At 35.6% G+C, this 72,089-nt stretch overlaps 2 protein-coding genes and 1 long non-coding RNA gene across 5 annotated transcripts; 1 reads left to right on the forward strand and 2 right to left on the reverse strand.

Moving 5' to 3' along the window:
- Positions 1 to 11,824: 11,824 nt before the first annotated feature.
- Positions 11,825 to 12,886, reverse strand: LOC150032585 (uncharacterized). The gene has a single exon (XM_090306494.1). It carries the CDS (start codon positions 12,624 to 12,626, stop codon positions 12,111 to 12,113), a length of 516 nt encoding a protein of 171 aa, XP_090162620.1. The 5' UTR covers positions 12,627 to 12,886; the 3' UTR covers positions 11,825 to 12,110.
- Positions 12,887 to 17,729: 4,843 nt separating this feature from the next.
- Positions 17,730 to 24,434, forward strand: LOC120091107 (uncharacterized). 3 transcript variants are annotated; one of them, XR_016524197.1, is made up of 4 exons: positions 17,730 to 17,744; positions 17,824 to 17,890; positions 17,987 to 24,018; positions 24,113 to 24,434. It is a non-coding gene; the product is annotated as an uncharacterized LOC120091107 (long non-coding RNA). The 3 variants fall into 3 exon arrangements; XR_016524196.1 differs by lacking the exon at positions 17,730 to 17,744 and having other exon boundaries at positions 17,760 to 17,890; XR_005485659.2 differs by lacking the exons at positions 17,730 to 17,744; positions 17,824 to 17,890 and having other exon boundaries at positions 17,897 to 24,018.
- Positions 24,435 to 26,387: 1,953 nt separating this feature from the next.
- Positions 26,388 to 38,307, reverse strand: LOC120091363 (L-arabinokinase-like). The gene is made up of 27 exons (XM_039049361.2): positions 37,894 to 38,307; positions 37,435 to 37,542; positions 37,146 to 37,214; positions 36,858 to 36,941; positions 36,555 to 36,631; positions 36,324 to 36,390; positions 35,683 to 35,740; positions 35,490 to 35,557; positions 35,356 to 35,418; positions 35,006 to 35,059; positions 34,804 to 34,906; positions 34,607 to 34,716; positions 34,399 to 34,518; positions 34,181 to 34,237; positions 33,864 to 34,036; positions 33,597 to 33,762; positions 33,412 to 33,495; positions 32,698 to 32,823; positions 32,396 to 32,608; positions 32,084 to 32,171; positions 31,958 to 32,001; positions 31,772 to 31,867; positions 31,234 to 31,310; positions 27,511 to 27,877; positions 27,354 to 27,425; positions 27,054 to 27,257; positions 26,388 to 26,739 (listed from the first exon to the last, which is right to left on the reverse strand). The coding sequence occupies exons 1-27, from the start codon at positions 37,999 to 38,001 to the stop codon at positions 26,608 to 26,610; spliced, it is 2,988 nt and encodes a 995-aa protein (XP_038905289.1). The 5' UTR covers positions 38,002 to 38,307; the 3' UTR covers positions 26,388 to 26,607.
- Positions 38,308 to 72,089: the final 33,782 nt, after the last annotated feature.

Consider the following 72,089-nt stretch of genomic DNA (forward strand, 5'->3'; position numbering starts at 1 on the left):
CTCTAATGAGCAATTAGTCATAGTTCAACTATAACTAAACCCCTCTTGGCCATGGAGAGGGTGTGGCGCCACATTGTTCAAGACCCGAAATCAACCCTTAAGGGAGTATTTTATCTACTAATCCTAACAATAGAGAATGAGTGAATTTCTTCTTGTGTAACTGTGTTCCCAGCTCCCCAATCAGACAAATCCCTAAAATGGTAGGCATATTTAGTCGATAAAATTGGCCACTATCACCCATGCAGATCAAAGAACTGTCTTCATAGACAAGAGTTTATAATTCAATCAAGATTAAGGTCAAGTCACCTGTGGTCATCCTAGTGAAATGTAAGTCTCTTCTAGCAACGGTGTTATGAAGTGAGACTATTCATTTCGTGGTCTAGTCTTATACAAACTCTTTATATAGGATACCCATGCTCATATGTCTTCACATGAATGATCAGAATTAGGTCATTTTTGTAGCACTTTACAACAATTGTAACAACTACAAAGCGGGTTGTATTCGTAGTGTCACCAGGATAAGGTACCTGGTCTTATCCATCAACTATAGACTGTTTAAGTTATTACTTATACATGATCCACCTGTATATCTCAACATACATGTTTAAGTTAGATCTTTACCTTGGATCTTAGTTTATTGATTTTGGGTTAATGCAACTAAATGTCAAATAAAATACAATTTATTTTATTAGATAAATAATATGTTTGTACAAATACAAACAAACTATAAGACCACGAAATTTAGGGCATCAACCCCAATAATTTTTTTATATTTGAAAATATTTTCAACAGTTTTATCATTTTAAATAATTATCCTGGAAAAAACATATATATACTCCAAATATCAGTAATAAAACAAGAAAGGTAGGAAATACCAATCAATTGTTAAAACCATTTTGTTCATGTCTTCTTCTCCCTATGGTTGCCAATTGTTTTTGCTTCCTCTTCAATTAAGGGTTCCTTTTGTTAGTAAAGAGTAAATGTTGTTTACTTGAGGATTTTTATTGAAGGTAGTGGAGACTATTTGGAAAAATTAGATTATTTCAGTCAGAGAATTGAACCTCCGACTTCAAGATTGATAATATAAACACTATGTTAGTTGAATTATTTGGTTGAATGTCATATTTTTCTTTTTGAACATGGGTTACAAATAAATCATATTTATTATTTTCTAGAAATAAATGAAGGGAACTCATTCAGATTCCTCAAATACATCTCTATTTAATTTTTTGTAAATTTATTTTTATTGTCTTATAAAAGAAAAAGACTTAAGAGTAAATGAAGCCCGAATTTTGTCTGAATTCTTTGGGCTTGTTGGTTATTATTTGTAATAAATAATAGCTTTGGACTATTATTAGAATATGGGCCTTAATTATAGGCTATTTGGGTAAAAAGGGTTCAAAGAAGTAAGCATGGCCATTAGTATTAGCCCAATCATCTAAGTTAGAGCCTACAAGGGAAAAAAAGCCCAAGAATCAAGGGCTTAGAGAACTATTATGTAAAGCTACAATTTTTTGTATAAATTTGACCACAATGGATAAGGTCACACAAAATTTCCCCTTCTTCGGCTACTATACGTGCACTACTTTTTGTCCAAATCATTTAATTTTGATTCTAATTGCAATGAATAGTACTTTTAGAGTTAATAATTAGGTATATAGCAATAATTTTAAAAAATTATAAATGTAACAAATTTTATATGACATATATATCAGTAATAGAGTCTATCGTTGATAGAGTCCAATTAGCAATAGAGTTTATCACTGATAGACTCATAGAATCTATCTTTGATAGACTTTGAGAGTTGAATTTAAATGTTGTTGTATCTACGAATTATTTTATATTGTGTTAAATCTACTCATATACTTTAGACCTGCTTTCTTTTGACAGAGGAAATGATAGTTATGAAAAGACGGCTCAGTTGCAGTGTAAAATCCTCATTTTCCAAAACAATATAACATCAAACACACATTATATCATACCCTACGCAATTGAAAAGGATTGCACATTGACCAATTAAAATTTGACATATTTTTACCTTTTACTTAGAGATGTAAAATGATGTCATCCCATAAGCACCCATTTTCCAATAAAATAACGTTGCTTCTTCGTGGTAATTAGGACATTATTTATGCATTTAGAGGAAATTTCTACAAATTATCATTCTAAGAATTAAGATAAAAATAATATCGTTCTACGAGGTTTCTTGAGAAATTTGATCTGTGAAATTTGAATTTTGTATTTATATTAATTTCAATATTGTACAATCTCTAATATTTGATCCTTTGATTCTTTCTCCCGAAAAATAAACTTTAATCCTTAAGTTTGATAATCTTCATGGATGATCGGTATTCGGGTTAGAAATTTACGTCGTTAATAAACCCCAGATCTGATCAAAAGAATACTTATGAATCACTAAACTACTACTTATACTACTAAGTAGCACAAGTGACAAGCACGGGGTCGAACCACAGAGAGACCAAGAATTAAATCTCTTTTAAGCTAAATTTGACTGTAGAAATCAATAAAAGTGGGATTTTGGGATTTTGGTTTATTTGATAGAGTGGAAAAACATGCGAGAAATTAAATTGTAAGAGATAAATGTAAACAAGGATTGGTTTATCTAGTTCTCAGAACAAGATAGACATTCATTGTAATTTCGATCATCATTTTCTGCCAATTAATTATGCAATCGAATAATGCATGCACAACTACTCGCTTGATTCGATCTAACTAACCTCTACAATGGCAGATAACTAGAAAAAATCTAGTCAAGAAAGTGTCTTAATTATTAATTAATGTCGGAAAGGGCATACTCTAACTAATCCAAATACTTCTAAGTTTTATTGGGTTCGATAGCGATTATATAAAACTAAAAACGCATGTATTACGATTTAGGATTCAATTGTATCGATTAATCATCAGGAAAGCCAAATTCAATTAACCAATTTTATCTTTGAACCTCATGCATCCTAGGAATAGTCATCAAATGCACAATCAACTAATGCTACTTGTTTACCTAGACATTTGGGTAAGAACGTGACGTAACTAAAAATCGATTAGTCATGCACGATTATGCGTGAAAAGTAAACCTCACAATCATGCATATAGAAATTAAAGAGGATTCAAAGAACATATAAATTTAGAATGCAAACACCAACTAAATCATAAAACTCAAGAAATTACAAAGTATCCTTAATTTAAGAACTAAATAGAAATTATTTCAAGAATTCAATGGCAAATCAAAGAGGCAATTTAATTTAAGCTTACAATCTAAAATAAAATCAATAAAACCTACCTAATGATACTGAAAAAGATAAGGAGGAAGAAGAAAACCAAACCTCTCCTTGATCTCCATAAAATCCTACACTATTTGACCTAAAAACGAAGAGAGGTATATATAGAAAAAAGTCAGAGGGTTGCAATGCTAGGGACAACATTGCAACGCTATTATGCAACTGGCTCTCGAGCATTGGGCGAGGAAGCGATGTTGGCCTGACGCTGGGTTGCGCAAGAGGCATGCGTGCAAACGCTAGGAATTCTGCCAAAACTTGTAACATTGCAATATTGCTCTGTATCCACAGCTACTACCTTTCAACATTGGGCTAGCGTTGAGCTAAAGGATGATGAGTGTTGTGACGCTCATGTCAGGGGCAGTTTGATCATTTTTACTCCTTTGAAGCTTGGATACTCAAATTACCTCCCAATTGTTTCAAATTAATGTTTGGCTCCAAATGCTCAATTCTACCTCTTGACAGCTCGATACCTACAAAATAGTATAATTAACATTAAAAATCTACTGACGAGCTTGAGTTGAGCTAGGAATTATAGTTCTTTTTTAGAGCTATCAAACACCCTTAACTTAATTCTTGCTCGTCCCGTGCAACGCAGAAACACACATTCAAACAAAAGTTTATCAAAAAAACATCATGCTTTCTTTAAAATTACATTTAGTTATTACTCTAGTCTCAACAGTAAAAAAAAGGATGAAATTTACAATCAACAATGAAATTCGATTACGATCAATCAATGAAGTGCATTTTTAAGAATGATTCTAAATCTATTCATGCATGAGTGAGCCGTTGCTATTTAAGCTTGCACGACTTGGAAAGGTTTAATAAGGTCTTCAATCTGTTTTCCCATATTCTGGCTCAGTTATTGACCAAAAACATACCAAACTTGCAAACAAAAGGCAACACTAAGACAAGGGTGCCTAAACTCACGCAAACAAATTTTAAAAGGTATTTCTTTTACCTAGAGGGCTAGCTTTCACACTCAACCTTCGGGAACTTAATCACTATTTTCGTGCGGGCCCTAACTAGATATGATGGAGGTAACTCTTTTCACCTCTATTCATGCACATACACACTATATTTTTTTACAGGCAAGTCGTCGATTACCTTTTTTTTTATGTTTTTTTTATTTTAATTTCCCAAGCAACTAATTTTCTTTTTTATACTTTTTTTATTTACACACTAGGCCCTTTTTTATCCACTTTATCTAGTTTTACTCTAAAATAAATAAGGTTACTCCTAAGTCAAAGGTGGACTTTTCTAGGTGACAACGGAAATATAAACCTGATAATACAATTCTAAGCATGCAAGACTTTAATTTTGCAAGAACAGTGACTTAAAAATGCATGAGAGACAAGATTTTTTTTTTTTTTGAAACTGGGCTTAAAATTCATGATTATGCTCTCATAATATTCTTTCATGCAAATTCTATCACAACAAGAGTGCGCCATAAACTACTCATCATAACAAACTAAGCAATAGAGCAAACAAACATTCAAGCCAACAATATTGTCCGAGTACAACGCTCAAGAACTCCAGATCAGATCAACATTAAACTACCCAATGGGTGCCCCACCCCCAATTTAAAATGGCACATTGTCCCCAATGTATCCCTAAATAAAGCTCTATGAATAAAAAGTATAAGGGAACATAAAACCTCCCCTAATAACATTATCGGCACGGGGTGATAGTTGGGTTACCGATCTCTTCAATTTGGTTTTCTTTCTTTTTAGTCTTTGGAGAGACCTACAAAAAAAGAAAAACAAAGAAAAAACAATAAAAAAAAAAAAAAAAAAGAAAGAAAGAAAACTATACACAAAAAACAGTTAGTTTAAATTCTACTTCTAGAAAGTAATTAAAATTTGTCACCTGGTTGCCTCCAAGAAGTACACATTTTTAACGTCGATTGCTTGATGTGACCTGTCCCCTATAAAGGCACAAAGAAATTCTCGTATTTCTCTGGTCTCTTCTTAGATGAGTCGATATAGCCTAGTAAGGCAATAAGGGTTTCCATCTTTTGAAAAGAATCAGACAGGTCGAATTTGTGATTTTTTAGATTTATAAAGAAAAGAAAAATAAAATAAAAGACTCAGGTACTAACTCAATTGACTCTGACTCGCAAGGTAAAGATGAGAGAAATTAAAAAATATTTGGGATGCCAGAGGGAAGAACAAGTCGAGGCTTGAAAGCCTCTAACTCTTTTACCTGAGACTCCGTGAAATAAGGCACGGGCTCATACTTAACCTCATTTAATTGTTCTAGACATGACATAAGATAGACATCATCATCACTATCGAAAGGGTAAAATTCCTCCACGAACTCAGCTCAGTGCTATGAACGATGGGAAGCTCTGAACGGTTCTATAGAGTAAGCATGGAATTTGTAACTGAAAAACAAGACCAACCTCACAAGTTTGGGGGCTTGAGTCTCCAGGTAAGACTCAATAGAATCCTGCACATACTGATAAAAACTATCAATAAGTTCACGCATTATAAAATCCAAAGTCTTACCTTGATTGGTGCTATGAGGAACCAGCTGCTCAACTTGACAATTGATGATCAGAAGATGGTTACATCCAAGACACTTCAAGTCTCCCAACTAATTCAGTAATCTGAGCAACGAGGTCACTTAGATTTTAAAATTCATTTCTAGATTCAGATCCAAAATGGAAGCTATCCTACTAGAAACTCAAGGATTTTTTATGACTAAAGGAGGATTCATGCACAATCTCACAAGATTTATTAGAAAGCTCCTTAATCAATTCTTCTAAAGAAATACCTGAATTGGAGGAAGAGGCGTGCATCGATAACAGAGTTTGGCTAGGCATCTCCCAAGGGGGATAATAATCGCGCTCAGGACCACGCAAAATCTATAATTGCCTAATAGTCAAATCTTGAACAATCGAGGTCTGTTGTGAAACTTGATTTCTAAGCTCATTAAATTCCCTTAACTCTTGTTCTCTTCGCGGAGCCACTTGCCTTGCACGAAGTGCAAACTAAATGTTTAAATCATCTGCCACGAGAAAACAAGTAAAACAAGAAAAGAAAAATACTTTTAGGATTTTTAAAATTTACAAGTCAAATTTAGCTAAAAGAGATTAATAAGGCTTGCCTCCTTGGTAATGGTGACATTTTTATTTTGCCAAAAATTTACGTCGTTAATAAACTCCAGACTCGATCAAAAGTATACTTATAAATCACCGAACTATTACTTATACTACTAGGTAGCACAAGTGGCAAGCATAGGATAGAACCATTGAGAGACCAAGAATTAAATCCTTCTTAAGCTAAGTTTGACTGTGGAAAGTAGTAAAAAATAGGGTTTTGGTTTGTTTGATAGAATGGAAAAACATGCGAGAAATTAAATTGCAAGGGATAAATGTAAACAGGGATTGATTTATCTAGTTCTCATATCAAGATAGACATTCAATGTAATTTCTATTATCGTTTTCTGTCAATTAATTATGCAATCAAATTATGCATGCACAACTACTCGCTTGATTCGATCTAACTAGCCTCTACAGTGGCAGATAACTAGCAAGAATCTAGCCAAGAAAGCATCCTAATTATTAATTAATGTGGGAAAGGTCATACCCTAACTAATCTACATGCTTCTAAATTCTATTGGGTTCGATAGTGGCCATATAAAACTAAAAACACATATATTATGATTTAGGATTCAATTTTGTCAATTAATCATCAGGAAAACCATATTAAATTAACCAATTTTATCTTTGAACCTAACAATTCATGCATCCTAGGAATAGTCATCAAATGCACAATTAACTAATGCTACTTGATTGATTTTAGCTAGACATTCGGGTAAGAACATGACGTAACTAAAAATCGATTAGCCATGCACGATTATGCGTGAAAAGTCAACCTTACAATCATTCGTATAGAAATTAAAGAGGATTCAAAGAACACATAAATTCATAATGCAAACACCAATTAAATTAGGAAACTCAAGAAATTACAAAGAATCCTTAATCCAAGAACTAGATGGAAATTATCTCAAGAATTCATAGACAAATCAAAGAGGCAATTCAATCCAAGCCTACAACCAAAAATAAAATCAATAAAACCTACCTAATAATGCTATAAAGGTAGGAAGGAAGAAGAAAACCAGGTCTCTCCTCGACCTCTATAAAATCCAACACTACTTGACCTAAAAAAGAAGAGAGGTATATATAGAAAACAGTCGGAGCATTGCAACGTTAGCGACAGCGTTGCAACGCTATTATGCAGCTAGCCCTCGAGCGTTGGGCGAGGGATGCAACACTGGCCTGACGCTGGATTGCACAAGAGGCACACACGTGGACACTGGAAATTCCATCAAAACTCATAGCATTGCAGTGCTAGGGACGACGTTGCAACGCTGCTGTGTATCCACAACTACTACCTTTCAATGTTGGGCTAGCATTAGGCTAAAGGATGATGAGCATTGCGACGCTCATGTTAGAGGCAATTTGATCATTTTTACTCTTTTGAAGTCTGGATGCTCAAATTACCTCCAAATTGTTTCAAATTAACCTCGTTTGGCTCCAAACGCTCGGTTATACCTCTTGGTTTCTTAATACCTACAAAATAAGAAAATTAACATTAAAAATCTACTAACGAGCTTGAGTTAAGCTAGGAATTATAGCTCTTTTGAGAGTTATCAATCGGCCTTTAGGTTTGATGATCTTCTTAGATGATTGGCTATTTGGATTTGTTGATCTTCTTGGAGGATCGCCCTTTTGGACTTGATGATCTTTTTGAAGGATCGATCTTTGGACTAGTTAATAGACTTGAATTCACCTTTGGCTTGTTGATCAGCTTGGATCAGCTTCTAGCTTGTTGAATCTGCTTGGTTCGACATTTAGCTTGTTGATCGACTGGGATTGACTTTTGGCTTATTGATCTACTTGGATCGGCCTCTAGATTTTTGATCTACTTGGATAAGCCTCTGGCTTATTGATCTACTCAAATCAGCCTCTAGCTTGTTGATCTACTTAGATTGACCTCTTGCTTTTTAATTAGTTGGGATCAACTTTGGCCCATTGATCTACTTGGATTTGGCTTATTGATCTACTTAGATCAGACTCTGGATCGTTGATCTGCTTTGGATCGACTGCTAGATTTTTGATCTACTTGGATCGTCTCTAGCTTGTTGATGGGATGGGATCGGCCTCTGGATTGTTGATGCTTGGATTGGCCTCTAGATTGTTGATCTACTTGGATCGGCCTTTAGCTTGTTGATCTGCTTGGGTTGGCCTCTGGCTAGTTGATCGGATGGGATCAGCCTATAGCTTATTGATATGCTTGGATCGACTTTTGGCTTGTTGTTCGATTTGGATCGGTCTCTAGCTTGTTGTTCAACCTCTGGCTTGGTGAACTGCTTGGATTGACCTCTAGCTTATTGATCGGATGGGATTGGACTCTAGCTTGTCGATCTGTTTGGATTGGTCTCTGGTTTGTTGATCGGATGGGATCAACCTCTCTCTTGTTGATCTATTCAGATCGATGATAACTTGTAGAAATAAAAGTTATTTAGATTGCCTTATCTAGATATTGCGGCCAAAAGAGAATAAATATGCGTCAATTGTATGAAACTTAGCTTCGAAATACAATAATTATGAATTATCGCAATTACACCCACTAACATCTTTAAGATGGAAGGAAATGAGAATTTTACTCTGTTTTGCAGGAAACCGAGTCACCGTTTGCGTTCAAGGCTGAAGAAAAATTGATCAACGCATCTCTATCACATTGCGCCCACAATCAACAATGAAGAAACGATTAACGCAATGACGGGGCAATTCGATAGTCGATCCAGAGCTGACTTTCAACCGCATGCGGTAATAAAAATAAACACCACATGCAAACAGTTGATCGAAAGATGCAGCTGAGCAACGCAAAAGTGGAGGATGGAGACACGTGTACAACTAATGGTTGTGCAGAATTGACGGTCTGATTGCATAATATAAGGAATAATATCCCTCCATCTTCAAAATTTCCATAACAACAAGTGGGGACCACAAGGCCGGAGTCAAAGATCCTCATCTATAAATACCCCATAGATTTTAGAAAAAAACTTATGCTACTAGATACGGGGCTAATTGCTGCTAAAGTGTTGAGAGAAAAGGCTGAGCTGGGTGCTTAACTGAAGAAATCCGAGAAAAAGACGAGACAAGGCCGAGAGGTGAGTCTCAGTTCTATTATGTTGAATACCCGCCGAGAAGCTCTGTGCTGAGAACCCTACTACCGATTGAGCAAGCCTGAGAGGGAAGCTCATCCATCCATCTGATCCATCCAATCCGGCAAGCAGATCTCCACTCAAATCGGTGCCAAGATGTTGGCGCTTATTTGTATCTGTTCTATCTCTTTTCATCATTGTATTTCAATTTTTTTTATCTCTTCATTCACACACACCATGTATCAAACACTTAATAGATATATTAAATGTTTCGATTGCTTTCAAATTCCATTTTCTGTCTACTTCCGTTCCTCCATGAATCACTTTCTCCATGATGTCTTCTTAATCCCCTGGTATTTAATATGAATTAAACGAGTACTTAACTTGTGTTAAATAGATAACTGCGTTTAGCTAAAGCATGCTAGACGGCATCTTCACCTGTGAGAGAAGAAGTGAAGATGCCATTCTGATCTATCGAGAGAAGGTTAGAAGAATGCATTAATTAAAGCGAGTAGTACTTCCAAATATGGAAGCAACCTTGCGTTCATTACATTCGTTTCTGATTCACCACAGACATGTGGGAGCGCGGCCGATCACTGAAAGGTGTACGCCAAGAGAAAAGTGGAATCGTACTTATAACTTCAACACAATTAAGAAACTTGCGCTATTTATATTAGTTATCTTTCTCTTTCTGTTTGTACATAAGACTTGCTGCCGCATTCCATGTTCTTTGCATAACCTTCACAGCCAGCCTGGACCCCAGCATCTTGTATCATGAAGCTTGTATCTTGTATCATCTAGCTTAGGTTTACTGTACTTATTTTATTATCGCATTTTACTGCTTTCCTTTACTTTACCGCAATTTTATATACTTGTACAAAGCACTCTTTAAAGATTGAAAAACCTGGTCGCATATACCACGAACATACCACAATAACCTCAAACAGTCCCTGTGTTCGACCTCGGATCACACCGAGAAACTTGCGGTGGAATTACACTTGGCTCCAACGTAAGGAAACTTATGACAACGCAAGGCATACTATAAGAATATTCATAATTAACGCATATCTAGAAGTAGTATCACATAGTTGTCCACATGCTTAAAGATATAAATTTTAAGTTACAATCGACCTGTAGCTTGTTGATCTTTTAATTCTCTATGTTTGAATGCGTATGCTTGATTTGAGGAAGCAGAGCGTGTTGATGTCCTCGAAGTTGAAGTATTGGAAGAATGTTTGTATCTTTAGGACTTGAGCTTCAAGGAGTATCTTCAGGAGTTAGGGGGTCTTCAAATTATTGGAAAACTTCGCTCTAAGCTCTCTAGAGTGTAAAATTTTTTACCTTGAGAATTTCTCTATTTATAGAGTTCTCTTGTGGGCTTTGGGAGTTGGGTTTTGTTGATCCATGGACATGGCTCTTAGGCCCAACTAATTAGATTTGGGCCAAATTGAGCCTACTTTTGAACTCAATTGGATTTTACCCCAAATATTATATCAAATTATTTTATTTAGTTCAATGGTAACAATGAAAACATATGGAATCATTGGATTTTACCAATTTATGTCTTCAATTTCAAGTTGGGACACATGTTAACATTTAATTAGTCTCAAATTTAATCATTTGTAATTTTGCCATTAATTTGGAAAATGAAGTAGCAAATTATGATTTATCCAAAATTTCTCATTCAACAAAGGTTATAATGCATTTTTATAAAAAGGAAAAACAAAATAAAAATCTCAAAGCATGGACAAATGAATTTCAGAAAGAAAAAAAAAACATATACTAGTGAAGAGTAAAAAATACACTATATATGTTTGATTTCTATACAATTTGAATCTCCAAATTTTCAAATATCCTATATAAGATTAAAAAAATTATTTTTCATAGATATTTGTTTAATCAATTGTCTACTAAAATAAAAAAAAGTTGAAATGAAATTTAAACTTAGAGAACGTCTAGATATGAAAGACTATAATTATAAGTTTCCTATTGTAGAATCTTTTTCTTTTCTCTTTACCCTTATTGACTTCAACCTCATTTTAAACAAGAACTTTCCATTATTCAAATGTGTCCTATAGATCTGAAAAAATTATATAATAAAATGGCCTCCACCATATGGTTTAACTTTCACAATGTCGCTCATCTTTTAGAAAACTCGTATGTCGACGTTCCAACTCTAATTAAATAATTTATCTTGAATTTAACCACTAGAAAACTCTTACATATTTCTATGCATATATAGAGATTAATTTCATTATATAACTTAACTGATTAAGTCATTGTAGATCAATATGTTCGAGATTTGAGTGTTCATTCTCATTCTGTTGTAAGAGAAAGAAAAAAAGAGAAGAAAAGAATGAAAATCTATGTTTATTGATGATCTGATGTACATAATGATATCCAACTACAATAACTGTCTGTCCCACACATAAAAATAATGAATCACCAAAGGAAAACAATAATCAAAACTCCAAACACAACACCATACACAAATATTGGGAAGAAGTTATAATAATCAAAGAGAAAACAACGCTACATAATAAATAAAAATATCAAATTTTCATATCAATAAATTGAAAACACAACACCAAAATGGAGATCTCACCCCCCACCCTGCGTGTCGTTTCAACACCATCCTCTCTAAGCAAATACCATTGCCAACAAAGCTCCGGCCACCGCGCTGCCCGCCATCATTCCCCGGCTAATGCTGCCTGCGCCATTCCCTTCCGGTGGGGGTGGCGGCGGACTGGGTCCAGGGCTGCCTGTCGGGACATTTCCTTCCGGTGGTGGCGATGGTGGCGATGAAGTCGGAGATGAAGTTGGACCCTCCTTTGGTGGCGGGGTTGGGGACGAGTTGGGTGATGTTGGTGCCGGAGATGTAGGAGGTGAAGCTGGTGGCTGGCTCGGAGGCGATGAGGGTGGGGTCGAAGCCGGTGGCGGGGTGGCAGGTGGTGGGGTAGCTGGAGGAGGTGTGGCAGGTGGTGGGGTAGCTGGAGGGGGGGTGGCAGGTGGTGGGGAGGCGGCCGGGGGAGGCGTAGACGGGGGAGGGACGGCGGGGGTGGTGGGCGGCTGAGCCGGAGCACCACCGGGAGCCTGAGCCATACAAGAAGTGGCAAATAAGGCTAAAACCATAACAAATTGGAAACCCATTTTCATTATTCTCTCTATCAAACAAAAGATAGAGAGATATGTGGAAAGAGAGAAAATAAAAGGGGTTGTAAAGGGAGAAATTTAGAGAAAGTGTTTGTGGGAAGTTGAAATGAAAAGCAATAGCAAAGATATATATATATATATAATGTATAATAAAAAAGAAAGAGAGTAAAGAATAAGATGAAAGAAAAAGAAAAGAGATCAGTGGTGAAGTTGGAGGCTTGAAAGACAGCCTTGCCTTGTCTTTCCTCAATAATGCTTCAGATTCCCTAAATTCCTTTTTTAATCATATTGTTCTTATAAATCATAATTACACTCACAATTTGCACATTAAAAAAGAAACTTTCCATCAAATTATTTACTCCTTTTTAAAATCATTTACTACTTTTTAATCATAAAAAGGTCCCAAAGTTCTGTAGTTTTATATTGCACTTCTTCAGGAATCCCATGTGGGGAAGGTCTCAAAGTCATATAACGGATACTTTAAGGGTATTATGGTAATTTCATATATAGCTAAAAGCTCGATATTGGTGACATGGTAGATCTGTCAAGTTAGGGTTATGAATTTGTTTCTCTTTCAAAGGAAAACATTTCTATACCATATTCTACCTTCATTTATTAGTTGCCATGGTAAGCCTTTTCAAAAGATAGAAAAAGAAAATGTAATTTCATGTAAAATATCGTTTTTAGTTATTGTATTTTAAGGCCACGTTTACCCCAAGTGAAAACATGATAAGTCAGAGCTCCAATTTGATTACATTTGGTGTTGTTTGCTTGTGTACCGCATTCATCTACTAACACATGAGGCCCACTTCTAAATCTGTAAACAAAAAATGCAATCTGATTGATGAGCGGAGTATACTCAATCTAATTGTATTTGAAAATTACCTCATATCGTTACCGTTATTGTTACTGTTTCAAAAGAAAAATTATAAATTGTAACACTTTTACTATTACCATTATGGTTTGATCCTCAGAGGTAAAGGTAAAGGTAATGGTAACAGTAAATGTGAAAAAAGTTTATAATTGTAGATAAACATGATAAAAAATAATCTAGTTATGTTTGCGATTGTGATCCATTACGATTACACCAATTTTCATTAAGGATTGGTAAACATGGCATAAATTTCATTTGATTTTAGTCATATATTTTTAATTATCTAGTTTAGTGTATATACTTTCAACTGATCTTAAAGTATAGTCATTTAAAGTTAATTTTTATCAAAATTGGTTAAAATAATAATAACAGTGAAGAAAAGCCACTATTCACAATTTATAAAGGAAACACCAATAGAAACTTTTTTTTTTAAAAAAAAAAAATCAACAACAAATGACAAATCTTATTAAATCGAAAAAAATACATAGACTAAAATTGATGATCTGAAAGTATATAAAACAAAATGAAACGAAACCAAAGTAATATTAGGACAAAATGGTATTTGAACCTATAATTTCCACAAGATGGTATATAACAACACACATTTTTTTGTTTTGAAATTCACATTCGGAACATCGATTAGAAGTTCTATCCTCTTAATTTCGGCACTATACCTAAAAATATTATAATAATATTTTTTGATACCTAATAATGGATAGTAATTTTACAGAAATAGCCTTAAGGTGGACACGTGGTAGACGATTATAGGGTAAGGGCAAGCCAAGTGGAATATGTTGGGCTAATTAAAAAAAAAATTAGAAGATTTAATAATAATTATATAAGGATGGTGTTGGGGTTCACAGTCTGTCCCCTCCCCTCATGTTTTGTTGACAAATCCTCAACAACTCTTTGGCTTGATTAGTGATTTGACGGAAATACCCTCAGTTTTCCACATTGGATTCATATCCAGCCAATTACAGCTACTAAATCCAGGGTGGATCACCAAACGATAATATTTTTCAAATATAATAACGTGGACACGTGGCGAACACCTATTTATTTCTTCTACCCATGTTCATTGGGGCCCACTTCTCGCATGTTCTCCTTCTCTCTACACCCCAATTCCAATTCTCTTTTCTTCTTTTTCCACAAAGTTTGTGTGTAATTTCAAACCTATGAAAAAGTCCACTTAAATCTATTTTGACCCTATTTACCAAATCGTAATGAAAATTGGTATAATCGAAATGAGATTTCATTCATTGATGAACCGTAATAGACCTGAATTGTCAAACAATAGGATTGTTTTTTTTTTAATCGAATTTAACTAGAATTATGAATATGTCACATTTTACTGTTACCGTTATTTTCAAAATTATTGTTTGACTCTAACGTTAACAATAACAGTGATGGTAACAACAATAGTAATAGTAAAAGTAACAATAATTGTTAAAAATTCATAATTTTCATACAGCTACAGTAACAGTATTTATAATAGTAATGATAATGTCAACAATAAAAATAGTGGATCCCATGTAATTTTCAACCACAATCGGATTGAACACCTTTTATTCCTCAATTAGATTACACGGTTAGATTACAAATTTCAAGATAGACCTCACATCTCATTACGATTGTGAAAAGTAAATAAACAACAATAAAAGTAATCAACTCGAACCCACTTTTTACATTGCCATTGATGGATTCTTTTTCAATTGGTGTAAATGTGGCCTTAGTGTAATGGCTGAGTAGAGAAGTGTATATCAATGAATCAAGGCCAGATCTAATTAGAGACTTTCAGAGGATATAATATCATTAAGAAAAACATAAATGAAAAGGTAATTACTACTTTTAGGTAAAGTATATATCAATAAGGTATAACTTTCTTTTTGATAGCTTAAGAGTTTCAAAGTTATTCGAGCATCCTTGAAAATTTTTTTATAAGAAGCAAGTGAGTGAACACAAAACATAAATGTTGATTTGAATCTTAGGCATGTGCAATACTTAGTCTCTACTATTATCCTTCCATTTATGTACTCTAGAAACATATGTTCATGTTATGTTTTGTTTATGAAAATTATTATTATTATGTATTTAATTTTGATGAAACTAACTTTAAATGATAAATTTAATGATTTGTTGGAAATATGAAATTAAATTTAGTCATTTGAGACTGCCAAAACTAAAATAGAATGAAATACATAAAATACATCGATCAAAATGATATTCAACGCACTATAGTAGATTTTTTTCACTTTCGATTTCAAATAAACTTAGCATGAATCAATAAGCTAATAAGCTATAAATTGAAGGTAGATCAGAGAGTTGGAATTTTAAAGGGTATATTATGAACCTATTGAACTCATGCCATGTGACAAAGAGTTTATGTATGAATGGAAGATTTTATTGTTCAAAATATAATGTATTTGATCATCTTTCAAATTATTTTGACAAACATATAAGACACTAGCTAAGCCTTTTAATTGTCCAACCAAGTAGGGTCTACTTAACTTGTCAATCCAACTATGTCTTGTACTGTCACTCAAACAACGCTTTTATGATATTTCTCTCAACAAGAAAACAACTCTACAAGGTTTCCTCAAAATTCCATGTTAGGTAAAGACAGTTGGATGAGAAGTGTAACAATTCACAATTTCTTCCACCAACATTGATCCAAATTTACTTGCAATTGAAAAGCATATTTATGGGTTTATTTGGAACATTTCTACCCGAAGAATATTGTTGGAAAAAACCTCTCACTACCATATGATAAGATTAAGTATAAATTAATCGAGAAATTAAAAGAAAAACAATAAAAATAGGAAACACAACCATTTACGGAAAACTCTAAAATTGGAAAAAAAACTGCATGACCCACCATATTGAAATTTACTGTGTGAAAATTGTTACAATTACACATAATTTTCTCCCCGTTCCCAATTACAAGCACTCGCTCAAAACTTTTGTTCCACTCACACCATTTTTTCCATTCTATCAATAAAAGAATACAAAAGGGAATTTAATTAGAGTTAGCATGCTTAAGCTTAAAGTATTTCTATCTGAGACGATATGGAACCAAATGTATAGACTTTCTCTGTTGTATTTGGAGCTCATCATTTCCTTTAACCTTTTGATATGGGACAACCACTTTTCTAATATTTTGTCAAAACCTAACAAAATCTACTTAGCAAGATATTTGAAGAATTCAAAATTCCTGCTACATTCATTGCCTTCACGAACAATCATAATTCTCAACTCAAAGAACTATAACCTTCTCCCCACCATAAAAGTAGACCAGTTTGAATGCCACCTTCTTAGTTTTTTTTTTTTTTTTTTTTTCTTTTTCTTCACATGCATGTCAATATACTTTACTGAAATTTATGATGCAACTTCCACCCACTTAGCTCATCCGAAACTTCTTCAGCCATTGACATAACTTCCACCATACACCTTGCATAACTGCTAAACCCAATGGCTGTGTAGAAACTCTTTGAACTGCTAACAACAATCCTCTATAATGGAAAAAGTGAACACATTACGAGGATGAATCTTGAGTTTCTTCACAAGAATAAACTGTCATCTTCCGAGATAATGAAGATGAATTAGCATCTGACCCAGAACCATTTAACAAGCATGCTCCCGTTAGGACGATCCTTTTTCATGTATCCAATCTGTCACCATTTTTAATAGTCTATCATCTACTTCTTAGAATCTCCATTGGAACCACATCAAACTTGATCTCTTTTTTGATGTGGTAGGTCAGACAATGTTTCAACAACAAAACATACTAAGTAATTCAAGAAACTACGAAATTAAAACTCTAATACTATTTGTTGAGAAAAAAATCTCATTATTACTACAGAAATAAGAAAAAAAAATGGAGAATTAAAAGAAAAATAATAAAATTAAGAAACACAAGAATTTATGTGAAAACACCAATAATAAAAAAAAAAAACTACGACCCACTAGGGAAAACCCACTATGAAAAAACTATTACATTAACACATAATTCTCTCTCCAATCATAATTACAAGAAACACTCTAAAAGCTCTTCTATCACTCACACCATTTTCTCCTACTTTGAACAAGTGATTACAAAAGGGAATTTAACTAGAGTTAGTACACCTAACTTAAAGTGTTTTAATTCAAAACCAAAGGCATATGCTCATTTTTCTAGTGATCAAAACCCATCACTTCACATTTCTGATGTGAACAACCATTCTTCCAATATTTTTGCTAAAACCTAATAGGTAGGGATTATTTTATTTATTTATTTATTTTTTTAACAATGCACTGAGCCCAAGCTAAAAGAAAGACCCAAAACTGAAGGTCTATGATGGAACAAATGGCTAAAGAAATGGCCACGTTGCTGATGATCCTTCCACACATGTCGAAGGTCTAAACTAATCACAATTATTCATCGTTCGCAGACCTCATTTCAACAACAAAAAGGAAAAAAGGAACTCACTCGAGTTTTCTCTTTGTTTTGCAGCCGTGAAAGAAAAGAAGAGATGAACAGATGAAATGGTTGATAAGAAGAAGATTTGCAAATGTAAGCCGAGCATGCATAGATGGAAAAAAGAAGAGGAACACAAGAGATTTTACGTGGTTCAGCAACGAGGCCTACATCCACGAGAGGAGCTTTATTTTAAGATTCTTGGAGGATTTTCAAGGGCTTATAGAAACAGATAAGAACATTCTACCTTAGATCCCCTTTATCTACGATTTTACAAGTTTAATTATGGGTGTATTTGTAAGATAAATGCTTGATTTCACTAAAGTAATTTCTGCTTTACAATTCTCCACCTTGAAATAAACATTTAGTTGATTAATATTTAGCTCCTCTTCATTGATCACTCTTCAACTATCCTTTTTCAAGTAGCTCAAATCCGATGATGTCGAGGCATTTCTAGAGTTTGAGCTAAGTGATTGCTTTCGTCAGCATGTCTGAGGCATTATTTGATGTATGGACTTTAAGAACTTCGATTTTCCCTTCTTCTATCTGTTCTCTGATGAAGTGGTACTTCATAACTATATGTTTAGTGTGATTATGATACTGAGGATGTTAGATAGATGTATAGTACACTGATTATCCCAATAAATTTTTACTTTTATCTGAGTAATTTTGAAGTCTTGAAATAAACCTCTTAGCCATAGGCCTTCTTTTACAGCCTCAGATAGAACAATAAACTCTACTTCAGTGGTAGAAAGAGTTACAATTAATTGCAAGGAAGCTTTCCAACTAAGTACACAACTTTCAAAAAGAAAAATATATCCTGACAGTGACCTTCTTTTATAGAGATCTCTTGCATAATCTGAGTCAGCAAAGCCAAATAGTTCAAGTTCTGAATCATTGCTCTCTTGATATAAGAATCTAGCTTCTTTAATACCCTTTAGGTATCTCAAAATCCATTTTGTGGTCTCTCAATGTCTCTTGCCATGGTTGGCCATGTACCTACTGACCAAACCAGTTGCATAAGCTATGTCTGGTCTGGTAGATATCATTAAATACATGAGACTTCCCACTGCTTGGGAGTAAGGCACTGTCAACATTAATTTTTTATGCTTAATCTTTGTATCTTTTGGTGAACTTTGTGCTGATAATTTGAAATGTTATGCAACGGGTGTAGAAACTGACTTTTCTTCTTTCATATGGAACTTTTGAATTAATTTCTCACAGTACTTAGCTAAACTGATGTGTAATTTGCGTTATGTTCTATTTTTTTCGATATCAATGCCAAGTATCCTTTTTGCACTGCCCATATCTTTCATTTCACACTCCGATTTTAGGAGGTATTAATTTGTTTCAACTTCTCCTTAGAACTACTTGATAGTAGCATATCATCCACATATAGAAGTCAATAGACTGGATTAGCCAGCATTGATGTAAACACCGCTATCATAGGGGCTTTTTAAAAAACCACTATTCTGCATAAACTCATCAAACCTTCTATTCCAGCACCCAGGTGATTGTTTTAGTCCATAAATAGACTTTCTAAGTAGGTAGTAGTATTCTTCTTTCTCCTTGATTTGATAACCTTTAGGTTGACTCATATATATGGTTTCTTCTAAGTAGCCATGAAGGAATGCTGTTTTGACATCAAGCTGGTCTAGTTATAGGTTTTGTTGTGCTACTATGGATAGAAACAATTTGATAGAGGTTTGTTTCACAATTAGTGAGAATGTCTCATTGTAGTCTAATCCCCATCTCTGATTGCATCCCTTAGCAACCAGCCTACTTTGAATCTAGGTTCTTAAACCTTAGAAATGTCTTCCTTGAACTTGTACACCCATTTAGATGCAATAGGTTTACACCCTTTAGGAAGAGGAACTAAGTACCAAGTCTCATTCTTCATTAGGGACTCAATTTCATCATTCATAGCTTCTATCTATCTCTTTGCATTAGCACAACTCACTGCTTCTTCAAATGTGGATGATTCTAAGTCACTCATTTCTTCTTATGCAATCAATGCTAGGTTTACATAATCAGCTTCATACCTTGTAGGTGTATTGTAATTCTCCTTTGCCTATCTCTAGCTAAGGAGTAGTTTCTTAAGTTTGTACCCTCTTGCTCAACTTCAGTGGCTGCCTCTTCTTCTTCTTCTTCTTTTTCATGTTGAGGCATCATATCACTAGTATCTTTAGGATTTAAACTTGAGGAAGCTGATGTAGGCAAGAGAGAGTGCTCCACCTTAATTTTATCAGTCAACTCTTGAGGTGTTTATTCAGGGGTATTTATTTTCTGCATAAAAATTTCAGTTTCCCTGAAAATAACATCTCTGTTGGTCACACACTTTCTTTCAATAGGATGTCAAAGTCCGAAACCTTTTACTCCTTTAGTGAACCCCACAAACATGCATTTGAAGGTCTTTTGCACTAATATAGGCAAGTGTTTTGTGCCAAAGGTCTCCATCAGTAGGCTTTTTAAGAGTTACAACTAAAGCTAATTGCCTCTTTTGAACTCCTTGGACCACATACAAACCATTTATCTGAACTTCCCAGTAGCCTCGTTTCCTTCTGTATTCACAGCCTATTGAGTCAAGCATGCCTAATGAAATCAAATTCCTCTTTAATTTGGGTATATGCCTAACATTTCTGAGTAGCTTCACTGACCCATCTTCTAGTTTTAGGAGAATTTAGCCAATGCCAACCATAGAACAGAATGATTGTTACCCAAGTAGACTTCCTCTATCCATGTCCTTGTAGGTATTGAACCAGACCTTGTTGGGTGTTATATGAAAAGAACACCCTAAGTCAAGAATCCAATCAATGCTCTTTGCTGGATTTTCAAATTCTGCCCTTTAATTAGAGATGGCTAAGGCATTTGAGTAGAAGAATGAATCTTCCCCTACTGAGGCTTCTCCTAACTATGTTGATTGAACCTTTTGATTTTGATTTTTGTTCTTCTGCTCATTGTTTCACTTCAAAGTTCTGCAGTCCTTGATTAGATGTTCAATCTTCTTGCAATATTTGCATCTAATTTTAGACTTCTCCTTGTTTTCATCTGTGGAAACTTGTTTTCCCTTCACTTTGTTGTGATATTTGTTCTTGCTTTTCAAAAATAATCCCTCGGCACTAGGTTTTTCCTCCTTGTTAGACATCATCTTCATTTCTTTGATTTTAAGTGCTAAAATGATGCTATTTGTGGTGACTAAATCTCTACCATACTTTGAGGTTGCCTTCACATCTTTATATGTCTCAGGAAGTGAATTAAGTAGCATAAAGGCTCTATTATCTGCCTCAATAGTGTCATCTTGAATTTTAATGTAATGACCTGACCTTTCGAGTACTTTGAACTAAATACACATTTAAAATCTAGATATTTTTTACCATAAAAATTCAAAACAATAAGGATAGTTTTTCCAAAATAAACTAGAAAAAAATAAATAATAAATAAACAAAACTTTTATTCGGATCCCCTAAAAATAATATTCATATTCAAAACATTAAAATTTACTATCTCACATTAAATTCTAGTTTCAAAATATTTAAATGACAAAAACGTAGACTGAGCGAAAGCAATTTCTCTTGTCCCCATATGACTCTGCCACGGGTCCCGTCTATCACTCGTCAACCTGCTCCTATCATTCCCCGAAAAACATAAAGGAAGGAAGGATGAGTATAACAATACTCGATAAGTGACCTGCTACTGGACCCTCTAGGTTACATGTTAACTAGTTTATCTAGGCATCGATGTACACTCATCATATCAGTTGTGGTGATCCCGAATGGTCACATATCAGTTATAAACATGATCCTAAAGGAGCACGGATCATTCAATAGTGTGTAACCCGAAGGCCCACCAATCAATCATAGACATGAACCCGAAAGGACAGTGTGTAACCCAAAGGTCCACAAATCAGTCATAGACATGAACCCGAAGGAACATGAATCAGTCATAGTGTGTAACCCGAAGGTCCACAAATCAATCATAGACATGAACATGAATGAACATGAATCAGTCATAGTGTGTAACCTGTAGGTCCACAAATCAGTCATAGACATGAACCCGAAAGAACTGACATGAATCAGTCATAATGTGCATATATATAGTCATATATATACACCTGCCCAAATAAGAAAAACTAATAGGAACTCTATAACTTAGCATGCATCAATTTTCATACAACTCTGTGTTATATATTACAGTCGTTTAACTTAGGGCTAAATTTTCATATATATCCTCAATAATGGTAAAATCATCATAGACAAAACAGCCTAATCCAGCCAGTCAATGTCATTAAGTCATTTAGTTGAATCAGTCATAAATTATTAGTCCCAATAGTCTAGAATAATCAGTCAAATCTGTCTTAACAGTCTCAAGAAACAGTCCATATAATCTTAAGTAATTAGTCCATGTATTCTTAAGTAAACAGTCCAAGTAATCTTAAATAAGCAATCCAAGTAATAGGGAGGACTGGTTCGAAGGCAAATCAATAGAAAGTCACTTACCTCATATTGAAATTCCAAAATTAATCCAAGAAATCAATCTCCAACTAAAACTTGAATTAACGTTCCAAACACTTTGTTTGCTCCAAATTTATTTCAAACTTCACTCAAAGATTCAAATCTACGCATAAATCATAATTTAGGATTTCAAATCCAATTCCCAACATTTATAACTAATCCAAAAAGTTCCACGTCTTAATATTCACCAAATAAAAATCCAACGAGCGGCGATGACCGACGGACGCACAATGGTGAATGGCTAAAAAAATATGAAAGTAACAGCGATTTTTCTCTCTAATTGACCTTTCTTTAGAATGTAGTGGATGATTGTATTTATAGAGGAAAAATAATCCTAATCCTATATTATTTGGGATTCCATAACTTGAGATAGATTAGATTTCGTTTTTAAATGAGACATTTTCTCTAATTAATAAATCCATATTTTAATTAATTAGAAAATTCATAATCTAATTAATTTGGGAACCCAGATTCTAATTAAATTAGAAATTTCACAATTTAACTAAATTGAAAATTCCATAATGCAATTAATTTAAATTAAATCCAAAATAATCCAAAAATTCCAATTCTCTTATCAAATCTTTTCCAAACTTTTTTTTTTAATTTTCAAATTTTTATCCAAAATAATCGAAAAATTTCAAATCTCTTCTCAAATTAATCTTAAACCAATTAACTTTCCTAATTAACTTAATTTTGGCTCCAAACAGAAATTAAAGGGAATATACAATCCAATAGTTGATACATCCTTCCAAATATTTAATGAATTTAAAACACACTTTTCTCCAAGTAAATTAATTCAATTTTTCCTTGAATTGAATTAAAATTCTAATTCTTTACAAATATCTTTTAAATTAATTATCTTGTCTCCCAAATTAAACTCTTAGTCCCAATTTATCAAAATAACGTCCAAATATTTCAAGATAATTTAATGAAAATTACTTGAAAAATTTGGGATGTTACATTTAAATTCTGCTGTAATCTTCTTAAACTCATCAAGGTTATCGGTCAAAGTCTTGGATGAATTCATCTTGAATGTAAAGAATCTCTCCCTCAACAACAATTTATTAGGGAGATCTTTAACTTTATCCACATCTTAAGAGCAATCACTTGTCAAAGTACACTCTCTGAGAGATTCAAAACAAGTGTTCTATGTGCGATCAACTCCATATTTTTTATGTCATCTTCTATCACAATAGTAGGAATTTTAAAGAGATCGGTCTTATGAGCTTTCTGTTGCCCCAATACAACTCTAATCTTGGCCTTCCAAAGGTTGAAATCTCTATTTCCATCAATTTTTTCTATGTCATACCTTGCAATTGCCATTTCTTGTCTTCTTTCTTGCTTCAAAAAACTCAAAGATTATCTTTCTTTAAAGTTTTTGAAAACATTTCTTTGTTCTTGCATGTATGATACCACTTTCTGGGATTTTTTTTTAAATTTTTTTTTCACAATCTACCGAGGCCCAAGCTGAAAGAAAGACTCAAAACTGGTGGTCTGTGATGGAACAAATGGCTGGAGAAATGGTCACGTTGCTGATGATCCTTCCACACGTTGAAGGTTTCTAATCATAATTATTCATCGTTTGCAGACCTTATTTCAACAACAAAAAGGAGAAAAGGAACTCACTCGAGTTTTCTCTCTATTTTTGCAGTCGTGAAAGAAAAGAAGAGAAGAATCAGATGAAACGGTCAAGAAGAAGAAGATGATTTGCAGATGTAAACAAAGCATGCAAAGATGGAAAAAAGAAGAGGAACACGAGATTTTACGTGGTTCAACAACGAGACCTACATTCACGAGAGGAGCTTTATTTTCAGATTCTTGAAGGATTTTCAAAAGCTTAACGAAATAGATAAGAACATTCTACCTTGGTTTCTGACTTAGTTCCCCTTTATATAGAGTTTTACAAGTTTAGTTTTGGGTGTATTTGTAAGATAAATGTTTGATTTCATTAAAGTAATTTCTGCTTTACAGTAGGCCTTTTGTTTTTCCATCACCCCCTCGATTTTATTATTGAAATCGCTAGCTTTGACAAGTACTAGACTTGACATCAATTATTTATTTATTTATTGCAAGACATTCTACATTTGACAATCTTTCTTGACATTTTGTATATGGTAAATAAGTTTTATAAATAAAGAAGAAAAGAAAAACATGTTTTTATTTTTTTTAAAAATACCATTTTGGTTTTTAAGTTTTTAGTCTAGTTTTCATTTGCTGCCTAAGTTTCAAAATATTACATTTTATTCCTAAAATTTTGAGGTTAATTTCTATTTAGTTTGTTAATTTAAAATGTTTTCCCTTGAATTTTGAGCTTAGTTTTTTCTTTTCTCTATTTAGTCTATAGTTTTCATTTGGTCCTCAAGCATTTGAACACTTTAGTCTTTGATGTTAAACTTTCGGTTAATTAATTTAAAACAATTATAAAGTAAACTTTTAAAATTAATTTTAATAATTAATTTAAAACAATTATAAAGTAAACTTTTAAAATTAATTTTAATAATGATGGGATGGGTGAAAACTATTTGATTTCGTTTTTTTTTTAATTCTTTTAAATTAAATTATAAACATTAATACTAAGGATGAAATGTGAAACTTAGGAACTAAATGTAAACAAAACTCAAAACTCAAGAGTAAAAAAATAATCCTTTGAAACCAAGGGTCTAAATGAAAATTCAAACAATACTTAGGGTTAAAAATATAACATTTTGAAACTTAAGAATTAAACTGAAACTAACCAAAAACTAAGAGACCAATATTTTTCTCATAAGTTAAATTACAAATTTGCCTTTATGGTATGGAACAAATTGGAGTTTAGTTCTCAAAGTTTGATAAATCTTATAAATAATAGTCCTTATGATTTGATAAAATCATTAAAATTACAAATTTGCCTTTATGGTATGGAACAAATTGGAGTTTAGTTCTCAAAGTTTGATAAATCTTATAAATAGTCCTTATGATTTTAATCATCAGAAAAATCCTTATCATAAGGACAACTTAAGATAGTTTTAACAAACAATAGGTTGGTTTCAAATATAGAAAAATAAATTAAAATATTTACAAAATATAGTAAAATTTTCAACAAAAAAAAATTGTAATTTGATATTTTTTTTAAAAAAAGATATTTTTCCTTCTCTCGGCATACCTTTTACTCTCCAACTGTTATCTAAAATTTTCTGGCCCTTTGTATATAATTTTTTTTACGAGCAATTCTCAGTTTCATTATATCATACATTTAACCTAACTTATATTTTTCACTCTAAGAATTTTCTTTTGTTAACTTTCTTTTTTTTTTCTTTACTCCATCTCACTTATTTTGCACAAATATCTCTCCTATTGAAAAAATTAAGAGACCTCCACTCATCATAAAATACATAAATTACTACTTTCATTGTTAATTTTCTTTTGATGAAATTTGTTTATAAGAATTCACATGAAAGGAATGGAGACTTTTTTAATACAACAATTGAGAAAGTAAGCTTATTTGACACAATAAGCTTACCTTACCATTCTACTTAATTTATTTATGTATATAACTTTTTCCTCTTTAGCTAAATTTACACTCTTAACAATCCTCTAATTTCTTTTGTTCTCTACAAATCTCAATCGTTTCTATTTTCATATAACATCTTCTCTTTCTAAAATTTCTCCAACTTTTCAACTGTGTATCAACATACACAGTTTAACTAACGTAAAGTATATACTATCGACTAAGTGGTTAGAGGTTCAAACTCTCCACCTATATATCGTTAGAACTAAAAAAACAATAATAATAACCTTTCATTCTCTTTTGGACCCATCTTAATCTCTCTACCATGTCTCAGTTCAACAGATTTTTGTTTCCATTTTGTAAGAAAACGAATAAAGGATGCAAAAAGGAAATTAATTGAGAGAGCCAATTAATGTATCATAAAAACATAACAAAGGAGTTCATGGAAACCTTAAAGAGACATTATTAATTATTCCGCAGATAAATAGCGATGAAGGCAAGTTAGTCAATATCGCAAGGTGGATAAGACATCTCTACCTTGATCCTCATATTTGTGACGCAGTATAGTTTATTAACAAAAACAAAAAATGTATATCCTAAGAGGCTTTGTACATCTAATAATTGTACCCGATGTTGGGGTTCGCAAGTGCATGATCTTCCTATTGCCCTTTAGATTTGAGGGACAATAAGCGTCTGCGAATTTTGAGGTATCCAAATCTACCAGCACCAGGGGAAGAACCATCAAAAACATATGGCAAGAACCCTGTTGCTCCTTTGTATCTTTGCTGAATCTGGATCATTGAAACTTCAATAATTATATAATCATATCTATTTCAATATACACATTAATTGAGATTAGTATTGTTGGTAAATGGGGAAGAGAGGGTGGATTTAGTCCTTCAAATAGATGCCAACCAAAGGTTGGGCTTCTTATTCCCCAAAATGTGAGTTTGGAAACTCATTTTCAAGTATGCATTTTGCAAATAAAACAAACCACCTATTCCAAATCAATATTATTAACCATTAACTTAAGGTTAGTTAAAATCAAAGTGTAGTAATTTTAAAGAGAAAGAGGGATGTGAAAGAAAAGGAAGAAATTAGAGACCTCAATGATTTGGTGGCTGCTGCCTAAGGAGTTTCGACCCATAACACAGACGGTTCCACCGGAGCCCCCACCCGTAATCTTTGCTCCATACAAAGTTCCGTCTTCGGATTTGGATAACTTGGAGTGCTGCATATCTTGAACCAACTGAACTAGCCTGTCCGTCCCATCCGACCCCAGTCCACATGCACTGTAACTATAATGGCACTGCGCTCCACATGGAACAAATAATTCACCATTTTTATTATTATTATCTAAATAACAAAACGAAGTGCAAACGAAACAAAACCAAATGGTACCTACCTGATACAACAATTCTCCAAGAGATGTCAGTTGGTCGTCCGAAGTTGCAGAAGTGAGCAGCGCTTTGAAGGCCTTTAAACCCAAATGTTCAACAACCAATCAATCAAACTAAATATATGTATAGCCTTGCAAATGTAAAGCCAATGCAAATGCAAACCTTCACACGGAAGTTCTCATAGATAGGATGACGAGCAGGGGCCCTGACTCCATAGACCCTCTTTGGATCGATCACCGTTACGGCATCGTTGTGATCTGAATATTTCTCCATAAAAGCCTCCCCTTTTATTGTCTCCGGCAGCTGCTTGGCGTACATGGCTTCGTAGCGGTGAGGTGGGAGATTGCATAGATAATCTAAGGAGGATTCGGATTCCAGTAACTCAATGCCATCGTCTTCCAAGTCGTCGTGGCTTATGCCATTGGCCAGTGATGAGGAGTTTGATAACAACTCTGATGCTCTTGACTTTATCATTCTCCGCCCCATGAATGCCCCAATTCTAACTGAGCCATAGTCTGCTCCACCAACGCTGCATCACCAACAATGGAGATTACTTACTGTTTGATGAGGTTTTCTGTATTTTGAAAATACAACTCTCTTTTTCTTCTTTTTTTGTTTTCTCTTTTTTTAATTTGGTTTTGTTATTACCATTTTCAATTTATGAAATATCGGGGGAGGGGATTAAGAGAACTATGAGTTCAAGAGAAAAGTAAGGTAGAGAAAGGAGAAAACAGAAGACAATTTTTAAATAGAGATTTGGGGGAGGTAGAGAATAGTTGGGGGAAAAAATGTTATATTACAACCTCATTCTCGGACTATCAAGTTTGTAACAACCAGAATATGGGGCCAGAAATCGAAGAGGATGAGGTATTGATAGAAAATTGGAGATCTCAATTAGGGTTCCTGATCTTTCAAACTTGTGTTCCATAAGTTCCTTGATTTAAAAAGTGTCGAATAAGTCTTTTAACTTTCAACTTTGTATCTAATAAATCTTTGATTGGATAAACATTTTTTAAATTTAACAAAATTATTAGAATTAAATTTGAAAATAAACACATTTTTTTTTTTTTATGTCTAATAGATTCGTCGTCAATTATAAAAAAATGTTGAATATATCAAATATCTATTAGATACATAATTGAAAATTTAGGAATCTATTTGACATTTTTAAAGGCAAAGATTGATTAGACATTTCTAAAATTTAGAGATCTAAAAATTGAAAGTTTAGGATATGTTAGAAACTTTGTAAAGTTTAAAAACCTATTTAATTGTTCTAGCATTGAACATTTAACCAAAGTCAAATTGTTTGAAATACATTTATTGTTTCTCTCTCATACATCCACTTATGTAGTACATCTACCCGCCGCACGATGGTGGCGTCCTCCAATATTTTCTTATTAGGATAATAGAAAGGTTATAGAGATGTTTTAGAGAACAAAAAAAAAATATATATTCAAACAGGTTGGAGAGAGATATATGCAACAGAGGTAGAGATAAAATTTAGAAAGACAAAGCTTAGAGGGGGAAAGAAAGGTCATGGAGAAAAAAAAAATAAGGAGAACGACTTTGATGTGAAAAAGTTGGTAAGAAAGAGAGGTTAAAAAGTTGGAAAGATGTGTAATAGAGAAAGAAAACTCGTAGAAAAAAAGTTGATAAAGAGGAAGATATGGAAGAGACTAAGAGAGGTCCAGCAAAACTTTAGAAAGAAATCAAATATAGAGGGAAAAAGTTAGAGAGAAAAGATGAGAGAGACAGATTTAAAGAAATAAAGGTAAGTTGGAAAAGGCCAAAGAGGAATGCTAGAGAGTGTAACAACCCAAATTTTGTGTAATTTTTAATTTAATTATCTTAAATGATTTGAGAATTATTTTGAATTTTTTTAGGTTAAATTGAATTATTGTAAAAAGATAATTTAATTTTTTTTTTTGGGGAAGGGATTTTGAAATTTAAGTTTTAAATTAAGGAGAATTTGGGATTGACTTCAATTTTAATTTAATTTGGAAAATTGAGAGATTTAGATTTTTCGAAAAGATAATTCATTTAAATAAATTATATTAGAATAATTGATTTAAAGTAATTTTCCCATAAGGAATTGGGAATTTAGAATTGGATGAGGTTAGGAAAGGAGTTTCTATATATATATATATAGAAGTTTGAGCTAAAAGTTAAAAAAGATAAGGAAAAAGAAAAGGAAATTTCTTTTTTTCTTCACGCGTGCGTCAAGTTAAGTCCCCGTTAAAAAGAGAAGAAAAAAAAATTGGATGAGGAAAATATATATATATATATATATATGTGTGTGTGTGTGTGTATATGTATATTTATATATATGTGTGTGTATTGGAACAGAGTTTCGGATGTTAGAAGGACCGGATTGCCAAATTTTGGCGGGTCTTGGTTCTTATCCTTCAAAGATTTTAATCAATCAAATGGATAGTTGGCCTAATTATTGATTGAATCTTGATTGTGGAGGATTAATTTGAGATTTCAAGGAGATTTAGAGTCGTCGTTCAACAATATCAAAACGGTTTTGACCCATTTGATTGGGCCATTTGTTTGGGAGATTGGAAACGATTTTGGAAGCAAGCTATACTTTGGTTTTAATTTGAGTTTCAATTATCGATTGTTGCTTGGAGAGTAATATTTGGACTTACAATTTGAGATAAGTAAGGAACCACCTTCGTGCCTAGCGATAAAATTAAGGATAATTTTGTTGATTCTGAGACTTAAATAAGCATGAAATATGTTTGAAACATGTTATATGTATGAGCATGATCTAGGATTTTATGAGATATATTAAAAGGACGATTGAGTACGGGCCTAAATTCTACGATAAGTGATAATACTACTAGAACGTCTTAGCGCTAGGCAAAAATAAGATATATGTTGATGAGCATAACTTCATGTGACTTATTATGTGAGTATAAATGTATACCATGCAAATTATTATGTGATCTAGTATATGAAAGTGATGTACTAAGGATGATTTATGAACACTACATTAAACATGTATGTTGAGACAACATGACATCGATTACGAGATTTTATGAGACTCATGAATATGTGAATGTTATATAGTATGAATTTAGATGTGATCTCTTTTCCTTTCCACACCCTTTGATTGCATAAAAGTGGTACATGTCCAAGGGCGCTAGTGCATGAAAAAGATGTACTAGGGTTAGTATGTATGAAAGTGATACATACCTAGAGGGGACTGGGGTGTACGAAAGAGGTGTACGCTCGGTGGGCTATGTGTGTACGAAAGAGGTGTATACATAACCATGTGTACGAAAGGGGTGCACATCCCTACATTCGTAGAGAAGACCTGGGGTGTATGAAAGTGATGCATTCCCAGAGGGTTCAAATAAGAGAAATCTTCAAGTCCCACTAGTATAGTGTTTCATTTCATGTTGTATTTATTGGACATAAATGTTTAGCCTGACCCCAATAGTGGGTTTACTTACTGAGTATTTTATATTCTATCTTTTCTCATGTTTCTTTTTCAGAAAAAGGTATAGTGAAATCTGTGATCGAGCTACTGGAACCAGTCCCCTATGCTTCCGCTCATGTTTTCAAGATTTTATGTATTAAAAGTTAAAGTCTTGATGTTTCAACATTTTGTTTTGGTATTTGTGCTTTTAAACCTTTTTATGAGAATTTTCTAGTTTTGTTTTATGATATTAAAGGATTTAATTTAAAGATAATTATTTTATAATATTTATTTAGTTTTGCTAAATCATCAATTCGAATTGTATGCTGATGAAAAGATGGAAAAGATAAAACTTTGAAAGACATAAACCTATTTATAGAACTTTTTAAAAGGAGAAAAAGCAAAATGGTAGGCAAAAAAAGGGAAAACAAAAATCGATAACAAGAAGAAAAAATTACCTGTGTCGAATTCCTGAATCAATTCCCCAAAATCGAATGTGACCAGGTATATCAACTAGCCCAATCACCTCTGCCGGCTGCAAAACAAAACATTATCAAATTCCAATGCACATCATTACTCTGTAAAACTATTGATAGTTGGTGAGAGTTATTGACTTGTATTAGTGAAGAACTGTTTAAAAAGGCTTTCCGTGTGTATGTACACTCATGTACGATAAAGAGGGGGTTGTTAATGATGAAATATATGAAAAAGGGCCTTCAGGACTCGAGGTTATCCCCACACCTCTTTCCTCCTTCACAGGAGCAAAACCTATCTGTTCAAGAAGACTCTTTTTTATGATAAGGGGTTCGTCCTCAAAAAGGGGGTCATTGTGACCTGACCTGCCCCAAGAGTAGTGCACTTGGCATAAAAAAGATCCCAAATTGAATAAGAAAAGTTGATCATTCGCGAGGTATCTTTTTTCTTTTGAAGAACATGATGCTTCTTCTGGTTTAGCTTTAATTGGCAGCGATTGGATTGGATATCATTATATCATACCTGGCACACCATTGCTAGCAATTTATCAGCTTCCCCACACGCCGATGTCATCTGGTCCATCACTCCACACGGTGCTCCGACTATGTGATTCTCCACCTAATTAGTTAGCATATTAATTATGAAGATAATAAAGAGTCATAAATAGCCAATATAGTTGAATATCACCACCTCAGTTAAAGTTCATACCTTTTGACAAAGCAGCGCCAGATCTCTTGGACTGATACTTAATCCTGTAATATTTTTCCATTTCAATTTATTTTGTTCATTTTCAAATGATTATTCCATAAAAAGGAATAGTTTTAGAAATATTACCATGAGCAGCAGCTATGGCAGACATTGAAGCTACCTCCACCGAGGCTGATGACGATACACCCTTCCCTTCTGGGACTGTGGAAGAAACCTGTCCCACGTTAAATAGCATCAATGACTAAGGACAATCGGAATTCCATCCTGAATGGTGGAGGAATCTCCAAAGTTGAAAGAAGATTTATCTAAAACCATTATTATTGAGCAAAATAAAGAGGCTATTTACATAAGAAACTACCATATTATTATTCCACATTTTATATTTTCTCTTAGAAAATACTTTATGTGAAAAGTTTAAACACGGTATGTTTTGCATACCAACAAGCTGATGCTATCTTCAAAACGAACACCCAACTCCTTCATTAAAACCAATATGGTGCCTGCAATGTATGCTGCCCACTTCTGCGCAGGATCTTGAGCAAAATATTTCCTTGCCTTCTCATACGACATAGGCCTCTCCCCATCCATGAAGTCTGACAAGTCCATGTCGAACGTCGGGGCACGGTTACTCAACTCCGACCCATACGACACCTAATCAAGTAGAAAATAATGATTGGTGAGAAAAAGAAAGAAAGATTTAATGCTAATACAAGTCCATGGAAATTACGGTTGCAGCTTACAATTTGAAGAACAGGTTTGGATCCTTCTCCTTTGGCATTCTGGCGAGCCTGAGCATGTTTCCAGAGGCGGTGTTTAGTAGGATGGTTTCTTTGCACAGCTACATGGCATGCTTCTCTTATAGGCATCTACAACAGTAGATGGCGGAAAGAACATTTTAGAATCATGGAGATTGAAATTCACAACATGAATTTCACATGTTCTGGTGGAAGAAAAAGATTTTTAAATGCTTATAATTTTCCATTTTAATTAGATTTTAGTTTCCAAGAATTAGTCAAAATAAAAGACATTATAATAATGTAAAATAATTTATTAAATTAGAAAACAGGAATACTTGAGCATCTTAAGCTGCACCTATTTTTTTGGGGCCCACTCCAACCATACAACAGAAAAAACTAGAGGATATTTATATAAGGAATAAATAAGAGTTTATTATGTGACAAACTGTAGTTGTACAGCTGGGTGAACTGCAAAGATGGATGCAGCTCAGAATCTATCCAATTTTTTTTCCTTTCATTGCAAAAAAATGTCAAATTTAGGTTAAGCAAATTATGAACTAATCTATTTAGAATATTTGAAACTACTGTAAAAATCACTTGTGTTTTTTGGACGGTTAAATTTAAGAAAAAACAATACAAAAATGAATATTGCATTTTCTGTTTTCTGAAAGGCATCGTTCGAAATATATAATAGGAGTTTTAAAAGTGTAACTTTACCTGAAGAACAAGACTTCCTGAGTAGTCAGCAATGCCTCCCATGACATCCAATCTCCCTGGAGCTCTTGTCACAAAAATGTCTTCCTGTAGTTGCAAATATACATACAAGAATTTCCATTTTATCCATACCAAAATAATAATAATAGCAATAACAATAACAATAAATACAACTACAAAATTGCAACCTCCCAATTAAAAAGCCCAGCAGCAGCCTTCCGCTCCCGCATTTGGCGTTTCTCAGTCTTTCCAGAATCATATACTGAGTTCAATTCAGCCAGGCTCTTTAAGAAACTCATTGTATCAGAAAGACCTTGAACGTCGCCATGAAGCACATCAAAGTCTTCCATATATCTGTTACAAGTCATAAACACACAGCAACAGAAATTAGATTCAAGAACAAGAAGCTACCTGTTTTCAAGATAAACTACATTTCAAGCACAGAAAGTTCTCACGATTCCATATGAGCGACTCTCCCTTCTACAGGTAAGGTTGGTGATTTGTTTGCAAGACCAAGTTCACTTTCAGCATTGGCAAACCAATCTGGAATACATAGATCTCGTCCTGGGGCCCTTTGGAGTTGATAGCCAAGAACTATAGCATCCCTCAATCTTCTGGCTCCACTAAACTATAGTTTGACAGTGAAAAATGAGAATAAGAACACAGGATGTCTCATTCACTAACCATATACAAACAACAAATTTCACTACGCTGTGGAAAGAATCATCATTATGAGAAATCAGAAATGAGTACTTTAAAAGTTGATTTTAACCTTATCTGATGCATAGTTTTTTCCACTGGCTGTCTCCTGCAAGATATGAGCTGCAACCTAAACTTTTAAAGAGAGAATTAGAAAATAGAACAATCAAACCACATGGATGTAGAAGTAGAAGCACATCATCTTTATCTATGGAAAAAGAAAGTAAACAAACCAAATATAATCCTAAAGAACTGCTACAAAATGGTGATACAATGTGTAGAAGACTATACCTCACCACCATTTGTGCCACCCTCATAGCAAGGTTTCAAACTAATTGCACGTTCGAGATATGGTTTCCAATGACCTGTGAGTAGGTCCCTTCTTATCATCTCTACTCCACTTTGATAATACTGTTGTTCATGAGATGACAACATAATTAGATTATCAATAACAAGGTTACAGGGAGGACAGATTAGTTAGACAACAATTCAATTTCACCTCAAGCATATTCCTCAGGAATGGTTCTTCGTTAAAATAATCACGGCGGACAAAGACAAAAGGTAACTTGAATGCCAATGCTTCACTGACAGTTCCATATCCAATTTTGCCTGAAAGAACAGGAAGATTATTAATCTACCCTTATTAATCCGATTCAGCTCAGGGACCAACGACTGACAATATTATTTATAACTCACCAAGCATGCAATCGGAAGCAGCTATTAGATCAGGTGTATATGCATCTTTTGCAAGCTTGATGAAATTTGGTGGAAGCTCGTCTGTTTCAGAAGCACCACAAACCTGAACCAATAGTCAAGATGCCACAATATAAGTGTTTGTGATCATAGAATCACCTAATTATCTAATAAAAATGATATAAATAAGATGTCCAAAAGATACCAGACACAGCCAGCCGGGGGGTAAGTATTCCTCTTTCAACTTCCAACCCGCAGGCTGCCAGTGGGAGAGAAAAAATAAGGGAAAAGTTAATAAGACTAAGCAATGACAATCATATAAGAAATCCTGAAATAATTTGTAAAAATTATATGGCTACATTTGAAATTTTATCTAGGTCAACAGAGTAAGTTATGTACACTGTCTTTACAGGCATCCAAATTTCAGAAAAGAACGCAATGAAAGAATTAATAGAGTTACTTCAATAAGTAAAGTTGTGGATTATTTAGAAGTTAACGAACAATATACCAGAACTGATCATAATAAAAGGTGGAAAATAAATAAATTTGACAGACCTGCCCACCGAAATTGAGGATAACTAACTTTGTATCTTCTCCAATCCCAAGCTCCTTCCTGACCTAGAATGGTGAATTAACCATTAATGACTTAAAATGATCGAGAGATTTAACAAAACTTCACAAGACAGTACCTCCTTGCGCTGTTTATGAAGCCTTCTAACAACTAGAGGTACATCAACAACGTCACGAAAAGCAGGCACTGAAAACAGGGGTTCATTGTATAAATATAAAATTTAAATAAGCCAGCTCCCAGAACTAGAATTTGTGATTCGGGTGGTTGTGATACAGTTAAAAAAATGAGACAAATTGGTAGGACATTAGTACTTGGACAATATCCTGGGAGGCGGATGAGGAACTCGCAATGTGAATAATCCTCAGCAATCTGGAAAGAGATATAATGAGTTAATACAAAGAAATGACCAATCAAGGGCTACTATAAGAAGATTACAGAATGTTAAATTATAAACATTATTATCTCAGTTATCCTACCACACAGACTGAGGATGAAAGAAGATTGTCATTGAAAATTTATTTTAAAATACTTTTTAGAGTTTAGGATCCATGCATCAAAATATATCTGAAAATACAGCCACCATCGGAGTGGTCTGCAATTATGGAAATTACATCTGGTCAAGAAGTTGGCTGGAAAACCATATCTTGACTTAAACTCACTTTGTGAAGATATGGTCCCCATGGAATTCCTACTGAGAAAAATACATCACATCCAGAAAAAAAATGATAACAGTCTACGATAAATGTTATCAATTCACTTTGTAAGATCAGCATAAGTTCATTCAATGAGTGATTTAGACGCTAAGAAATTAACAAGGTAATGTTAAAACAAGGCCATACTCTTTTAACGTGACTCTAAATCATCATCAAGACTTCATTGGATAAGCTTTCTTTCTTTTTTTTCTCTCGTTGGCAATATTACAACATATCAATGCAGAAAGAGAACGATTCACCTGCCAGACTATAGAACGGTGATGATGCCCTGCAGCCATCACATACTCCGCATAGATGAAATCCCAACTGCAAGTATCAACTAATACAATCATTAGCTAAATAATAAAGTTTTGAACCAATGCAAGATCTGGCCGAACCTTTAAACTCTTAGTACCAAGCAAAAAGAGCATTAAAATTTAAGAGATGCTTGAAGTTCCGACTAATAAGAAATAGACAAACAATAAAGTTACCTGAAGTTTGTGACACAAACAGAGCGAATTCCAGCATCAGCAGCAGCACGACAAGCAACTGGTACAACATCTGAAACCTGCTTAATCATGGCAACAAAAGTAAATCCATCAAACCTTTTTTATATTAATTAATTAAATTTGACACAAACCTTTTGTATATTAAATGTGTGGTTTAAAGCAAAAGAATATTTCGCCAAGGTCATTTAATGTCTGATACTAGATAGATGTTACGATGTATCATGATAATCATACTACGCAGTTTGCATTGCACTATTTAGTATACATATTACGAGAAGCATTTACCACTAAGTCAGCTTTGATCGAGTTGAGCCACTCTACTTCAGTTGCCAAAATAGAAGCACGTGGCACCACAGCTGTCTCATGATACTAATATATCAAAAAACAAAGAAAAAATCATCAACAAAGTTAGAAGAAAAAATAAAAGGATCCAGTAGAAAGGAATCAAAAGTTAGTGAAGTAGCTCCAATGTATTTTCTTTTCTTAAGGAATCAGGGGGAAATGATGGAAACAATCAACAAGCAACTGGGGAGAAGAAAACAAGAAAAGAGAAACGAAAATTTCTCCAATCACCCTCTCCAGTGATGCCAGGCGATCCACTGTCAGAGCATCTGCTTGAACAGCTCCGCAATCCAACAATACCTGACAAGTAATGAGACTTTTATAACCACTACAAAATCATTTTCGCGTAGGATTGATATGGTTTACATATGCAATTGCATGGGCATTCATTCAAAATTGCATGAACTTGCAATTGGTATAAATCATCTAATGAAAAGTAATTTACAATCGCAAACGTAAAACACAAGAAATTAATCAAACATCAAGGGGAAGAATAAAACTGAATTGGACATCGGACTACCTTTCGTATGAATAACCGAGGAGAGTGAATTGCAGAAGTAAAAACGAACTCAGGAGCACCGCTAACCACATGAACATCGTGCCCAGCAAGTATAAGATGCCGAACAACCTTTTCATATAAGCATTACATCAAAATTTTCGATAATCAGGATATGATCGCCGCAGAAAAATGTCAACAAACCAATTCAACTAAAACAAAAATGGGGAAATTCGAAAGTCCCATATCATCATTCCCTCAAACAAGTAAAACCCATAAACCAAAACCCCAAAATCGAAATTCAACAGAAACATGAAAAATAAACTAAAAAATTGATCATTAATTCAGCTTAAATTGAAAACTCCCCCTCTAAAACACTTCAATGTAAAAAAAAAGCGTTGATTAAATCAGAATTCAACAAGAAAAGAAAAGAAAAGAGTTGATTAAAAACGTAATCAATGGAATTGGATGAAGAAAAGTGACCTCAATAACACGAGTAGCGTGGCCGAAGCCATGACCAGTGACATAGTAAGCGAAAACCAAATGATTTCGAGACGCTGAAACAGCCTCGGCCTCCATCTCAATCCTCATTTTGATGTAGTCAGTGGAACAATAAGAAAGGGATGAATGAGAAAAGTGAGGGAGGGAGGAAGGAAGAAGAGGAAGAAGAGGAGCAGAGGAATTGTGTTGATATGAATGGAGGATTTTTGGTTATCGATAAAAATGGAGGATTTTAGGTGAAGAAGAAACCGTATGACTGTGAGTTTGTTTTCCTCTTCTTCTGCTGAGACCGTTTTTTCATATTTGATTCTGCCTTTGGACTCTGTTTTGAGACATTTAATTCAAAATTAATTGGCTTTTTTTTTTTTCTTTTTGAATCAAAATTAAATAATAAATACTGTTTGGATAAGAGAGAAAAATATATATATCAGTTTGTTTTTGTTTAGATTTTATCTTTTAATTGCGTAAGCTTCACGTCACAAGACTCACAACCAATAATTCACCTGATTTCTTGTCCTCGGCCGGATTCCTAAAAATGGGGGATTATTAATTACAAAATAAATCCTTCAACTTTCTTTTTCTTTTCTTTTTTTCCCTTAAAAATAAAAGAGTCAGCTTTTTTTTTTTTAATCAAAAAGACAAAAAAGAGGTAAACTGTAATTACTTTTTTTTTTTTTTTTTTTTTCATACGAGTTAGGAAAATGTCGGTTTTCAGATTCAATTTTAGGAGGGAATTTCAATTTTATTCCAATTTCTAGTAATTTTCAGATTTTTTTTTAAGTAATTAGCTATGTTACATCATTTTCAGAAACCACATATTTATTTTTTAACTCCATTTAAACTTTTTTCATTGAATTTTTATGTCATTTCACCTCAAAATTGAATTAACAAAGTTTTTTCCTTTTATCATCCCATGATTTCATTTTCAAGAAATCAAATTGGAGGAAAATAACATATATTTATTTTTAACTTCATTCATCTTTTCCATTGAACTTTCACATCATTTCACCTCAAACTTCAATTGATGTGAGTAATATTCCTCTCATTTTCTCTCAAGCTCTATATACTTGTAGGTGGCGTTTGGCGCATGTTTGGAATTTTAAACCTGTGAAAGTTAAGCCTAGGCTCAGAGGTTTAAGTATGTTTGGAATACAGTTTTTGGAAGTCTGGGTTTAAAATGTATGTGTTTGGAGTCCATGCTTAAAGTAGCCTGGAAATGAATGACAGATTTATAAATATTTAGTTTGTGAAATATTTTCTTGTATTTAATCACCAATTAGATTTTATATTAGTTAAAATTTGTCATATTAATTGTTTTAATATAGTTAAGTTTAAAATAAACTAAAAAAATTTAGAAGAATATTTTTAAAAAAATTTTGAAATAGAGATTTTGACTAAAATTATAATTTTATTTAATCTATTATTTTAATAATTTAATATTTTAATCTTACTATATTTTGAAATAAAATTTCATAGATTTTTGTCACTTTAACTGATTTGAAAATGATCTTTTTTTTTTATCATAATATGTTGACATAAAATTGAAATAAACTAGTATTTTAATATTAAATTCAATGATTGAAAAACTATACTTTTTTTTCTTATCAAATTACATTTGAGGAATAAAAAATCATAAATTCTGAGTTTTAGTTTTTATTTGGTTGCTAAGTTGTTTTAAACATTTTAAATCTTTAGAAAATGATTCTAAGTTTTCGAGCTAGTTAAATTGACCAACAAAAAAATTAAAATATTATTAAATTAAATTCAAGCTTTCAAACATATATAAGTTATACACATATAACCTAAATAAATATAACTAATCTTTCAAAAATTCATTTTTAATTAAACATTTTTGATAAAAACTCATTAAAATAAAAAATAATACATGCATTGCAATTTTTCTTAAAAGTGTCTTTATATACAAATTTGTCTAGCTTATTATATACTAAGAGTATTTTTATTAATATTTTTCAAGATTGGTTGGTGGTGGTCGCCGGTTGTGGCAGTTGGAGGGTGGAGAGAATTTGTTAGTGTGGGGGAAAGGGGGTTGCCAAAGGTTGGTTGGTGGTAGTCGAAGTTGGACAGTGGCGACTGGAAATTGGCTGACGACAGTCACCAAGGTGGCGGACAGAGTTGGCTGGTGATGGTCGTCGAGGTGGCGGCTGGAGTTGGTCAATGACGGTTGCAGAAGGTGGTGACTGGAGTTGGCCGGTGGCGATCGTCGGAGGTGTCGGCCGGAGTTGGCCACTGGCGGTCGCCGGAGGTGTGCCAAAGTTGGCTAGCAGCGTTTCGCTAGAGGTGGCTGCCGGAGTTGGCGCGCGGTAGTCATCGAAGGTGGTGTCTGGAGGTTGGCCAATGTACTTCCTAGATTAAATTGGGAAAAGAAAATGAGGGGGTAACCCATGGGTTTGAGTAGTAAACACTATTCAAACCCATAGGAAAAGGATTTAGGAAGCCATGCCCCAAACAAGGGTTAGGCTTAGGATGTCTAACCCATCCAATCCCAACCCTTAAACAAATACTTAAAGTTTTTTCTTCTCACTTTTCCACTATGTTGTGTTACTTTAACGTTGACTTTTATATAGTATCATGTTATGTAAGTTTAATGCTATGATTTTTCATTTTTGTATCCACCCCATTTTATAATATAATATACAATTTACCGTTATTTTGTATGCTAATATTTCATGTCCTTTAATTTTGTAATTAATTATCAATATTTGATATTATTTTGTAATTATTTTTCATTTCTTTTTAAAATTTTACTCTCGCATCAATATTTATACAAATATTTTACAATATACATTTAAATGTTATCTTATTTTATAAAAATGATGATTAAAAATGGTTAATTATAGTCTACTTTAGCCACAATCATGTTGGAATGTATGCCCTAAACCCTCATAGTTAATAAGTTATTTGAAATAATGATTGATTATTTTATATATTCAATTAATCATTAAAGAAGGATCTAAGATTATTTTATGAAACTTGAGTAGACATACAGGTGAATCATGTTCAAATAATAACCTAAATAGTCTATAGTATATGGATAAAGTTAAGTGTCTTATCTTGGTGACACTATGGATATGACCCATTTTGTAATTGTTACAAAAGTTGTAAAGTGTTACAAGCGACTTGATCCTAATTATTCATGTAGAGAATGCAAGTGGAAGGATCTTATACAAAGATCACAAAATGATTAATCTCTCTTTATAATACTGTTGATAAAAGAGATTAACATTTCATAGGATGACCATAGATAACTCGACCTTAATCATGAGTGAGCTATAAACTCCTGACTATGAGGGCACTCCTTTGATTTGTATGGGTGAGATTGACCCAATCCACCGACTCAATAAGCCTACCATTTTGGGGATTTGTCTGAGTATGGAGCTAGGAACATAGCTACACAAGATGAAATTCACTTCTTCTCGTCTTTACTGTAAGCAGATGAATTGTTCCCTTAAGCATTCACTCCAGATCTTGAACAATGGGGCCCTACCTCTCACTGGCCCGAGAAGGTTTTGTTAATATTAGAATCATAAACAAGTTGTTCATTAGAAGATCAGTGGGACTTAAGTAGTTAGATGTAATTACAGGTTAAAATGGTAATTTCACTCAGTTGTAATTATGAGCTATTCGTGAAGAGTCGACTTACTATTGATTGGTTATATCCGTGGACACAAAAATATATCTACAGTACGTAGAGTGCAACTGTGGGTCTTTAGTGAAGTGACCTGTAGTTAATGAAATTTGGTTAATTTAATTAAAGAGTTTAATTAATTATCTCGTATTATTGGAACTTCTAATTTGTAGGTTCATTAGGTCTATTTTCTAATTCACAAAGGGTAAAAGAGGAATGATCTAATTTTCGATTAATTTGAGTTGTTCAAATTATATAAGAAAATTAATTGTATGAGATACAATTAATACAATGTATATAAATACATTACAATATAAAGTTAATTTTGAATGAGATTCAAAATTATACTTTATTATATGAGAGAATATTGTATTTGAATAAGATTTAAATAATAAATAATATGAATGAGATTTATATTATAACCATGGGTTAAATTTAATATGAATGAGATTCATATTAAAACTATATGTTAAAATTAATATAAATAAGATTCAAATTAGAACTATAGGTTATATGAGAGAAATAAATATTTGAATAAAATTTAAATATTAATTATATAAATGAGATTCATATAAAACTACAGATAATTAATTGGAAAATTATTTCAAATGGTAAAACTGTTGAAAATATTTACAAGATATAGAAAAATTTTAGTTGCATTCAACATTTATGATGCTATGAAATTTCAAGAAGAATACTTGTCTATATGTTTGATTTATACTTTTGATGTTATTGATGAATTGGTTTTTACTGTTAAGGACAAGTGTGATGGTTTGGTGACCTCTTCTATTGATTTTAATAATGATGGTTCTTCAAATGACTCTTTATTTTCTTCTAATGTTTTTTTTGTGGAAACGATAAATCTTCCGATGATGTTTTGGTTGATCCTCAGGTACAAGGGATCGAGCTAAAGGCTCTCCCTTCTCATCTCAAGTATGTGTACCTAGAGGAAGAAAACACCTTTCTTGTGATCATTTCTAGAGAATTGACAGCTTCTCAGGAAAACACCTTGGTGGAAACTTTGAAGTTGTATAAAAAGGCAATCAGTTAGATCTTAGAGGAAATTAAAGGGACAAGCCTGTCCCTTTGCATGCATAAGATAATTCTAAAAGATGGAGAAAAGGCTACGGTGCAACCACAAAAGAGACACAACCCCGCTATGAAAGAGATGGTGCTCAAGGAAATAATAAAACTCCACAAAGCCAATATCATTTAGCCCATGCCCAACAGTAAGTGGGTAAGTCCTATTCATGGAGTACTAAAAAATCGACATGACAATTGTTGAAAATAAAAAAGGTGAAATAATTCCTATGAGAGTTCAAAATGGTTGCCAAATGTGTACTAACTTTCAAAGATTAAATGAGGTAACTAAAAAAGATCATTTTCTCATACCCTTTCTTGACCGAATGGTAGAACAGCTTGTCGGAAAATAATTTTTCTATTTTGTAGATGGTTTTTAAGGTTTCTATCAAATTCCAATTGCCCATTCAATTGCATCTTTGGAACGTACGCTTTTAGGAGGATTCCTTTTGGGCTTTGTAACGCCCCATATACTTTTCAAAGGTGCATGTTAAGTATATTTTCTGATTTCATAGAAAAATGTATAGAGGTCTTCATGAATGATTTTACAGTTTATGGGAATTCATTTGAAGAATGTTTGCATAACCTTAGCTTAATCATGAAAAGATTTATTGAAACAAACTTAGTTCTTAATTATGAGAAGTGTCCCTTTATGGCTAACCATGGTATTGTATTAGGACATCTAGTCTCTGCAAAAGGAATAGAGGTAGACAAGGCTAAAATATATGTTGTTGCGAACCTCCTCTATCCCACATGTGTTAGGGAAGTGTGTTCTTTTCTTGAAAGTGTAGGATTTTACCGACGATTCATTAATGATTTTTCAAAGATCGCATTGCCTCTATCATTTTTGTTGCAAAAAGATGCTAGTTCAACTTTGACAAAAAAAAAAAAAAAAAAAAAAAAAAAAAAAGGATGCCTTTGACACTCTCAAAAGCCATTTGACCTTCACCTGTATTCTTCAACCTCCACAATGGGGCCTACCGTTTGAAAAAGGAAACAAAGCCAAGGCTAGTGAGATGGATCCTCCTTTTACAAGAGAATTTCAGAAGGATAATGCATAAAAGATAACAAGAAAAGAACCTACGAGCAGAATAACAATTGCGACCATACTTTAGAATTCATGCGGTCATAGCCATGCGTTGAATGATGGAGAGAATTCTTTCGTTGAAACTACACATCGAGGGGAATTAATGTCGCATCCACAAGGGGCGAACACACACCAAATACAAGAAAGCAACCACAATTCCAAAATGACAATAATCAAATAAATAAAATAAAGTTAACTAGGAAAGCAAAGTAAAGATAGAGTAGAAGACGTCCTAGAGAAATTGGAGTGAAGCCACCGCAAGGAGTCTTCCATGTAGGAGATTGATCTCAACTGCTTAGGTCAAGAGACTCGTCCTGACCATCGGAGCTTCCAGCATTTGATGGTCGTATGTTGATTGATACGCGCCTCAGATTATTTTCAGCTCGTGCGACGGATAGCCTTTCTATCTCGGGGTCAATATTGGCTCTCAACACATCACCTTCATTGAAATATTGTTTACAACTGGGTCACACAAGCTACAATACCCCCATGAGATGCCTATGAAAACAAAAAACTTAACAAACTATTACCTGCCAAGTCCCCAACAATGGCGCCAAAAACTTGATGGGAGGAAAATACGGAATGCATATCTTATGCTATGCGTTGATCTCCATGCGTCGATGATCATGCGTTGAACTAAAGAATATGCGTTAATTGTGTATGCGATGATCATTCGTTCCTATCACAAGTTTTCTTGCTTTCTCACCAAGTATAACGAGATCACAAGTTTCTCGGGTGATACGAGGTCGAACTTAGGGACTTGTAGCTAAATGTTACGAAGCAATGCATTTGAGGCGATGAATAAAAGAATAAAGAAGTTAAAAAACTATGTGCTACTCCTCCTAACTAAACAGATTGAGTAATGGAAGTATGACTATGAGAATTGGTAGAGACGTGGTAATTGTTAACGCGTAATAAGATGCATGGAAAAATAAATAGAATGGTGGAGGAGATAAATCACCGCATCATTAAGCTTGATCGCAAGGGTAATCCCAGCTCGCCACACTAACGCGTCGCACACCTCTCAGTGGTCAGCCGCAGCTTATATCTCTATAACGCATGGTTGGGTTGAACATAAGATTATTCCTATCTCTAGGAACACTACTTACTTTGTTTGGTGAGTTTCACTACTTACCCTCTTGGGCAGTTAGTTGCGGCTAATCAGCTATAGACAAGCATTGTGACAACCTCACACTAAGCGAAGAGGATTGACTCACTATGCTCGCACAATGCACACCTCTCGGTGGTTTACTACATGTTTCATATCTCTATGACGCATGATTGAATATGCGATAACGCTTGTGATCTTACTTAGTTCGTTGCAATGAAAATAAGTGATGATAGAGAAGAAGATAATGAAGATGGTGTCGAAGGAAATAAAGAGATGCATTGATTACAAAATGTATTAATGTCTTAAGCCAAAATGTAATACAATACACAGATAAAAAGAGAGGTGGAGGGCTAGATGTAGGCAATCACTTGCTTCCATCAGATGTATGTCAAGGCTGTCGGTGGTGGCATGGATGGGTGGTGGAGCAGTCTCTCTCAAGCTCTATCTCTGGAAAAGCTCCAGTCGTCACTCAGAATGGGTTGAAGGAATGAAGAACTCTCAAAGAATATCTTGCTCATACTCTCATCTATGATCAAAAGGATCTGCCTTAAGGCAGAAGCTCAGATACCTTGAATTTAGGCTCTAAGGCTCTATTTATAGAGCTCAAATGCCGACAGCATTGGTGGTCACACTTTGAATCACTGTCACTTTTGGTGCGGTAGGTGAAATGTCAACATCATCTTTTTTATACTCCCAAGGTATGCATTCATGTTTGTTTTCCGAAGTACCATCGCATTCCACCAACCTTACGATCACCCTTCTATCATGGTTATCACTCTGTAGCCGCAACATCCATGCGATGAACACATGCGATCAACTCCTGCGATAGCTACGAAAATAGACATGTTGACGCCGAATAATGCATAATATTGGGTTAGCCGAGATTTTCAGTGTTGATCGATGCAAGCTCACTTTTCACATGAATTCTTAGTATTATCAACACAATATTCTACTTATTAGCCCTCATAATTCTAAATAAAAGGCCTCAATAGCTTGTATTTCTACCAGCTATCACTCTTAAATACCTTATGTTGAAAAAGGAAACAAAGCCAAGGCTAGTGAGATGGATCCTCCTTCTACAAGAGTTCAATTTGAAAACCAAGGATAAGAAAGGGGTTCGAGGATGAAGAAATAAAAGTAGCAGAAAACATTACTGAGAGGATGAGCCCTATCATACTCCGATAGTAAACAAAGGAAGTAGCACTAAGAACAGCGAAGGAATGCATAGAAGATAGGTGTATACTTCTGTACATAGCATCTGGTTGTGTTGCCTTAGACCAGGGAAGATTAGTTTTTGGTGGAAACAAAGCTATTGATCCAATTGAGACAGCTCAACATATAACCAAAACCATACGAGACCTAGACACAACCAAAAATCTTTGGTGCCCCATCCGACTTGGACTGAATAACATAGATGGCATGGAAAGATCGGAAGAAGTGTTTCTTTGTTTGGTCTTTCTTTTTGCAAATTCTGATTTTTGGTGTAAAGGATTAGAGCACTCAGTAGCCGACCACTTGAGTAGGATTGTGCAAAAAGAAGAACCAATTCCAATGAGAGAAGACTTCCCAGATGAGCATTTATTCATGGTATCCACTTTCATTCCATGGTTTTTCGACATGGTAAATTACCTTATGACCAGTAAGTTTCCTTTTAACATGCCTTCATCTAAGAAGTCTAAGCTTAAGAGTGATTCAAAATACTTTGTGTGTGGCCCTCCCCATCTTTGGAAAATTTGTTCTGCTTAAGTCACTAGGAGGTGTGTCCTCGAAGAGGAATTCAATCTATTCTATATTTTTTTCATGAGCACGCACGCGATGGTCATTTCAGCCCAAAAAGAACTGCTAGGAAAGTCTTGGATTGTGGCTTATTTTGGAATTATTTGTTTGTCAGTGCGTACCTTTTGTAAGTCTTATGAAAAATGTCAAAGGTCAGGTTTATTGTCTTAGAGAAATTAAATGCCATTAAACTCAACTTTTGACTGTGAAGTGTTTGACGTATGGGGCATGAACTTTATGGGCTCTTTTCCTTCTTCATTTGGGTATCTTTACATTTTATTAGCAGTTGACTATGTATCGAAGTGGGTTGAGGCTATCCCTACTAGATATAATGATTCTGTTACTGTTTCAAGGTTTTTTTTTAAAAATAACATTTTGTTGTAGATTCAGGATACCTTGAGCCATAATAAGTGACCAAGGAACCCAATTTTGCAGCCAAACCATTTAAGCACTTTTAAGAAAGTAGGGGGTTCATCACAGTGTAGCTACATCGTACCACCCTCAAACTAATGGGCAAGCTGAGATATCCAACCAAAAAGTGAAAAGAATTTTAGAGAAAATAGTTAACCCCAAGAGGAAAATTTGGAGCACTCGCCTCAACGATGCTCTATGGGTGTACCATACTACATTTAAAACACCGTTAGGAACTACTCCTTATAGACTTGTTTTTGGCAGGGTATGCCTAAAGGTTTTGAAGACTAAAGTAGAAGCGTGAAAGGCATTGTGTCTCTTAATTTAGTTTTATAGAATAGTAGCAAATCAGAGAATCGACGAAAACTTATGCGATAAACATTCATAAAATCAGCATACTGTTAAAACAGAACTAAAGAGAAACAAAGGGAGAGTCACACTTACCCTTGAAGACCAATTTATCTTCATGTTTTCTCTCCAGTCATGAACACAACGTATTCTCCCATGAATTCAAATGCTCCAAAGACAACAATACCAAAATCCAATGTGGACACCACCACAAAGAAACCTCAGTATTCTCAGAGTGTGAGAATCGGTGAAAGTGGTTGGCTTCGCTTTAATTTTGGAAGGGAGGGGAGTTCTTGGTTTGAGAGGAATGATTTATTTTATAAAGAATACTTGTGATCTCAGAACCTATCACTTGAGCTTCTTGTGAAGGAGAAGATATCTCTGTAAAAACTAATATGTGAAACCAATTTTCACGTTTAAATGAGAGAGTGAGTAGATAGAGTTACGGTAACTCCCTCCCTTAATTTAGATTAATTTTAAATTCAAAAAATTAATCTAAAATACAAATATATATATTAATTACCTTAATATATATATGCAACAAACCTTATGTCATATCAAATATAACAAATAACCTATAATTTATATTATATAAAATATAATATAACCTATAGTTTATTAATCTCTCATTTAACCTATCGTATTTAATACGAATCAAATTCATATTAGATTTAACCTATAGTTTTTATATGAATCACATTCATATAAATAATATTTGAATCAAATTCAAATATTTATTTCCTCTCAATAAAACTTTGCAATATAATGTATCATATACATCATATTAATTATATTATATATAATTAATTTTATATTAATTATGTCTTATATAATTAATTTCCTCAATTAATTTGAACTATTCAAATTAATCCAATATTAATTTGATTCTCATTGATTTCTTGTTTTTTTGTTTGCAAATTCTACTTGGTTACTTTGCATAATGGTAGATAAAGTTGCAGAATTAGGTTTTCTTGTAATGAATAAAGACTTTTTTCGGAATTCTTACATGAATAATCTAATTTAGATTCTTCCAACAAATCGTTCGCCTAGGCTTTCCGGCTTAAAGCATGTCACGACAAAGAAACCCTAAGTTTTAAAGCAAATTAGGATAAATGAAATTGCTATCAAGGAAGTGATTTTGAATAATTTAGGGCTAATAAAGATTTTAATTTTTGTTTGCAAATTGGGATATTAGGTCTTTAGCCTAATAGGTTGGGGAATTATGGAATTTTTATAATATTTTTTAATTTAGTGATAGAATTGACCCAATGAACATGTTTCCCCAAGAACTTTTACATTGAGAATTTCATGTCAGTTTTGTGCTCAATTTTGTTTGTCTCACATTAATCAAATCATGCACGCTTCTTTATTTTAATTTCTTTACAAACCAACAAACTGCCCCCTTTAGTCAAGGAATTCTTAAATTGAGATAGTCAGTCATAAGGTTCCTTAAGGTTCGACCTCGGATTTGTCACTTATACTACTAGTTAGTATAAGAAGTAGGTTCGGTGAATTGCAAATTTTATTTACTTAGGTAAGGGGTTTAAGAGCAACATTAGCCAAATACTTTTGTTTTAAAATTACATGCACGGTAATAATGACCCCAATTAGAGATCTCAAAAAGTTAGGTCGTTACATGTTCTTCCTACGTTTTGACTACTGATTCTATATATGGCATGAGATCCATGTCATTGTCGTCATTGTCAAAGAACACTATATCCTCTAGAAACATACCTTGGTCAGCTGCCCGAGCAAACTCTTACCAATAGGACACGATAGGATAGTAGTCATATAGATTCTCTATAGCCATAAGATTGATCCTTTAATCCAAGATGGATATAAGGATTAGGTTCCCAGTGACCAAGATAATCTATCAAGGCGGTGACTATTGGCCTCCGGCTCCATTACAGACAAGGGCACGCGTCAGAAAAGTGACCTTTATATGAACAGATTCTGCACAACTTCAAACTCTTCAATTGCATATCAACCAAAACTTGAACAATAGAAATTAGTTAAGAAATTTAACTTCTAAACTCAAAAAACTCACTAACCCCTTGGCCTCGTTGCGTAGCTCGCCTTGCACACAACGAACAACATTGATGAAGTGCCTCATCTGCCATAATAGAACTGACATTAAAAAAAAAAAACAAATCAAAAGCATAAGAAATCTTTAACTAGAAACTTAACTAAGCAAAACAAACAAGTTTCCTTGACAACGACATGAATTTGACTGTAAGGAAAGGAACTTGTTGTGGAGTCCTTCCCGACCATCAAATAAAATTTCTAAAACTTATCAAATACAGCAACAACTACTACGTAGTATTAGCAGAAAGATCAAGTCGATCCGGAAGAAAGTGAGGGATTTGTTACGAAGATCCAATTTTCTAATTTACAGTTGTAAATGTGAGGGGAATGATCGGACCAAAAGGTTGTTGAATCCTTCCAATCAAATAAAATAAATTTAAGTATGGGTCGAATCCATAGGGAACCTTTGTGTTTCTTAGTTATAATGCCTTCGATTCCAAGGTAACTGATGAGGAGTCTGTGATTGGAGTTGAGTTCAATGAAAGATAAATTTGCATGAAAATAAATGACAGCAAGAGAGAGATATGTGAAACTAATAATGAAAAGGTCTAGCTTGGGTTTAATTTGATGTTTCCCCAATTAGTTTAATTGATCATTGAACTCTATATCAAATCTCTTATTTAATCCTAGTCAAATTGATTAGAAACCTAACCAACTATTATAATTACCCAATTAGCCAATACGAATATAATAATACATTCTAAAATCTTGAACTAATTGCATTAAGCTTAAGGAATTACGCTGGATGAACGAAATAATTTATAATCGCCCAATTAACTCATTGAATATGATTTTATATCAAGATTGATTAAAACAATACTCATTGGTGGTCAACTTCACAAGAAGCAAGTTAATCTAACCAATTTCTTCTCTATGATTTATGTATACATTTGAATCTTTGAGTGAAGTTTGGATAAATTTGGAGTAAACAAAGCATTTGAGCTATTAATTCAAATTTTTGTTGGAGACTGATTTCTTGGATTAATTTTGGAATTTCAATTTGAGGTAAGTAATCTTACTACTGGAACTACCTTTGTGCCAGACGATAAATTTAAGAATAATTTTGAGGATTCTAAGACTGTTTGCATCGAGATGCATGGGGAAAAATAAGCTTATCTTAATTATGTTTTAAAACATGTTAAGAGTGCAAGCATGGATTAAATTTTTTACATGATTTACTAGAAGAATATTGAGCATGATGATATGTATTTACATGATTGTGGGACTTTAGTTTATGATGAATGTTATTTATGATAGTGATAGTTACCCCCTACCCATAGTTAGATACCCACCAGAGGTTTGTGTTTCCTTCGGGATTCACCAAAGGTGGTGATCTCCTTCGAGATTTCACTAGAGGATTGTGTTTCTTTTGGGACTCACCAGAGATTAGTGATCTCCTTCGAAATTTCACCAAAGGTTAGTGATCTCTTATGAGATTTCATCAGAGGTTTGTGGGTATATCTCATCTATGGTAGAGTAGGTTCAATTATCTACTAGATGCCATCCCATGTAAACTAGAGGTTTATGCATGTCCCACTAGAAAGTGATATCTAGAGAACGTAGATGCTTAGCTTGACCTCGGTAGTGAGATTACTTATTGAGTATTTTATACTCATCCTTTTTTTATGTTATGTTTTTCAAATGCAAGGGTGTACTGGCGAATGGAAAGAAATCCGTGATCGTGTCATTGGGACCAGAGAGATGCTTTCGCTCATGTTTTCATGTTTTAGTATTTTAAGTTCTTGTCTCGATGTTTGAACTTAGAATTTCTTGTTGAAATTTTTATTTATAAAACTTCTAGAAATTTATTTTGAACTTATATTTCAGGGGGACTCCAATAAAAAATTTTCAGTTATTTACATTTTACAAAAGTTATTTATTAAATAAAATTTGTTTGATTTAGTTAAAATTTGTGAGAGAGTCATTTTGAGATTTATGCATGCATGTAGTTATGGCCTAGTATAAGTCAGGTTGTTTCACCTGTATTTTACCACATATATGTTTAAGTGACATAAAATAACCTATGGTCTTAGTTTATTGGATTGAGTTGATGTACATATAAAATAACGATTATTTTATTAATAACAATTTGTATATTCAAGTTTACAAACTATGAAAATATAAGAGATTTAGGACAACAATCCCAATAGTCATCTGCAGTAGGTTTTTCAAAGCAATCACTTAAGTTTTAAGAGTAGCTATTGCATCATTGTTCGTTGCTCTTGAATTGTTTCCTCTCAAGTTTGATTGTGATCCAAAACCATTATCCTCCCAATCTTCATAATTATGTGAAATCCTATCCAAAATGGCCTTTTCCTCAGTATATGTCTTTTCTAATAGGCCCCTTCACCGCAGTAGAGTTTGCTGTAGTCTGTGAATTTTCAGTAAGCTCATCATAAAACATCTCCATTTGCACACAATTTGGTAGGCTATTATGCGGGCAATTTCTCACTAATCTCTTAAATCTTTGCCACGTGTCACTCAGAGTCACCAGATCCTTTTGTCGAAAGTTGATAATTTCTCTTCGTCTTTTTGCATTTTCAGTAGGCAGAAAAAATTTCTTCATAAAATTTTATCGCCATTTGCTCCCAAGAAGTAATTTTGCCTGGTTCTAACACATAGGCCATTGTCTTGCTTCGTCCTTTAAAGAGAATGAAAATAAGACAATTGAATCTCCTCTACATGATATTTGGGATCACAAAGGTGTTAAATATCCCAATGAAGCTCTTTAAATGGGTGTGAGGGTCTTCGCCTGGCGCTCCTCTAAATTTTCCAATTGCCTAGATCATTTGGAGCATTATTGATAAGCAAATAATTGACAATGATTTCAGATTTATTATGACTTTTGGATGAAAATATGCCTTTAGATGTACGAAAAGTTGCAATTCTTCACCATGGATAGGAACCTTAGTTTGGAAGTAACCCAACTCCTATCATTGCCAATTATTTATTTATCAATTAATGACTTCATTTCGAATATGGCCCCTGCAAATATTGGTCGAATAATTTCTGGTGAAAAATCATATAAATTAGGTGACACTTACTCTTTTATACATACGTCCCTAATATTTGCAAGGAATATGTGATAATTTATAGAAATACAAGTTATTGTATCATTTTATTTAGAATAATTAGAAAAAATTAGAGGAAAAGGCATTAACTTGACATGGAATTCATAAAGATAATCACTCCTTGCGTTCATGCACTACAACACTCATAAATCTTGAAAATTGTAAAATCTGATATCTTTGAATGCAGGATTTGAATGAAATAAAGCAAAAATCGACTAAGGAAACAAAAAGTTGGAGTCTTGGATGTAGAGAAAGAAATTAGACCAGTGCAAAATCTTGCACACAGGAAACCACACGATGAGATGAAACATGAAGAGAAAAAAGACAAAATGCATGGGCGGCGAATGTCAAATCAAGACGTGAGTTGGTAGCTAATTTGGGTCATTCATAGTAAAACAATGAATCTGTGACGCAAATAGTCGATGCAATAGAGCATGGAATTAAAGGGCATGAAATTAAATGCAAAGGTGTCAGCAAATCATTAAAGAAGAAGGAAGCTATCCTTTTGACGCCTATAAATAGCCTTTCAAAAAATGACTAAGCATCATACTTCCCATTGAAAGATAGGCCAAAGCTCTGGTCAAATTTCCTCTACTCCACCATTGCCATTAATCTTCCAAGCTCTTCTTTGAATAATTCTAGGTGGAAACTTAGTCTTCTTCTCGGAAAAGGAGGGAAAGAGCTCCATTATCACCACAACCACAATGAAGCAGTGACCAAACAAATTGAAAGAAGCAAGAGATTGCGACCAACGACATCACATCTCTATTCTATATTATTTCTCATATTTTTCTTCACATCTTCATTCTGTACTAAGTTGTAGAGATTGAAAAACTCTTTATTTTTAATATCAATACAATTTCTTCCATATTCAATCTATCCATATCTCTTTTCGAGAGCATGAGCAATTAAATCTTAATGAGTTGAGGAAGATAAACTAGCATTTTTAGTAAGTTGTGTATAAGTAAGTGATCATCTTGTTTAAGTGTACAATACTCCTGCTATTGAGTTCCTGTGAAAATCAAAATAAAAAATTTCGGACACAAATTAGTTACTGAAGTCCCCAGTAATGGTACCAAAAACTTGTTTTGTTTCAGAGTGATATGTAATTTTAGAGCCTTATGCCATGCATTTCTACTAATGGAAATGAGTATTGTATTTTAAACGCAATGTTTTATCTTTTAAAACCCAAGTGTAAACCTAAGTAGAGTTCTAGTAAGTACAGTGTCGAACACAAGGACTGTTAAGTGAGATGCATTAAAACTAATTTTTGATCTTAACGCGATGAGTTTTTCAAATATGCATTGAGAATGTTTTGTACAACTAACTAAATAACTAAACTATGAGTATGATGGAAGTGGATGATGGTGCGGTGTGAGTGACAGTGGCTGATAATGTGTCGAAGGTAGTGTAAATGATGATGGTGATTACAATCATAGCGAAACAATGTGGAATAGGAAGAAATTATCATAAAACAAGGTTGAAAAGGCTTACTAGCATTTTCTTGATTCTTTCCTCCGCCACCGACTCATTGATGAGTCTCTTTTCGGTCTTACTTCTTCTGCCGTTAAACTTCTTTCTACTCTCATCGCGGCTTCTATTAGCTTTGTAAATTCTCCCCATTCCGCGGTTGTTGTAACAGGAGTTTGAATTTCTTGTTTTAATCCTGTTTTCAAACCTCCAATAGTGTTCCTTTTCATCTACCACTATGTTTAAAGCATACTTGGATAATTTTGTATACTTTAATTCATATTCTGCTACAATCAAGTTTCCTTGTATGAGCTGTAGGAACTCATCTCGTTTCATATCCTTGAATGATCGGGGATAGAATCTTTCGAAAAATGCTTTTCGAAACTCCTCCCAACATATTTCTTCTTGCTTGCCTCTCCTATTCTTTAGTAGCTTCCACCAATCTTTTGCCTGTTTTTGCAGTAAGAATATGGCAAGACTTACCTTACAGTTTCAAGACATCTCATCACCTCGAAACATTTTTCTATTTGATCCATCCATGCTTTTGCATCTGCAGGATTCTTTGTTCCTTCAAAGTTTGTGGCTCCCAATGCCTTTAATCGTTCTATCCCATATTTCTTCTCGGGATCAGATTTTATATTTTCTAAGCTTGCTTGGAGTTTTTGGGTGAATTTATCCATTTGTTCTTCCTCCCTGGATTTTTCTCTTGGATGGCTTGAGGTACTTTCACTTTCGTTTCCAGAGGGTTGCCCTGTTCTACGTTTTCCACTTCTCAGCATTTTGTCTACAATCATTCACACATAAATTAGACATATGTTATCAACATACTATTTTTATTTATGAACATTGTTGCTATTTACGTTAGTAGTTTCTTCCAGTCTACATAGTTATTTGTTTACTCATTCCCCAATAATCGTAAGTTTTTAAAGTTAAGGCGCATCCTCTCGTTCCTCTATACACACCTCTTTTGAATATGTCCTATTTCCTTACTGAAAATACAAAATTTATAGGATTCTGCGTTGTTAGAGTCATAAGTGGGCTGTTCCTCGAATTCGATCACCATACGTCGAGGAATATCCTTCTTTCCTGCACGCGCCCATTCTTCGTCCACCGCCAGTTCAGGCAGTATGTTGTTACTTCCTGAACTTGAACCAGCGATTTCTCGTTGATATTTTTTCTGAATCTCTCTTGTTTTTCTCTGAAAGGTATAACAATTTTTGCGGATATGGCCAACCTTGCCACACCCATAGCAAATTTCGGTCCCTTTCAGACACAGACTGCTATGATTTTTACCACACTGTGGACATCCCATGTTAGTTTGGGATTCCACCAAGTTTTCATTATTCAAAGTAATAAGATATTCAGTATTATTATTCACATTATTCTCAGATCTTTCAAGGTTTTCCACTGGGTTAGCACTGCGGTCTCCAGTTCGCGTTCCGGAGTCATTCCACCACCAGTCTTGTCTGCTTGGATTCATTTCCTACAGTGGACATTATTCAGGTTATTACTTACTAATTTCTTTATTTTCACTTCCCTTTTTTTCATATTTTCCTAGGTCCACTTATTATTCCTCATTTCTTTCTCCTAACCTTTCCTGATTCTACTTTAGGTTTTTCCTAATATATTTCATTATATTTATTCCTTTTTAGGTTTTGACCTGGCCTATCTTCTAATATTATTTGGCTTCTCCTGATGCTGCTTTGGCTTTAACCTATCCCTTTTTCCTTTACTCTTCCATGATTCTATTTATACTTATGCTAGACTCAACTTTTTTTCTAGGTTTTACGTAAACCTTTGCTCTGATACCAAGCTGTCACACCCCCTCCGTAGCCTTAACTCCCCAAGGCCTAGAAGGGAGTGTAAAGGTACACCAGTAGTATTCTAAGACAATATTTAAATTCAACATTTCCCCCCCTTATCTATTAAAGGCTTCAACATGTTTACAACACTCTATCTAACTTTCATACACATAGTTCAATTTCTTATATTCTTTATTACATTATCCGAGCCATGCCCTGAGAATTTACCAAGTCCTGGTGTGTTGATGGTTAGTAGACTCCTTCCTGAATGCTCCGCTTTGCAAAACATATTTTTGGGAAAGAAATCACATAATCACAATTCTAGTATAATCTATGCATGATCATGTGTACATTCATTCAATTATCATCCTCCAGTTCCATGCTATACGTGGCATGCTCATATCATGGACACATTATCAATCACATAAAACTTTTTATGGAAACTTTCCTATAACCCACTTCTCCCGCCAATGTGCACATCGACAATTCTTTTCCCGCTAGTCATGCTTAGGTACTTGACTAGATTTCCCGCCGGTCATCACCGATTATTATTTCCCGTCGACCGAGGCCGACTATATTTTCCCGCCAAGCACCTTTTATTAAGCATGTTAACTTATGTAATCTGGGTATAATCTCAGTTTCCATAGCAATTTCACAAACAATATCATGGCAACAACATAACATCATAAGCATGCATTCGGCACTTACATATACATTTATCCACATATCAACGCATTAAACTAAGTAAACACTCACTCTTAACAAGTTTTTCCACTAAAATCACCTTGAGAATACCTTCCTGAGAATTCCTCCATATCCATGGAAATTCCTCAATTAATATTTGTTATATCAATAAATAATGTCAAACTAGCCAAAATATTATTATATAATGAAAACATCAGCTTACCCTACTTCAATTTAGCCAAAAATACTAAAATTAGCCTCTTTAGAGGTTATTTGGACCATGGTAGGCAGCTGGGTGTTGGGCAGTAGGCAGGGTAGGCGTGCTGTGCCACACAGGGGATTGACATGTCTGGGCGTGCGTTGCGCTGGGCGTGATGCGTTGTACAGGGAAGGCAGCTACGCTAGGCTGGCATGCGAGATGCGTTAAGGAGGCGCGTGCGGACGGACGAATGCAGCGCTGCGTGCGTGCAGAGTGTGGGCTGGCTGTGCATCCGGCTGACTCAATGCCTCACCAACGCAACCTTTGTTTCTTTCGATCTCCAATCAACTTGGCAGTCTAATAACTCAAATGTAACTCTCTAAATATGCTCTCAACACACAATTTAAGTGATGGTATGAATAAATTCCTCCTGCCCAACCCCTCTATTTATAGCCATTTCAAACTCACCCCATGTTGACAACTCAACTCCCATTTGTCTCACTTTGGAGCTGCCAACATTCAGCCTACCAAGCCTAGCCTTGAGTTGTTCTCATTTTAGCTTGCCAGCCAAAATCTCCTTTTTTTTGCATGAAATCTCCTTCACCCACCTCCTTCTTGGGGTGATAAGACTTCAGTTGCATGAAATCTCCTTTAGCCACCTCCTACTAGAATTTTATGTGATCCTCCTTTTGCCACCTAAATTACTTAAATACTTCACATATTTCTCTACTTAAATTGTTTAAGACTTATGCTCGTATACCATTGGCATCCTCCCTTAAAGTTCTCCATCAATTAGCCTTACCATTTATCCTTAATGCATAGCAAATCACCCTTCCTTCATCAAAGTCCCACTTAGCCAACGTATGAGTTTGCCATCACCAACGCATAGGATGGCCGCTCACCCTCAACGCATGGTTTGCTAGGTGGTGCTTGCTCGACCTATTAAACATGGACGCATGGTGCTGACCATCAACGCATGGTGTGCTATCTAGGCACTTGCACGCTTAGCCGCATAGGCATGCTCGACCACGTAGGCACTCTCGATCGCGTGGGCGTGTCTCGCTGCATGGGCTTGCCTCGCCGCATGGGCGTTCGCTTGGCATAGTGCATCGATGCATGGCTACCCGACAGACTTGGCAGTGCTTCGACGCATAGGTTGGCTTGCCCACTTGCCCGTTCGACGTATAGACAGGGTGCTCGGTATACACCATCGACGCATGGGCTGCACATTCGGCATACACCATCGACGCATGGGCTGTGCGTTCGTCATACACCATCGACGCATGGGCTGCGTGCTCGTCCTCGACGCATGGCTGTGTGCTTTGTGCATGGCCTATGCGCTTGGCTTCAATGCATGGGTGCACCTTGCATGCTCACTTCAATGCATGCATAATGCCCGTATCCGCATGGCTCATGTATGCCTTTGCGTTGGGTGTATGCAACCTTTAGCCATTTTTCAAGTTTTCTTGCTTCCCTTCTCCATGCCTTCTTGCGTCCAACATGTTTTAAGCCCTTCATAGGCATTTAGACTTTTGGTCACCTTTTTGGATAATTTTGATATTTTTCTCCCTTTGCTCCAATATCCTTACTTAGGATTTTTCTTCTCTATTTAACCTCCCACTTTAGATTTAGTGTTAGGGTCTTACAGTTTGACCTCTGGAACTAAGTCTGCACCTTCTGCCTCCGACATCAGAAAGTGGAAGAAGAAGAAGGGTGGTAAAGGGAAGGCACCTACTAACCCACAACCTGTTGTACCAAGGGGTAGGCAACCATCGAGCATTGAAAAGGGAAAATGTTTCCATTACAACCAGGATGGGCACTCGAAGAGGATCTGCCCCATATATTTGGCAGAGAAGAAGAAGGCCAAACAAGGGAATTACTTCCTGGTGGCAGCTTGGTGCTGGTGAGATGACGATGCAAGTTGGAACTGGACACGTCATCTCAGTTGTGTTAGTGGGAGGTCTCCAATTAACTTTATAGAACAAATTTCTCATTCTGAATTATGTGTTTGTAGTTGTTTAAAGAGGAACTTAGTTTTTGTAAAGCGTTTACTTGAATGTAAATATCAACTACATTTTTCATTTAATAAAGTGTTTATTACCAAAAATGGTGTTGATGTTTGTTCTGCTCAACTGGAAAGTAATTTATATGTGCTAAGACCGTTAGCAACAAATGTCCTCCATAACATAGATGTTTAAAATTGTCGTAACTCAAAATAAGCGACTTAAAATTTCTCCTAAAAAAAACACCCAACTTTGGAACCTAAGATTAGGACACATTACTCTCAATAGGATTCCCAAGTAACGCTAGCTAAAGATCTTCTCAACCCGTTCATCCGCATACTCAGTGTATCTATCACACAACTGACTTTTCTCAAATCTTCCGCATTTGTTTATTTTTCATCAATGCAATCAACAACAAACTATCAATTAATTGAGTTACCGATCGCCGCAAATTTTTCATAAAAATTACCATCGCAATCTATTTTCACAAGTCCCTGAGTTCGACACTGGACTTACCAGGAAACTCAATGGAATTTACACTTGGACTTCGCTGAAGAAACTTGAGTGCACAATGCAATTTCACCATCGTTTATCATCCATAATTCACATCATAAAATCAAGCATCACCTGACCATTCGTCTACGGATGGTATGCGGTAGCAACTTTATAGAGGATATTATATTTGCGCAGCAATTCTTCGACAGTGGGACCCTTCATCACTTATTATGGCACGTGGAGTGCCAAAACGAGTGAAAATGTTTTTCTTCAAGAATTTAGAGACTACCGTCGCATCGCTTGTAGCACATGCCACTGCTTCTACCCACTTGGACACGTAGTCGACAGGTAACAAAATATAATTTTGACCATTCGATGGTGGGAATGGTCTTATGAAATCAATGCCCCAGACGTTGAACAACTCTAGTTCCAAAATGGTGTTTATAGGCATCGCATGTTTCCATGAAATGTTACTTGTGCGCTGGCACCAGTCACACTTCATTACATAGTCAATTGCATCCTTAAACAGTGTTGGCCAATAGAATCCACTTTGTAATACTTTAGCTGCGGTGCGCTGTCCTCCAAAATGCCCACCATATGGTGAATCATGACATTGCGATAATATGCGTTGTTGAGCAACATTCGGTACACATAGTTACAGAATCTTGTCTACCCCCTTCTTATACAGATTTGGCTCATCCCAAAAATATGATCTGCATTCATGCCTGAGCCTCTTCTTTTGGTGGTCGGTATAATCTTCAGGGAATTGCTCATAAACTAGATAATTTACCACGTCTGTGTACCACGACAATTCTTCAATATGAAACAGCTGCTCGTCTGGGAACACCACACTCACCTCTGACTGATTGTAGTCAACCTCTGGATTCTCCAATCTGGATAGGTGATCCACAACTTGGTTCTCCATCCTCATGCAATCAATTATTTTTATGTCCAATTCTTGGAGGAGGAGAACCCATCTGATCAACCTCGGCTTCGCATCCTTTTTTGTCATTAAATATTTTATCGCCAAGTGGTCAGTGTGGATGAGTACTTTTGTTCCCAGTAAATATCCTGTAAATTTCTCCAATGCAAAAATCACCATAAGTAGCTCTTTTTTTGTGGTGGTGTAGTTAGTCTGAGTAGGATTCAAAGTCTTACTCGCATATGCAATGGGATGTAATATTGTTTTTCTCTTCTGTGCCAGAACTGATCCCATCGCATATTCACTTGCATCGCACATTAATTCAAAGGGAAGTGTCCACTCTAGTGCGATCAACATGGGCGCGGTCATCAATGCATTCTTCAAAATCCTGAATGCATTGAGGCAATTGTTGTCAAAGTCAAATTTTCTGTTAGCCTCCATCAACGCACTCAGCGGTCGTTATATTTTTGAAAAGTCCTTAACAAAATGTTTGTAAAATTCGGCATGGCCCAGGAAACTTCTTACAGCCTTAATACTTGTTGGAGGTGAGAGTTTTTCAATTGCTTCAATTTTTTCTTTGTCCACCTCCAACCCGTCCCTGGATACCTTATGCCTCAGCATAATGCCCTCCTTCACCATAAAATGACATTTTTCTCAGTTAAGTACGAGATTCGTTGATAATGGGCAGAAACGCACGTTATTACAGTGCTAAGCTCTTAAACAGTGCTGGCTTGTGTTGATAAAATATGTTAGATTGCGTCCAAAAAGTGTTAAATTCATGACATTGCGATCGCATGTGTTCATCGCATAGAAACAATTGATTTTTGTATTTTTATGCAGAATATGCATTGACGCAAGGCGAAAAGAGTGATCATAAGAAATCAACGAACGAGTGCAGCATTATTGCAAGGCTTTGCGGTGATTGGTGTTCGCATACATCTGCTCAAGAAGGATTGTCGCATAGAGCCAGCGCAACTTGGTGGGTACATCTAGGTGAAAGGCATAATTAATCACGATGGGACAGAAAGCTGATGACGGTCAAATCTAAATTAAGTTGACAGACGCTGACGATAACAAGTACACTCAGCTTTTCGGTGATAAATATTCGGCGCATCAGTCAGAGAATTAAAGCCATCCCTTCTGTGCAATCATAAGAGAGAAGCTGCTTTTCACCCCAGAAGCTCTATAAATTCTGAAGGCAACCTTCAGAAAAAGAGTTCGGAGAGTTAGAGAATTTTTCCTTAGATAGTTTAGCCTTTTTCTTAGGTTTTCTTTTATTTTAAGGCGGACGCGAGAGAAGGAGGTTGTGTTGACAGATCGTTCCAGTAAGCTTGGGAGAGTGCCAGAAGCTTCAAGATCAGAGAGAGGACCAGCTCCTGCGGAAGTAGGAATATCTTTTGAACCGAATAGAGTTGCCAGTGTAAAAGCCTTGGGCAGCAAAGGATTGCTACCAGGCTCTCTACCTTTATCTTCCATTGTTATTGTGTATTCAAACTCATTTATAGAAATGAAATTTACTTCTCTATATCTGTTCACTTTCTGTTTATCACACATGAGTAGCTAAATCCATTGAATGGGTTGAGAAACAATTAGTTAGCACAATTGGGGATCTTCATTCTATGCGATTATCTTGTGTTATATATGCTTCATTCGTCCATTAGAGATATTCGGGAGGGTAGTCTAAGGACAGGATCTAGGCTTAGGAAAGTCAGGTTAGAATCTAGACTCGAGAGAGTCAGATTAGAACGCATAATCAAGAGATAGGAGTTTAAGAATAAGCACTGTTTGCTATTAATGCATCGCATGCATCCCAGAGATAGGATATGATTCTATGCGGTCACCTTGCCTTTGTGTATCTTGAATCATTGCATAGGAAAAGAGTAAAGACTTAGGAATAAGCTCTATGGACACTTTTGCATTCAACACATGCGTTCTAGACTTAGGAGCACCGTATTTGCATTGGAAAATGACTTGCTGTGCATGGGTGTAGCATGATCGCATAGTCTGATGCATTCCCAAATAATGCTAGCTAAAGACCTTCTCAACCCGTTCATCTGCATACTCAGTGCATCTATCACACAATCAAACTTTTCTGAAATCCGCCGCAATTGTTTATTTTTCATTACCGCAATCAACAAAATCAAACAACTATTTGAGTTACCGGTTACCACAAAGTTTTCCTGAAAATTACCACTGCATATTGTTTTCCCAAGTCCCTGAGTTTGACCCTGGACTTACCAGGAAACTAAGTGAGGCTTACACTTGGACTCCACTGAGAAAACTTGAGTGCTCAATGCAATTCCATCACTGCATTTCATCCATAATTTCACATCATAAAATAACGCATCATTCGTCTCTTCACATCTTTTCAATATCTTCTCTAAGTTGGCAAGATAAACTTCATATGTGTGCCCATATACGAAGAAGTCATCCATGAATATTTCTATAGAGTCTTTGAAATATTCTGAAAAGATGGCCATTATGCACCTTTGGAAAGTGCTTGGCACATTGTAGAGGCTGAACGGCATGCGGCGAAAAGCAAAACTTCTATACGGACAGGTAAATGTGGTTTTGTCCTGATCTTTGAGAGCAATCATAATCTGATTATAACCGGCATACCCATCCAAAAAGCAGTAGAAGTCATTTTCGACTAGACGATCTAGCATTTGGTCAATGAATGGTAAAGGGAAATGATCTTTGTTTGTTGCCACATTCAACTTACGATAGTCCATGCAAATACGCCATCCGGTGACAGTCCTTTGTGGTATCAGCTCGTTATTTGCATTGGGGACTACCGTCATCCCACCTTTTTTCGGTACGCACTATACGGGGTTTTCCCACGTGCTGTCTGCTATCGGATAAATGATGCTCGCATCTAACCACTTAATTATCTCGTTGTTAACGACCTCTTTCATCGCAGGGTTGAGTCTGCGCTGATGTTCGATTGATCCTCTGTGGTTTTCTTCGAGACGAATTTGATGTATACAGTATGCGGGGCTAATTCCTCGAATGTCTGCGAGTGTCCATACAATTGCTCGCACATATTTTCTCAGAATGCTCAGCAACGCATTCTCTTGGTCTTCACTAAGTTCAGATGAAATAATTACTAGCAGCTTTTCATTTTGCCCCAAAAATGCATACTTTAGGTGATTAGGCAGAGTCTTCAGCTCTATTATTGATGGTTCTTTTAAGGACAGTTGCGTTGTTTTTCTTTCTTCATTTACTGTTGGCTCTTCTTCTCGGGTTGCGATCATCTCATCTTCCTTGTTTGTTTTTTTCTATGATTGCATTACATGCAACAATGGATGAGATTACATCCTCATCTTCCTTTTCATCGTCAGGCCTTTCTTCTTCATTCAAACTCTGGTCGTCGTCAAATTCATTTAGGTCTTCTTCATCAGGAAACTTCATGGCATGGATGATCTCGAACTTGAGCTTCTATCCATTCACGCTCAAGGTGATCTCTCCTTTGTGTACGTTAATCTGGGCACGACCTGTTGATAAAAATGGTCTCCCCAAGATGATGGCACATCTTTGTCGGCTTCGTAATCTAAGATGATGAAGTCGGCTGGTAATATAAATTTGTCGATTGTAACCAACACGTCCTTCACCTTTCCCTCTGGATGCACCAAAGATCTATCTGCTAATTGGAGAGTCACGATCGTGGGTGCAAGTTGCCCCACATTCAACTGCTTAAAGATTGACACAGGCATCAAGTTGATGCTGGCTCCAAGGTCACACAATGCTTGCCCGATGTACAATCCTCCAATGGAGCAAGGTATAGTAAAGCTCCCAGGATCTTGCATATTTGATGGGATTATGGATTTCGAGCTCTGCGTCAAAGCCACCATGGAAAACTTACCAGTACCTCTCTTCTTGGTCACCATATCCTTAAGAAACTTCGCATATGCGGGCGTCTCCTCAATCGCTTCAGTGAACGAAATGTTAATATGCAATTGTTTTAACATAGTCATGAAGCGTTGATACTGTACCTCGTCATTCTTCTTCTTTCTGAGTCTCTGTGGGAAAGGTGGCAACTGTACTCTCACGGTCCCCATTTCTTTTAGCTCTGAGGTGGACACAATTTCTAGCTCTATCGCTTCTTTTTCTCCTTCTTCTTTTCAAGTCACTGCAATCTCGGGTTCCAGCGCAATTGGGGCCATCCGGCTAGGCTTCTTTCTCCCCCCCACCATAGTCTTTCCACTCTGCAATGTCACGGCTTGACATTTCTCTTTACTGATCCCACTGGGTTGCATGGGAGTTCTGTTGAACTCAGCAGGGCCCCTTGCGGTCTGTTCTTGAGTTCACTCGCAATCTGGCCCATCTGTAATTCTAGGTTGCAGATGGACGTCGCCTGGTTTTGAAGCACAGTTTCGTTCTTCTCGATATACTGCTTCAACAAACTTTCCAAGGAGGAATATTGCGACTGTTGCGAACTGCTGGCTTGACTACTCGCCTGACCGTTGTTTTGCGGGAAAAATCCGGGTGGCCCTTCTTTTTGCGCCGCTGATTGGAAATTCTGTTGCTGATTTTTCCACGCAAAGTTGGGGTGGTTTCTCTACCCAGGGTTGTAGCTGTTAGAGAATGGGTTATTTTTCACAAAATAGATAGATTGTGGGTTCTGCGAGCATTCTTCCATTGTGTTTCCTTCAGCGCAAGTCGCACACCTTGTGGCAATCTGATTAATTGCGTTTACTTGCCCACTATGTGGTGTTAGGCTGTTGATTGCGATTCCCTGAATTAGGTTCATCATCGCAGTCATCTGACCATGAAGTGATGCGATAGCCCATTGTTTGCGTCATTATTCTTTATTCTCAGTCTCTGATCGCTCTCTCTCTAGTCTTTGTGATTTTTAGAGATGCGATCGAGGATGTTCTTAGCCTCATCATATGTTTTGTCTAGCAGACCACCAGCGGCTGCCGCATTGGCAGCGGTTTACGAAGCGGGATTTAAACCGTGATAAAAGATTTCCATTTGCAAGCAGTCTGGTAATCCATTGTGTGGACAGTCCCTTACCAGCCTCTTAAACCTTGCCCAGGCATCGTTGAGCGATTCGTCCATTTCCTGTTCAAAATTGGTTATTAATTTCCTTCTCATGGCATTCTCAGTGGGTGGGAAATATTTCTTCATAAACTTCTTTATGACTTGCTCCTAGGAAGTGATCTCCCCCGGTTCGAGAGAATACGCCCATTTTCGTGCCTGATCACACAGAGAAAATGGAAACAAGTTAGTCGAACTTCTTCGGTAGAGATATTTGGGAACACAAAAGTGTTGCAGATTTCTATGAAGCTTCGGAGGTGTGCGTGCGGTCCTCGCCATGCCTTCCTCCAAACTGTCATGTAGTCTAGATCATCTGCAGCATCACCAATTTCATTTCGAATCGAGATCCATCAAGGGCAGGCCTCATGATTTCTGGAGAGAAATCATAGAGGTTTGGCGATGCATAGTCGCGAATGGGCCTATTGCGATTGTTTGCCAATAAGATTGGATTCGCCATGACATTGTTTTCGTTTGGTGCTCTGTTGCCAGACTGCTCCGCCATATCGTCTTTATCTGATTGTTGTTGTTGGTGGTTGTTTCTCAATCATCGCTGGAACGTCCTCTTAATCTCCAGGTCGTAATTCGCCAGAGATTGAGAGCTACAAAGAAATCAGAAAAATTACTGTTAGCATACTAAATTACCAAAGTTCCCCGACAATGGCTCCAAAAACTTGATGCGTTATTTTATGTGATGAAATAATGGAAGGAAATGCGGTGATAGAAATGCGTTGAGCAACAAGTTTTCTCAGCAGAATCCAAGTATAAATTCCACTGAGTTTCCTGGTAAGTCTAGGGTCAAACTCAGGAACTAGGGAAAATGATATGCGGTGATAATTTTCGAGAATACTTTGTGATAACCAATAAATCAAATAGTTGTTTTTGGGTTGTTGTTTATGGTATAAAGTAAATGTATACGGCGGAGTTATGAAAAGAGTTGATAATACAGAAGATGCGATGAGTATGCGGGGAACGGGTTGAGAAGGGGTTCAACTAACACTTCTTAGGATGCATTCATGTTATGCGATCATGCAACACACATCAATAGCAAATCATTTCTCAACGCAAATGCTACGGCTTCTAGTACTAGAACACATGCGATATATGCGATGAGTCTATAGGACCTACACATAAGCCTTTATTCTTATTTATGCGATGACAAATGACACACACACAAATAAGGCGACCATATAATATCATAACCTATCTCTAGGCTGCATGCGATGCATGTTAGCAAACAGAGCTTATCTATAAGTCCCTATGTCTCGCTTATGCAGATCTAATCTCGCTCTCTCGAGTAGCTCTAAAGGGTGTGTTGGGCACAACATAAGACAAGATAATTGCATGAGATGAAGGTCCTAGGTCATGTTAGCTTAGTTCTTCTCAACCCATTCGATAAATTTAGCTACTCATGCGTGCTTTTAAGAGAGTGAACAGATGTAGATAAGCAAGTTCCATTTTATAGATATAGAGTTGAAATACAAAATAACAATGCAAGATGAGAATAAAGAGCCTGGTAGCAATGTCTTGCTTCCCAAGGCTTTTACACTGTCTTTTCTACTATGTTCAAAAGATAGTCTCGCTCCCGTGAGAGTCGGCCCTCTCTTTTCTTTCCATGCCTCTAGGTTCTCTCTTGAGCTGACAAGAGCGATCTTCTGGCGTCTCTTCCCTTCTCTCGCTCCGCCTTCTAAATAAAAAGAAAAACTATGAACAAGGCTATTTCTTTCTGAGGGAAAAATTCTCTAACTATCCGAACTTCTTTACTGAAGGTTGCCTTCGGTATTTATAGAGCTTCGGGGTGAAAGGCATCTTCTTTCTTATGATTGCGCTGATGGGATGGCATTAATTCTCTGTCTGATGCGCTAATATTTGTCACCGAAAAGCTGAGTGTACTCGCTATAGTAGTTCGTTAGCGGCTTATCAACTTAATTCGGACTCGACCGTCATCAGATTTCCGTCCCATCGTGATTTATTATGCTTTTCACCCAGATGCACCCACCAAGTTGCGGCGGCTCTATGCGGCAATCCTTCATGAGCAGATATTTGCGAGCACAAATCACCGCAAAGCCTTGCAGTAATGCTGCGCTCGACCGTTACCTTCTTGTGATCGCATTTTACGCTTTGCGTCAACACATACTCTGCACAAAAATATAAAAGTTAACTATTTTTTTGTGATGAATGCATGCGATCGCAATGTTATAAACTTAATGCTTTTTGGATGCAATCTTGTATATTTTATCAACGCAAACCTGCATTGTTTAATAACTTAGCACTGTAATAACGTGCATTTCTGCCCGTTATCACCTACCTAAGAACTTACCTAGAAAGTTGAATTAGATAGATTTGATGCATGCATGCAAGTTAAGGATAGTTCATTAAAGTATTTAAATGTGACTACTCGAGCAGAGTTTAAAACGAAGACTTAGACTAAAATTAGTAGCTGGATTGTCTAGGTTAATGAATCCCTAGGTAGAACATTCTAAACCTTTCACTTTTCTCCTAAAGTCCACACCGTTAGATCTATCCTCAGCCTCGCGGAACCTTTGGCGTGTCCCCCAACGGATGGTGTTTGGGTAGGTCAATATCAAGGTGGATGGAGAAAATGTTCATAGTAAGTGGGAGTGGGAAGTGCGATAGCATATCCCTCGTTCTCCCTCGTTAGTTTGAATAAAGTTACTGCGCATCGGCTCGAGGCACCCTAGGAATGTCCCCTAAAGGATGGCAGTTTTGTGCGTTTCTTTATTTGATCTCCTGTAAGAGGATAAGGTAACTTAGTCTCTTAGCCTAATCTATCTTTTCCTACGGTAAATGCATTAGGGTGGGACTCTAGCACCGAAAACGAGGGGTTACACTTACACGGAATAGTTAAAGGTTAACGATTTTGGACCGAAAAATGGTGGTTGTTAGGTTCAGTTCCAAGAGTTGGTTCTGCCTAATGGTTGAGAATGTCTCATCCCAATGAAGAGGCAACTGATCACCCCACTGGTGGCATTTGTCTTGACTCACTGGGGCATCATTACAAAATAGAAGTCTATAACTTAGGGTACTTGGAACTGTTTTGCAAAACAAATTGGTTTAAAAGTGGTTTAGCAAAATCTAATAAAGCTTTGTTCGTATTTTCAATAACTTTTTCAAATGGCTACAACCACCTTATCATTGTTAAGCGCCGAAAAACTAACTAGCGACAATTTTTCAACATGGAAACACATGATCACGACGATCCTAATCATCGAGGATGTCATGTTCGCTCTCACGGAGGCTTGTCCTCCTATTCCAGCTCCAAATGTCGCTCAAAATGTTCGGGAGGCATATGAGCGATGGACAAGGGTGAATGAGAAGGCCTGAGCCTATATCTTGACAAGTCTTTCTGACTTCTTGGCCAAGAAGCATGAGCCTATGGTTTCAGTCCATGAGATCATGGAGTCCCTACGGGGGATGTTTGGACAACCGTCTGAATAACTTTTGCATGAGGCTCTTAAATACATATTCAACTCCAAAATGCAAGAAGGCACCTCTGTTCGTGAACATGTGCTAAACATGATGGTCCACTTCAATGTGGCGGAGTTGAATGAATCTACCATCGATGAGGGTAGCTAGGTTAGCATAATTCTGCATCTTTTGCTGGAGAGCTTCCTGCACTTTGTTAGCAATGTGATTCTTAACAAAGTGAAGTAGAACCTTACAACTCTTCTCAACGAGTTGCAGACATACCAATCTTTACTAAAAAGTAAGGAGAGGCAGAAGGGCGAGGCAAATATTGCTTCATCCTCAAGGACTTTCCATCGAGGTTCGACCTCAGGAACGAAGTCTGCACCTTCTACTTCTAACTCTACAAAGGGGAAGAAGAAGAAGGGTGGTAAGGGAAAAGGGAAGGCACCTGCTAACCCACCGCCTGTCGCCCCGAGGAGGCGTCCATCAATTGTTAAGGGAAAGTGTTTCCATTGCAACCAAGATGGACACTAGAAGAGGAACTGTCCTCAGTATTTGAAGAAGAAGAAAGCAGCCAAGGCGGATAAAGGTAAATGTGATTTACTTGTGCTCGAAACTTGTTTTGTGGAGAATGATGATTCTGTCTGGATAATTGATTCGGGTGCCACTAACCATGTTTGTTCTTCTTTTCAGGGGATTAGATCTTGGCAACAGCTGGAGGCTGGTGAGATGACGACGTGAGTAAGCACCGGGCACGTCGTCTCAGATGTGGCAATGGGAGGACTCTAGGTAGCTTTACAAAATAGGTTTCTAATTTTAAATGATGTATATATTGTTCTTGAACTAAAAAGGAACCTTATTTCTGTAAAGTGTTTATTGCAATGTAAATACACTGTTTCTTTCAATTTGAATAAAGCGTTTATTCATAAAGATGGTGTTTTTATTTGCACAGCAAATCTGGAATTGAGTTTATATGTGCTAAGGCCGTTAGCCATTAATTCCCTCCATAATACTGAAATGTTCAGAACTGCCGTAACTTAATCAAAACGTCAACGTTTCTCTAAAATAAAATGCCCAATTTGGCATCTACGTTTAGGGCATATTAATCACAAGGATTGAGAGATTCGTGAAGAATGGACTTCTAAGTGAGTTAGAAGAAAATTCTTTACCTGTGTGCGAATCTTGCCTTGAGGGTAAGATAATTCCAATGCAAGTTTCTCGGGTAATCCGAGATCGAACACAGGGACTTGTAACTATATGTTTGCGTTAATATGCATGCGACGGTTTAAATAAAAGAATGAAGGGGATGTTGCTAAGTTAATCCTACTCCTACTCCTATCTATCAAACAACGCAATGAGAATATGCATGAAAGGTAGAGATGCGACAAACCTTGACATGAAATAAATGAATGGGAAAATAGATAAAATGCGGAGATGTTTTCATTGCAATACTTAAGAGTGATCGCAAGGGCAACCCCAGTCAACACAAACTAATTCGATCATGTAACACTTATACAATATTAAACCACCTCTCGGTGTGAATGCTATGGCTTTTAATGCTAGAACGCATGTGATGTATGTGCAGAGGTGTCTATAAGGCCTACACATAAGCCTCTAATTCTTGTCTATGCGATGATACACAAACAAGGCGACCACATATCATCATTCTTATTCCTACGGTGCATGCGATGCAGTGTTGACAAACAGAGCTTATCTCTAAGTCCATATCTCTTGCTTATGCCGATCTAATCTTGCTCTCTCGAGTCTGGATTCAAACCTAGCTCTCTCGAGTCATTAGGTTATTTCTTTAACTCTCTCTTGGGTAGCTCTAAAGGGGTGTTGGGCACAATATAAGACAAGACAAATGCATGAACTTGGTTGACGCAAGGTTGTTACTATCCCTAGTGAAGAACGCATGCATTACTTAATGCGATTAACCATTTACCCTTTCGGGCAGTTGATTGTTGCCGACTTCACTCATAGACAAGCAATGTGCTAGCCTATAGACAGGCATTGTAGTAGCTTTACACTAAGCAAATAAGGTTACTCACATACTCGTGCAACGCATACCTCTCGGTAGTTTGCTACATGCTTCATATCCCTAATCCACATGTCTAAGTATGCAATACCCAAGCAATCCCACTAAGTGTTGCAATGAAAGTAAAGATGCTAAGCAAGAAGATGGAGATGGAGTCGAAGGAATAGAGAAATGCATTGAAAAACACATTGTATTAATTTCTTAATTCAAAATATCATACAATACAATATAGAAAAATAAAGGAAAAAGAAATGACCGGCTGGAAGCGAAGATTTGCTTCCAGCGGATGTGCGTCAAGGCTGCTGGTGGTGCAATGGATGGGTGGAGGAGCTGACTCTCTCGAGATCTAACTCCGATCGAATGCTCCGGTCTTCACTCAAAATGGATGAAGGAGTTGAAGAACTCTCAACCATCTTCTCATGCATTTGTCTGGATCGCAAGGATCCGCCATAGGCGAACCTTAGGCGAAAACCTTGGATTCAACCTTCGGTGGAAACCCTAGATAAAATGAATTTCAGCTCATCAGTGTCTATTTATAGAGCTTGGGTCACCGACAACATTAATTGGACTGCTCTGAGTCTGATGTTCGGCACGTTAGTCCTTTCTGAACCTCTGCCACCAATGGCGTGGTAGGTGAAATGTCAGCATCAGCTTTGGATTTTCTTGAGGTAGATGCATTGATGCGTTCATTCCGCCTACCTTGCGTTGATCTCATTGGTTGCGTTATCGTGCAGCCACAATAATTCAATGATCGCATTCACTTAATATCGCAACTCTACATGATGACCACAATCGCTTGATGAGCGCAACTCCCATGCGATGGACGCATACGACTAATTACCGCAACATCCATGCATTGATCAATGCGTTTGCCTTGCAATGGAGTGTTTCTCCATACACGGTCGTCTATGTGATGGTCCGATTTCTGCATTTGCGTTCATTTCCTGCATTGGCTACAAAAATAGAACATTGAACGCATAATTAATGCAAAGTAATGGGTTAGCTGAGATTCGACATGCTGATCAATGCAAACTCTTTTTCTCATGAATTCTTAGCATGATCGACGCAATTTCTGCCTATCAACCTTCATAATTCTAAGTAAAAGAACTAAGATGACATGCATATTTGCATGTCATCAGATGACAAAATGACCTTTTACTGGAAAAGGTTCTAGAGCCAAGGAGCCTCTTGAGTTAGTACATTCTGACCTTTGTAGTCCTACGAATGTACGAGCCCGAGGTGGCTATGATTGTTTTATCAGTTTTATTGATGATTACTTCAGGTACGGGTATGTTTATCTTATGCAACTGAAGTCTGAATCCTTTGAAAAGTTCAAAGAGTTCAAGGCTGAAGTTGAAAACGCATTAGATAGACGAATTAAAACACTTCGATTGGATCGAGGTAGAGAGTTTTTGGACTCGGCATTCTATGACTATTTGATAGAACATGGAATCGTTTCTCAACTCTCAGCACCGGGTACGCCT

Source organism: Benincasa hispida, chromosome 11 (assembly GCF_027475165.1).
Source record: "Benincasa hispida cultivar pf3 chromosome 11, pf3_genome.v1.1, whole genome shotgun sequence".
In the NCBI taxonomy this organism is placed as follows: domain Eukaryota; kingdom Viridiplantae; phylum Streptophyta; class Magnoliopsida; order Cucurbitales; family Cucurbitaceae; genus Benincasa; species Benincasa hispida.

What these genes read in the sequence shown, in the direction of transcription:
- LOC150032585 (XM_090306494.1), bottom strand. Translation starts at nt 12,626, where the DNA reads ATGAAAATGGGTTTCCAATTTGTTATGGTTTTAGCCTTATTTGCCACT.
- LOC120091363 (XM_039049361.2), bottom strand. Translation starts at nt 38,001, where the DNA reads ATGAGGATTGAGATGGAGGCCGAGGCTGTTTCAGCGTCTCGAAATCAT. An exon ending in CGATCAAAGCTGACTTAGTG is followed by an intron (nt 36,632 to 36,857) that starts GTAAATGCTTCT and finishes ATGATTAAGCAG; the next exon opens with GTTTCAGATGTTGTACCAGT. An exon ending in TTGGAGAATTGTTGTATCAG is followed by an intron (nt 27,258 to 27,353) that starts GTAGGTACCATT and finishes TGTGGAGCGCAG; the next exon opens with TGCCATTATAGTTACAGTGC.